The sequence below is a fragment of the Capricornis sumatraensis genome, chromosome X, assembly GCF_032405125.1.
Source record: "Capricornis sumatraensis isolate serow.1 chromosome X, serow.2, whole genome shotgun sequence".
Taxonomy (NCBI): Eukaryota; Metazoa; Chordata; class Mammalia; order Artiodactyla; family Bovidae; genus Capricornis; species Capricornis sumatraensis.
The window spans coordinates 23,859,456-23,931,544 of record NC_091092.1 but is presented as its reverse complement, the minus strand read 5'-3'; the positions used below and the strand labels follow the sequence as shown (position 1 = coordinate 23,931,544).

At 39.3% G+C, this 72,089-nt stretch overlaps 1 pseudogene; it reads left to right on the top strand.

Moving 5' to 3' along the window:
* The first annotated feature begins 28,581 nt into the window (after positions 1-28,581).
* On the top strand, positions 28,582-68,716 carry LOC138071577 (pyridoxal kinase pseudogene; annotated as a pseudogene).
* Positions 68,717-72,089: the final 3,373 nt, after the last annotated feature.

Below are 72,089 nucleotides of genomic sequence, written 5' to 3'. Positions count from 1 at the left end.
TTGGTGTCTTAATTCTTTTTCAATAAGATGTGAATTCTTCCCTAGAGACTCCTAGAGAAAAAGACTGAATTGTCTGTACTGTTGGCATTTTCTTTAAAAATGCAGTGGGATATCCTGGAGGCTAGGGATTATCAGTTGTCTTGAGTGGTGTGCTATTTTGAATAAACCAATATCAGTGGAAGAAAATTTTATGATTCTCTGTACTCTTGGGTATTATAAAATAGAAATACCATATCACTCAAGAATTTCAAGTTACAAAGTTGCTTTTATTTTTTTTTTTCTTCCCTTGGATTTGGAGTTTTAATATAACCTGGGAGAAGGAACTAAAGATAGAACAATTAGATTTTTACCTTTCCCTCAATCATTATTTTCCACTGAATGCTAATTAGCCCATAATAAGCACTTCCTCTATCTCTTTCTCACTTTGAAAACAGATACAGCATCTTTTCTGATGGCTCAGATGACAAAGAATCTGCCTGCAATGTGGGAGACCTGGATTCAATCCCTGGGTCAGGAAGATCCCCTGGAGAAGAGAATGGCAACCTACTCCAGTATTCTTGCCTGGAGAATCCCATGGCCAGAGGCTACAGTTCATGGGGTCACAAGGAGTCTGACACAACTGAGTGACTAACACTTTCTCTTTACACAGCTGCTTTTTAAGCACTCATATCTATGTCTTATAGTATTGCCTCCTTAACTCCAAAGAGATTGATATTGTCAACAATTTGGTCAGTATATACAGCCAGAAAAATCAGGACAACCCACATAGCCATAACCACTTGCTAGGGTCACTGTATTATAGGGAAAGACTACAGGTTCTCCATTGTTCTATAACTCTCTTAGTGGGTCTAGGCAAATGATGGAGAGAGGACATAGATTCATTCATATCCCTTTCATTCACAGATCACCAATCCCTATTATATCTGCCTATAATAATTATTAACACTAACCAAGCACTTAATCTGCCACAAATACTGCTTTAATTTTTTTTTAAATTGAAATATAGATGATACCCCTCATCCAAGGTAAGGAGCAGCAGCTGTGCTTTGCTGGAGCAGCTGTGAAGAGATACCCCACGCCCAAGGTAAGAGAAACCCAAGTAAAAAAGTAGATGTTGCAAGAGGGCATCAGAGGGCAGACACACTGAAACCATACTCACAGAAATCTAGTCAAACTAATCACACTAAGACCACAGCCTTATCAAACTCAATGAAACTAAGCCATGCCCACGGGGCAACCCAAGACGGGCGGGTCATGGTGGAGAGGTCTGACAGAATGTGGTCCACTGGAGAAGGGAATGGCAAACCACTTCAGTATTCTTGCCTTGAGAACCCCATGAACAGTATGAAAAGGCAAAATTATAGGATACTGAAAGAGGTACTCCCCAGGTCAGTAGGTGCCCAGTATGCTACTGGAGATCAGTGGAGAAATAACTCCAGAAAGAATGAAGGGATTCAGCCAAAGCAAAAACAATACTCAGCTGTGGATGTGACTGGTGATAGAAGCAAGATCAGATGCTGTAAAGAGCAATATTGCATAGGAACCTGGAATGTCAGGTCTATGAATCAAGGCAAATTGAAAGTGGTCAAACAGGAGATGGCAAGAGTGAACGTTGACATTCTAGGAATCAGTGAACTAAAATGGACTGGAATGGGTGAATTTAACTCAGATGACCACTATATCTACTACTGTGGGCAGGAATCCCTCCGAAAAAATGGAGTAGCCATCATGGTCAACAGAAGAGTCCGAAATGCAGTACTTAGATGCAGTCTCAAAAATGACAGAATGATCTCTGTTCGTTTCCAAGGCAAACCATTCAATATCACAGTTATCCAACTCTATGCACCAACCAGTAACGCTGAAGAAACTGAAGTTGAACAGTTCTATGAAGACCTACAAGACCTTTTAGAACTAACACCCAAAAAAGATGTCCTTTTCATATAGGGGACTGGAATCCAAAAGTAGGAAGTCAAGAAACACCTGGAGTAACAGGCAAATTTGGCCTTGGAATGCAGACTGAAGCAGGGCAAAGACTAATAGAGTTTTGCCAAGAAAATGAACTGGTCATAGCAAACACCCTCTTCCAACAACACAAGAGAAGACTCTACACATGGACAGCATCAGATGGTCAACGTCGAAATCAGATGGATTATATTCTATGCAGCCAAAGATGGAGAAGCTCTATATAGTCAACAAAAACAAGACCAGGAGCTGACTGTGGCTCAGATCATGAGCTCCTTAGTACCAAATTCAGACTTAAATTGAAGAAAGCAAGGAAAACTGCTAGACCGTTCAGGTATGACCTCAATCAAATCCTTTATGATTATACAGTGGAAGTGAGAAATAGATTTAAGGGCCTCGATCTGATAGATAGAGGGCCTGATGAACTATGGAATGAGGTTCGTGACATTGTACAGGACACAGGGATCAAGACCATCCCCATGGAAAAGAAATGCAAAAACGCAAAATGGCTGTCTGGGGAAGCCTTACAAATAGCTGTGAAAAGAAGAGAAGTGAAAGGCCAAGGAGAAAAGGAAAGATATATGCATCTGAATGCAGAGTTGCAAAGAATAGCAAGAAGAGATAAGAAAGCCTTCTTCAGTGATCAATGCAAAGAAATAGAAGAAAAGAACAGAATGGGAAAGACCAGAGATCTCTTCAAGAAAATTAGAGATACCAAGGGAACATTTAATGCAAAGATGGGCTCGATAAAGGACAGAGAAGGTATGGACCTAACAGAAGCAGAAGATATTAAGAAGAGATGGTAAGAATACACAGAAGAACTGTACAAAAAGGATCTTCATTACCTGGATAATCACGATGGTGTGATCACTCATCTAGAGCCAGACATCCTGGAATGTGAAGTCAAGTGGGCCTTAGAAAGCATCACTACGAACAAACTTAATGGAGATGATGGAATTCCAGTTGAGCTATTTCAAATCCTGAAAGATGATGCTGTGAAAGTGCTGCACTCAATATGCCCACAAATTTGGAAAACTCAGCAGTGGCCATAGGACTGGAAAAGGTCAGTTTTCATTCCAATCCCAAAGAAAGGCAATGTCAAAGAATGCTCAAACTACCTCACAATTGCACTCATCTCACATGCTAGTAAAGTAATGCTCAAAATTCTCCAAGCCAGGCTTCAGCAATACGTGAACCGTGAACTCCCTGATGTTCAAGCTGTTTTTAAAAAAGGCAGAGGAACCAGAGATCAAATTGCCAACATCCTCTGGATCATGGAAAAAGTAAGAGAGTTCCAGAAAAACATCTATTTCTGCTTTATTGACTATGCCAAAGCCTTTGACTGTGTGGATCACAATAAACTGTGGAAAATTCTGAAAGAGATGGGAATACCAGGCCACCTGACCTGCCTCTTGAGAAATCTGTATGCAGGCCAGGAAGCAACAGTTAGAACTGGATATGGAAAAACAGACTGGTTCCAAATAGGAAAAGGAGTGTGTCGAGGCTGTATGTTGTCACCCTGCTTATTTAACTTCTATGCAGAGTACATCATGAGAAACGCTGGACTGGAAGAAACACAAGCCGGAATCAAGATTGCCGGGAGAAATATCAATAACCTCAGATATGCAGATGACACCACCCTTATGGCACAAAGTGAAGAGGAACTAAAAAGCCTCTTGATGCAAGTGAAAGAGGAGAGTGAAAAAGTTGGCTTAAAGCTCGACATTCAGAAAACGAAGATCATGGCATCCAGTCCCATCACTCCATGGGAAATAGATGTAGGAACAGTGGAAACATTATTAGACTTTATTTTGGGGGGCTCCAAAATCACTGCAGATGGTGATTGCAGCCATGAAATTAAAAGACGCTTACTCCTTGGAAGAAAAGTTATGAGCAACCTAGATAGCATTTTCAAAAGCAGAGACATTGCTTTGCCAACTGACATCCGTCTAGTCAAGGCTATGGTTTTTCCTGTGGTCATGTATGGATGTCAGAGTTGGACTGTGAAGAAGGCTGAGCGCTGAAGAATTGATGCTTTTGAACTGTGGTGTTGGAGAAGACTCTTGAGAGTCTCTTGGACTGCAAGGAGATCCAACCAGTCCATTCTGAAGGAGATCAACCCTGGGATTTCTTTGGAAGGATCCATTCTGAAGGAGATCAACCCTGGGATTTCTTTGGAAGGAATGATGCTAAAGCTGAAACTCCAGTACTTTGGCCACCTCACGTGAAGAGTTGACTCATTGGAAAAGACTCTGATGCTGGGAGGGATTGGGGGCAGGAGAGGAAGGGGACGACCGAGGATGAGATGGCTGGATGGCATCACTGACTCAATGGATGTGAGTCTGAGTGAACTCCGGGAGTTGGTGATGGACAGGGAGGCCTGGCGTGCTGCCATTCATGGGGTCGCAAAGAGTCAGACACGACTGAGTGACTGAACTGAACTGATATATATGAAACACATATATAATTTGGTTATATATTTGTATATATATATATATATACACACACACAGTAGAACATTATTGTTCACGTATTTTTTATATAGTAGTTTATGTCTGCTAATGCAAACCTCCTAATTTATCCCTCCCCTACCCTCTTTCCCCTTTGTTAACCATAAATTTGTTTTCTATCTGAGTCTGTTTCTGTTTCATAAATAAGCTCACTTGTATCATTATTTTTAGATCCCACATATAAGTGATATCGTGTGGTATTTGTCTTTCTCATTCTGACAACTTCGCTTAGTATGATAATCTCTAGGTCCATCCATGTTGCTATTGTGTATATATTCTATTGTGTTATACACCACATCTTCTTTATCCATTCATCCTTTGCTTCCAAGTCTTGGCTTTTGTAAATAGGACAAGCATGGTTTTAAATGCTCTACATGCATTGTCTCATTTAATGTTTTCCCCTGGATTATGCAATAGTGCTAATTTTGCCTTTATATTAAAATTGGAAAATTAAAGTACAAGGAATTTAAGTAACTTGCAAGGTCACAGAGTTGATAACTGACAGAGTCATGATTTGAATACAGCAGTCTGGCCAGAACATTAAACATATCTTTACAGGAAATATGGACATTCTCTAGTGCATATAGGAGTCTAGACAAAATTAGTCCTTTTGAGGGATGAAATAGGCAGCCTTCTAGCTAGTGTAAATGAAGGAGTCCAGAAATTTTCCCTCCAAGTCTAAAATTGTCTCCTTACCACCCAAGTACAATGCTGGGATGTATACATGATTTTTTTTTGTTTTGAACACAGTGAGTAAAACTGCTTTTAAAGCAAAGATTTTACCCAGGAATAGTAGTATATTAAGCCATTACCAAGTTAGTGTTCATCAGACTTATCCATCAAATTAAGGAATGCTCATATAACACTGCTCTAACAGAGGGAAAGGGACATAGAATATGGTTTCCAAACTGCACCAAGGTACCCCAACAAGACATAATGAATTCCACAGGGGTGCCACGGGATACTTTAAAATTTAAAGAAAAAGAATGTGATATTTGACATATGTCAGACAACACATGGACTTTTAGCTTAAGATATTTCAGTTTCAACATCAGACTGTATTACATTATTTTTTATAAGATCATGCATTTGCTAAATTGGAATTTGGACAATAACTGTATTTAAAAGCAAGTGCCTGGTGAAAACCATTGTGGAACAGGAAATGATGCTGTCCAATATGATTCAAAAAGTTTAAGAATTTATACAAGCATGTGTATTCCATTAATAAGTAATTATGATTGTTTGAGAATAAAATATAAATATTTTCCTTCCAATTTATGTGTATAGTTTCCTCAATTTGTTACTAAATTGTTAGGACATTGTTGTTGTTCAGTTGCTAAGTCATGTCTGACTCTTTGTGACCCCATAGACTGCAGCACACCAGGCTTCCCTGTCCTCCACCAACTTCCTTCACCATTTGCTCAAAATCACGTCCATTGAGTTGATGATGTTATCCAACCATCTTCTCCTTTGTCGCCCCCCTCTCCTCCTGCCCTCAATCTTTCCCAACATCATGGTCCTTCCCAATGAATTGGCTCTTAGCATCAGGTGGCCAAAGTGTTGGAACTTCATCTTCAGCATCAGGAATATTCATTCCTTCCAATGAATATTCAGGGTTGATTTCCTGGTTTGGTCTATTGCTATTCAAGGAACTCTCAAGAGTCTTCTTGGGCATCACAAATTGAAAGCTTCAATTCTTTGGCATTCAGCCTTCTTTATGGTCCAACTCTCACATCCATATCTGACTATTGGAAAAACCATAGATTTGACTATATGGACCTTTGTCGGCAGAGTGATGTCTCTGCTTTTTAATATGCTGTCTAGGTTTGTCATAGCTTTTCTTCAAGGTAACAAGCATCTTTTAATTTTTGTGGCTGCAGTCACCATCTGCAGTGATTTTGGGGCCCAAGAAAATAAAATCTGTCATTGTTTCCACTTTTTCCCCATATATTTGCCGTGAAATGATGGGATAGAATGTCATGATCCATACACACTTACTAATTTGGTTGCAACTAACTGTTTAATGTATGGAAATAGTCTTTTGGTCTGGGAACCCAAAGAATATTATTACTGAGATATTAAGTAATCTGTGAACAGAGAAATTTGGAGAACCTCTGCAAAAAGATTACATCATATATTTTCTGGGTAAAGGGTAGAAAGAGGGAAAGTATATTTGGGCTGGCAGGCGGTGTACCATGAAAGTTCTGACCATGTGCATGGCAGGAAAGTGTTGCCAAAAAGAGACGGAACCTTTCTGAAAGAAAACTGTAGACAAAATCCCCCATGAGTCTGTTAGACATTGAGCTCTGTGAGGATAGGGACCATGTGAGTCTAATTCCTTTGTGGTTTCTCAGTTCCCAGTATATTATGTAGCAGGGCAAATATTTTCTGAAAGAACAATGAATGGAATCTATTTCTAGCATTGCCACAATAGTTCAGTTTGTCCAAATGACAAATAAAGTCAATAATTGCACTCAATATCTCTAACAATCTAAAAGGGAAAGATTTTATTTCATTATATCACAACTCACCTACATGTACTGCTCTCTTAGCCAACAATGACTGTTTCCTGGATGTTAGCAACACCCTTATCTTGATACTACCCACTTAAGCTGGAGGTACATTAACAATTCTGCTGGGAACTAAATTTAGTATCAGGCTCAAGCCTATTGATGAATTTAGAACACTGTTTTTAGGTACATCTATGCTGCCTCATTGATTTATTGAAGCTTTCTTACCTTGGTTAACTGTAAGTATAATTAAGAGTTCTTACCTGGAAAATCCCATGAACAGAAGAGCCTGGTGGACTACAGTCCACAGAGTCGCAAAGAGTCAGACATGACTGAGCGACTAAGCACATGCTTACACACACCTCAGTCTTTACATGTTGACCAATTGATTTTTAGCTTATTTCTCATCCCTGGTGATTTGATGAGCCATATTATTCACATTAAGAAGTACAAAAGAATAGAAGCAAATGTCTTCGGTCTAACATAAAGTATTTAAGAAAAATCTATACAACAGGTCAGACATTATGGTGAAATGGTGGTAGTGCTTTAAGATTAGAAACAAGATATTAAAGATGCTTACTCCTTGGAAGAAAAGTTATGACCAACCTAGATAGTATATTCAAAAGCAGAGATATTACTTTGCCGACTAAGGTCCATCTAGTCAAGGCTATGGTTTTTCCTGTGGTCATGTATGGATGTGAGAGTTGGACTGTGAAGAAAGCTGAGCACCAAAGAATTGATGCTTTTGAATTGTGGTGTTGGAGAAGACTCTTGAGAGTCTCTTGGACTGCAAGGAGATCCAACCAGTCCATTCTGAAGGAGATCAGCCCTGGGATTTCTTTGGAAGGAATGATGCTAAAGCTGAAACTCCAGTATTTTGGCCACCTCATGCAAAGAGTTGACTCATTGGAAAAGACTCTGATGCTGGGAGGGATTGGGGGCAGGAGGAGAAGGGGACGACCCAGGATGAGATGGCTGGATGGCATCACTGCCTCGATGGACGTGAGTCTGAGTGAACTCCGGGAGATGGTGATGAACAGGGAGGCCTGGCGTGCTGCGATTCATGGGGTCGCAAAGAGTCGGACACGACTGAGTGACTGAACTGAACTGAACTGTCAGAATTTCAACTAATTGTAGGGCAGAGATCTTAGCAGCATAGGAAACAAAAAACACAAAGGGTAAGCTTTGGAAAGCTTGAAACAAGAGCTTATTTACACGTGATATAAAATGGCATGTGTAGAAAACTGACATAATCACAGATAAATTATCAGAATTATTTTAGAAAAGTAAGGTTGCTGGATGTAATCAGTCAGTTCAGTCACTAAGTCATGTCCAACTCTTTGCGACTTCATGGACTGCAGCAAGCCAGCCTTCCTTGTCCTTCACTACCTCCCTTCACTATCTCTATCTCATGTCCATTGATTCGATGATGTCATCCAACCATTTCATTCTCTGTCGCCCCCTTCAAGATAGCTCTAAAATGAACAATTCCCAGAACTTTTTGAGTTGTGAGCCATTATAATTCTAAGCAACCAGGTTGAAGGGTTGCTGTCTTGCACCTAAGTAATGCAGTAGAATTCCATGAGTTACACCTTAGCAATACAACTAAACTAGCCCTAGAGTAAATGTCATTCTAGACCCATGTCCTAAAGCCTAAGAAAGTGAAAGTGCTAGTCACTCAGTTGTGTCCAACTCTTTGTGACCCCATGGACTGCAGCCCACCAGGCTCCTCTGTCCATGGATTTCTCCAGGCAAGAATACTGGGATGGGTTGCCATTTCCTTCTTCAGGGGATCTTCCTGACCCATGAATTGAACCTGTGTCTCCCACATTGCATGCAGACTCTTTATTGACTGAGCCACCAAGGAAGGCAAGACCTCATAAAGCCTAAAATAGGCTTCAAAAGAATCAAGTTGATGCAAAAGTACAATTAATACTGGCTAAAACAAGATAACTAATTCTAGTACTTGGCAATGTAAACTTCACCCTATTCAAACAGCCAATCCATATTGTCATATGAAAAAGCAGGAAAATATGACCTATAATTTGAACGGAAATAAGTCAATAGGAAAAGAAACAGAAATTAGAGTGATGATAGTATTTACAAACATTTTAAATGGATGACATAAATACATCCAAGGTATTAGAGAAACACATGAAAATGAGGAGAGAAATCAGTGCTACCAAATAGATTTTCTAGAGCTGAACAATATACTATTTAGAATGGAAAATTCACTGGTTGAGAAAAGCAGCAAGCTAATTACTGAAGAATAAAGGATAGACTCTTCAATATTGTCGACTAAAATATATAGTCACAACCTGAAAGTAGAAAGTTTTTTTTTTTTTGGTGGGAATGTTCAGGACTCCAACTCCAAGAGACAGCATCTCAGTATCTCTGAGAAAACTGCTACAAGGAGGCAGGAGGGGAGTCAGGCTATATACAAGTTTGCAACAAAGGGAGAAGGCAGTCTGAACAAAGATCAAGTATCAAGGTAAGGAATTTAGCATTCTATGTATGGGAAGATGGAAGCCTCTGGGCTCACTGAATTCATTCCCTTCATCTGCACCTTAGCTATCTGGGGCCAAATCTGTTTCCTTTTTCACCTTGCATCATGCATTCCCCCAGCTCCTCAGCAGTCACCTTGGGGAGTGGCTGCACCCACTTGATCGCAGTTTTGGGAGCCCTCATTAACATTTGGAGACCAAAAATCGCTGATGGCTGTGACATTTCTTATTGATATGGCAAGAAATATATCTTCATTTCGTCTGGAGAAGGAAATGGCAACCCACTCCAGTATTCTTGCCTAGAGAATCCTGTGGACAGAGGAGCCTGGTGGGCAGCCATCTATGGGGTCGCACAGAGTCAGACATGACTGAAGTAACTTACCATGCATGCATGCTTTGGAGAAGGAAATGGCAACCCACTCCAGTATTCTTGCCTGGAGAATCCCAGGGACAGAGGAGCCTGATAGGCTGGCGTCTATGGGGTCGCATAGAGTCGGACATGATTAAAGTGACTTAGCAGTAGCAGCATTTTCATTTGACAGTATCCAGAATAGAAATTATCCAAACTTAGCTACAGCAACAGAAAATAATGAGCAAATTTAGCAGAGCATCAGTGAATCTGGCTAACATACGTACAAACAATCATAAATGAAAGAAAGCAAAAAGAGAAAAAAGAAAATAATGGTTGCAATTTTCCAGGTTTGGTGAAAATAAAAACACGCACTCAAGAATCTAAGCAAATATCAAGCAGAAAAAAGTAAAAAGAACATATCATGATCAAACAAATGAAAACCAGTAGCAAGGAGAAAATCATTCAATCAAGCAAAGATACACAATATACAAAACAAAACTTTTTTAAAAAGATTACAGATATTTGATTAGAAAAAAAAAATTACCAGAAAACACTGAGAGTTTTGGTGTAAATGCTGAAAGAATAAAAGTATGTTAGCCTAGAATCCTATACCAGTAAAAATACTCTCCAAAAAAAAAAAAAAAAAAACAGGCAAAAAAAAGCAGATAATTCAATGTAGATTTTCATGCATTACAAAAATAGTAAATTCTTCAAAACAAAAGAAAAATTGCATCAGATCAAAATTTAAAACTCAATAAAAGAATATAGAGCAATAAGCATGAAGAATATAAGAGCAAGTATTAATATAAGAGTTACTTTTATCATTAACCTACCGCCTGAAAAAACAAATCAGCCGAAGTTTGTTAAAATCAGTTTTCCAAACACTAGATATTGGGCAACAGTGAACAGCAATCCTCAAGCCTCAGGGAACAAATAATTTGTTTTTTAATATTGCCTAAGGGTTATTCAGTTCAGTTCAGTCTCTCAGTCGTGTCCGACTATTTGCGACCCCATGAATCACAGCACGCCAGGCCTCCCTATCCAACACCAACTCCCGGAGTTCACTCAGACTCATGTCCATCAAGTCAGTGATGCCATCCAGCCATCTCATCCTCTGTCGTCCCCTTCTTCTCCTGCTCCCAATCCCTCCCAGCATCAGAGTCTTCCAATGAGTCAACTTTTCACATGAGGTGGCCAAAGTACTAGAGTTTCAGCTTCAGCATCATTCCTTCCAAAGAAATCCCAGGACTGATCTCCTAAGTGTTATAGGGAAGAACAAATCTGACTCCATATTACTTTAACATTTGTATTCTATTGCTTTTTCTTTTCAATTTAAATTTATTTATTTTAATTGGAGGCCAATAAATGTAGAATATTGTATTGGTTTTGCCATACATCAACATGAATCCACCACAGGTGTACACATAATCCCCATCCAGAAGCTCCCTCCCACTGCCCTCCCAATACCATCCCTCTGAGTCATCCCAGGGCACCAACCCCAAGCATCCAGTATCATGCATTGAACCTGGTCTGGTGAATCGTTTCTTATATGATATTATGCATGTTTCAATGCCATTCTCCCAAATCATCCCACCCTCTTGCTCTCCCACAGAGTCCAAAAGACTCTTCTATACATCTGTGTCTCTTTTGCTGTCTCGCATACAAGGTTATCATTACTATCTTTCTACATTCCATATATATGTGTTAGTATACTGTATTGGTGTTTTTCTTTCTGGCTTACTTCACTCTGTATAATAGGCTCCAGTTTCATCCACCTCATTAGAACTGATTCAAATGTATTCTTTTTATTGGCTGAGTAATACTCCATTGTGTATATGTACCACGGCTTTCTTATCCTTTCATCTGCTGATGGACATCTAGGTTGCTTTCATGTCCTGGCTATTATAAACAGTGCTGCGATGAACACTGGGGCACACGTGTCTCTTTCAATTCTGGTTTCCTTGGTGTGGATGCCCAGCAGTGGGATTGCTGGGTCATAAGGCAGATCTATTTCCAGTTTCTTAAGGAATCTCCACACTGTTCTCCATAGTGGCTGTACTAGTTTGAATTCCCACCAACAGTGTAAGTAGGTTCCCTTTTCTCCACACCCTCTCCAGAATTTATTGCTTGTAGACTTTTGGATTGCAGCCATTCTGACTAGTGTGAAATGGTACCTCATTGTGGTTTTGATTTGCATTTCTCTGACAATGAGTGATGTTGAGCATCTTTTCATGTGTTTGTTAGCCATCCATATGTCTCCTCTGGAGAAATGTCTGTTTAGTTCTTTGGCCCATTTTTTGATTGGGTCGTTTATTTTTCTGGAGTTGAGCTGCAGGAGTTGCTTGTATATTTTTGAGATTAGTTGCTTGTCATTTGCTATTATTTTCTCCCATTCTGAAGGCTGTCTTTTCACCTTGCTTATAGTTTCCTTTGTTGTGCAGAAGCTTTTAATTTTAATCAGGTCCCATTTGTTTATTTTTGCTTTTATTTCCAATATTCTGGGAGGTGGGTCATAGAGGATCCTGCTGTGATTTATGTCGGAGAGTGTTTTGCCTATGTTCTCCTCTAGGAGTTTTATAGTTTCAGGTCTTATGTTTAGATCTTTAATGCATTTTGAGTTTATGTTTGTGTATGGTGTTAGAAAGTGTTCTAGTTTCATTCTTTTACAAGTGGTTGACCAGATTTCCCAATACTACTTGTTAAAAAGATTGTCTTTAATTCATTGCGTATTCTTGCTTCCTTTGTCAAAGATAAGGTGTCAATAGGTGTGTGGATTTATCTCTGGGCTTTCTATTTTGTTCCATTGATCGATATTTCTGTCTTTGTGCCAGTACCATACTGTCTTGATGACTGTGGCTTTGTAGTATAGCCTGAAGTCAGGCAGGTTTATTCCTCCAGTTCCATTCTTCTTTCTCAAGATTGCTTTGGCTATTTGAGGTTTTTTGGATGTCCATACAAATTGTGAAATTATTTGTTCTAGCTCTGTGAAAAATACCATTGGTAGCTTGATAGGGATTGCATTGAATCTATAGATTGCTTTGGGTAGAGTACTTATTTTCACTATATATTGATTGTTCCAATTCATGCACATGGTATATTTCTCCATCTATTATTGTACTCTTTGATTTCTTTCACCAGTGTTTTATAGTTTTCTATATATAAGTCTTTTGTTTCTTAGGTAGATATATTCCTAAGTATTTTATTCTTTTCATTGCAATAGTGAACGGAATTGTTTCCTTAATTTCTTTTTCTATTTTCTCATTATTAGTGTATAGGAATGCAAGGGATTTCTGTGTGTTGATTTTATATCCTGCAACTTTACTATATTCATTGATTAGCTCTAGCAATTTTCTGGTGGAGTCTTTAGGGTTTTCTATGTAGAGGATCATGTCATCTGCAAACAGTAAGAGTTTTACTTCTTCTTTTCCAATTTGGATTACTTATATATCTTTTTCTAGTCTGATTGCTGTGGCCAAGACTTCCAAAACTATGTTAAATAGTAGTGGTGAAAGTGGGTAACCTTGTCTTGTTCCTGACTTTAGGGGAAATGCTTTCAATTTTTCACCATTGAGGATAATGTTTGCTGTGGGTTTGTCATATATAGCTTTTATTATGTTGAGGTATGTTCCTTCTATTACTGCTTTCTGGAGAGTTTTTATCATCAATGGATGTTGAATTTTGTCAAAGGTCTTCTCTGCATCTATTGAGATAATCATATGTCTTATTTTTCATTTTGTTAATATGGTGTACTACACTGATTGATTTGAGGATATTGAAGAATCCTTGCATCCCTGGGATAAAGCCCACTTGGTCATGGTGTATGATCTTTTTAATGTGTTGTTGGATTCTGATTGCTAGAATTTTGTTAAGGATTTTTTGCGTCTATATTCATCAGTGTATCGGCCTGTAGTTTTCTTTTTTTGTGGTCTCTTTGTCCAGTTTTGGTAATAGGGTGATGGTGGCCTCATAGAATAAGTTTGGAAGTTTACCTTCCTCTGCAATTTTCTGGAAGAGTTTGAATAGGATAGGTGTTAGCTCTTCTCTCAATTTTTGGTAGAATTCAGCTGTGAAGCCATCTGGACCTGGGCTTTTGTTTGCTGGAAGATTTCTGATTACAGTTTCAATTTCCATGCTTGTGATGGGTCTGTTAAGATTTTCTATTTCTTCCTAGTTCCATTTTGGAAAGTTGTACATTTCTAAGAATTCATCCATTTCTTCCAAGTTGTTCATTTTATTGGCATATAATTGCTGATAGTATTCTCTTATGATCTTTTGTATTTCTGTGTTGTCTGTTGTGATCTCTCCATTTTCATTTCTAATTTTATTGATTTCACTTTTCTCCCTGTGTTTCTTGATGAGTCTGGCTAATGGTTTGTCAATTTTATTCATCCTTTCAAAGAACCATCTTTTTTCTTTGTTGAATTTTGCTATGGTCTCTTTTGTTTCTTTTGCATGTATTGCTGCCCTAATTTTTAAGATTTCTTTCCTTCTACTAACCCTGGAGTTCTTCACTTCTTCCTTTTCTAGTTGCTTTAGGTATAGAGTTAGGTTATTTGTCTTTTTTCTTGTTTCTTGAGGTTTGCCTGTATTGCTATGAACCTTCCCCTTAGCACTGCTTTTACAGTATCCCACAGGTTTTGGGTTGTTGTGTTTTCATTTTTATTTGTTTCTATGCATACTTTGATTTCTTTTTTGATTTCTTCTGTGATTTGTTGGTTATTCAGCAGCACGTTGTTCAGCCTCCATATGGTGGAATTTTTAATAGTTGTTCTCCTGTAATTGAGATCTAATCTTACTGCATTGTGGTCAGAAAAGATGCTTGGAATGATTTCAATTTTTTGTATTTACCAAGCCTAGATTTATGGGCCAGGATGTGATCTATCCTGGAGAAGGTTCCATGTGTGCTTGAGAAAAAGGTGAAATTCATTGTTTTGGGGTGAAATGTCCTATAGATATCAATTAGGTCTAACTGGTCTACTGTATCATTTAAAGTTTGTGTTTCCTTGTTAATTTTCTATTTAGTTGATGTATCCATAAGTGTGAGTGGGGTATTAAAAGTCTCCCACTATCATTGTGTTATTGTTAATTTCCCCTTTCTTACTTGTTATCATTTGTCTTACATATTGTGGTGCTCCTATGTCGGGTGCAGAAATATTTATAATTGTCATATCTTCTTCTTGGATTGATCCTTTGATCCTTATGTAGTGTCCTTCTTTGTCTATTTTCACAGCCTTTGTTTTAAAGTCTATTTTATCTGATATGAGTATTGCTACTCCTGCTTTCTTTTGGTCTCTATTTGCATGGAATATCTTTTTCCAGACCTTCACTTTCAGTCTGTATGTATCCTCTGTTTTGAGGTGGGTCTCTTGTAGACAGCATATATAGGGGTCTTGTTTTTTGTATCCATTCAGCCAATCTTTGTCTTTTGATTGGGGCATTCAACCCATTCATGTTTAAAGTAAATATCAATACATATGAATCTGTTGCCATTTACTTTATTGTTTTGGATTTGTGTTTATACATCCTTTTTGTGTTTCCTGTCTAGAGAAGATCCTTTAGCATTTGTTGAAGAGCTGGTTTGGTGGTATTGAATTCTCTCAGCTTTTGCTTGTCTGTAAAGTTTTTGATTTCTCCTTCATCTTTGAATGAGATCCTTGCTGGGTACAGTAATCTGGGCTTTAGGTTATTTTCTTTCATCACTTTAAGTATGTCTTGCCATTCCCTCCTGGCCTGAAGACTTTCTATTCAAAAATCAGCTGTTATCCTTATGGGAATCCCCTTGTGTGTTATTTGTTGTTTTTCCCTTGCTGCTTTTAATATTTGTTCTTTGTGTTTGATCTTTGTTATTTTGATTAATATGTGTCTTGGGGTGTTTCACCTTGGGTTTATCCTGTTTGGGACTCTCTGGGTTTCTTGGACTTGGGTGATTATTTCCTTCCCCATTTTAGGGAAGTTTTCAACTATTATCTCTTCAAGTATTTTCTCATGTGCTTTCTTTTTGTCTTCTTCTTCTGGGACTCATATGATTCGAATGTTTGGGCATTTAAGATTGTCCTGGAGGTCTCTGATATTCATTTCTTTTAATTCGTTTTTCTTTTTTCCTCTGTTTCATTTATTTCTACTATTCTATCTTCTACTTCACTAATCCTATCTTCTGCCTCCGTTATTTTGCTGTTGGTTCCCTCCAGAGTGTTTTTGATCTCATTTATTGCATTATTCATTATATATTGACTCTTTTTTATTTCTTCTGGGTCCCTGTTAAACCTTTCTTGCATCTTCTCAATCCTTGTCTCCAGGCTATTTATCTGTGATTCCATTTTGATTTCAAGATTTTGGATCATTTTCACTATCATTATTTGAAATTCTTTATCAGGTAGATTCCCTGTCTCTTCCTCTTTGGTTTGGTTTGGTGAGCACTTATCTTGTTTCTTTACCTGATGGATATTCCTCTGTCTCTTCATCTTGTTTAGATTGCTGTGTTTGGGGTGGCCTTTCTGTATTCTGGCGGTTTGTGGAGTTCTTCTTATTGTGGAGTTTCCTTTGTGGATGGGGTTTCCATTGTGGGTGGGGTTGTACAGGTGGCTTTTCAAGGTTTCCTGGTTAGGGAAGCTTGTGTCAGTGTTCTGGTGGGTGGAGTTGGATTTCTTCTCTCTGGAGTGCAATGAAGTTTCCAGTAATGAGTTTTGAGAGGTCAATGGGTTTAGAGTAACTTTAGGCAGCCTGTATATTGAAGCTCAGGGCTGTGTTCCTGTGTTGCTGGAGAATTTGTGTGGTATGTCTTGCTCTGGAACTTGTTGGCCCTTGGGTAGTACTTGGTCTCAGTGTAGGTATGGAGGCATTTGATGAGCTCCTGTTGATTAATATTCCCTGGAGTCAGGAGTTCTCTGATGTTCTCAGGATTTGGACTTAAGCCTCCTGCTTCTGGTTTTCAGTCTTATTTTTACAGTAGTCTCAAGACTTCTCCATCTATACAGCACCATTGTTAAAACATCTAGGTTAAAGATGAAAAGTTTCTCCACAGTGAGGGACACCCACAGAGGTTCACAGAGTTACATGGAGGAGAGAAGAGGGAGGAGGGAGTTAGAGGTGACCTGAATGAGATGAGGTGGAATCAAAAGGGGAGAGAGTAAGGTAGCCAGTAATCACTTCCTTATATGTGTTCCACAGTCTGGACTGCTCAGAGATGTTCACGGAGTTAAACAGAGAGGAGAAGAGGGAGGAAGGAGACAGAGGTTGTCAGGAGGATAAAGGGGGGATCAAAAGGAGAGAGACACATCCAGCCAGTAATCAGTTCCCTAAGTGTTCTCCACTGTCTGGAACACACACAGATTCACAGAGTTGGGTAGAAAAGAGAAGGAGGAGAGGGAGGAGATAGAGTCAGCCTGGTGGAGAAAAAGGAGAGTCCAAAGAGGGAGAGAGCAGTCAAGCCAGTAATCTTGCTCCCAAGTAAAAATAGGTACTGAAGATTGGGTTCTTAAAGGTACAAAATTGATAACAAATACCAAAAAGCAAAGATTAAAAATCTGGAGTATAGGTTGGATTTTCAAAAATACAATATTAAAGAAAAGAAAAAAAAATCAAAGAAAAAAGTCACAAAAATTATGAAAAATTTATATATATATATGAAGTTTGCTTTAAAAACTAGGGTCTCTTTTTTTTTTCAAAGTAATAGTAGGTTATAAAAATGAGAATTAAAGGAGTAATAGAGGACTTAAAAATTAGAAAAAAATAATGATCATAAAAATAGTAAGGATATATCTAGGACTTTCTCTGGTGTTGTTGTGGGCAGTGTTGGGTCAGTTCATTGTTGGATAGTTCCTTGGTCCAGCTTATATTTCTCAAGATCTATAGGCTCCTTCCTATGTAGTCAGTACTAACTACATGGTTTTAATCTATTGCACCTGTCACTTCCAAGGAGGTTCCCTCTGTTTTAGCTTCTTCTGTTTGCTGGTCTCTTCAGGGTCTGATTTCCGTCCTGACACAAGGGGGTGGTGGTGGACACTTTTTTAGGCTCCCTTGTTTAGTCGTGCTGTGGGGAGGGAGGGGCGCTGCAAACAAATAACACTGGCGTGTGCTCGCAGTATCTTAGCCACACTGGGCCTGCCCCTGCTCGTGGCATGTGTGTTCTCCCTGCCCACACTGCTCAGGCTCTTGGTTGCTTCACTGGGAACCATCCAAGGCCGGCCTTGGGCTGCATGCTCCTCCCAGGTCTAAGCCACTCAGGTAATCCTCAGAGGCGCAGACTCGGTTGGGCCTGCGTTTTGTGCCCTTCCCAGGTCCGAGCAGCTCAGGTGATGAGGTGTTTGATGAGTGCGGTTGCTGCGACTTATTGCCTCCCCCATCCCTGCCTCTCGGTTTTCTGGGTGTACAACTGGTGTACCTTCTCAGGCAGACATTGACTTTCTAGAACCCCAAGAAGTCTTAGTTAGCAAACAAACCTGCTTGCAGTTTGGTAGATAATGTCTCTCTGGGGCTGTGATTGCCCCCTTCCGGCTCTGGCTGCCTGTCACTGGAGGGGGATGGGCTTCAGCCGACTAGCTCTGTACAGTCCTTTGTTCTGTGAGTGGGCCTGACGGTGTCTTAGGGTAGGGCTTTTCACGTGGTAGCTATCCCACAGTCAGTTAGTTCCCTCAGATTGCACTTGGGGCATTCAGGCCTGGTCCTTACTCTAAGCAATGCAGCCCATGCCTCCCTGCCTAGCCCCTGCTTGCGAGTGGCAGGTGCAGGCATCTGCACTACTCCTCCACTGGGGGAGTTACCGTTGGGCACATAATCTGTGGGTTTTAATTATTTATTTATTTTTCCTCCCTGTTATGTTGTCCTCTGTGGTTCCAAGACTCTCCACAGACTCAGCAGTGAGAGTGTTTCCTGGTGTTTGAAAACTTCTCTCTTTTTAAGACTCCCTTCCCAGGATGGAGCTCCATCCCTACCTCTTTTGTCTCTTTTTTTGTCTTTTATATTTTTTCTTACCTCCTTTTGAAGATAATGGGCTGCTTTTCTGGGTTCCTGATATTCTCTGCTGGTGTTCAGAAGTTGTTTTGTGGAATTTACTCAGTGTTTAAATGTTCTCTTGATGAATTTGTGGGGGAGAAAGTGGTCTCCCCATCCTATTCCTCTGCCATCTTAGGACTGCCCCTCTCTACTGCTTTTTTCTACAAATTAATCACTAAAAGGATGTTGCCTATAGCTAAAGTATACGTAATGATCCATCACCAGGAACCCTGCCTCCCATGTCTAAATGTTAAGCTAGAATTCCTTTGTTTAAGCTGACAGGAAACATCCTGACCAAGCCCACCTGTGAATGGCCACAGGAAAGAAGAAATTAACACATCCCCTATGGAGTTTGGCTGAAACCAGGAAATATTTGTAGTAACTTATCAACTTTTTAACTTTACCTCCCCATTCTTTGCTCTGTAAGAGAAACTAGCACCCAAACCTGGGCAAAATGCTTCTTTGAGACTTTGGTCCACCATATTCTTGGTTAGCTGGCTTTCCAAATAAAGTCACTATTTCCTGCCCCAACAACTTCTCCCTTGATTTCTTGGCCTTCATGTGGCAAGCATTAAGAGCTTGGGTTTTATAGCATAAGTAAGTAATGCTTGGAATAAATCCCCAAGCTACAGCATAGGATAAGGTGGGGATGCAGCTCAGGTAGAATATCATAGCCTCTGAGTTGAGGAGATAGAGCTGAAAGTCTGGGCAACCAGAGTCACTAATTCAAAGTAAAACATAGTGGCGAAGAAAGAACTGCACAAAGAGAGAACTGGAGATCTGCAAAGCAATATTCTGGAGTTCTTAGCTGAGTACTGATGAGTGCATATGTTTGATGTGTCTACCTGAGGCTATGGAAAGAATCACACAGAAGAATTATAGGAAACAATTCCTAGGGCTTATAGAAAGCTGGCACAATTCCTGTTCCAACTGCACACAGTGAATAATCCCACAATTTGGAGTATTAAATAGCATATTCAGAATTTTTTTTTATCTCAGTAACAGGAAAATTTAATGCTAGATTAAACACACTGCTTTAGTATCACCTAACAAAGATAAAACTAATATCCAAAAGGATCAAACTTTTTCCATGTCATTCAGTATGTCCCAGAGTAAAGCTCAAATGTATTTTAATAATGCAAACATGTCCATCACCAAACAGGATAAAATTCACAATGCTTGTTATCTGATCAAAATTAAGTAGTATGAAAAGAATATAGAAAATAATGACAGTTGTCAGTCATAAGTGACCCTGAACTGAAATATTATAGATTTAGTAGACTAGGACATTAAGATAGTAATTTTTACAGTATTGCATATTTTCAAGATGCTAGGGAAAAATTAAATATACTATATTACACAAAGACATGGAAGATATAAGTAGGCCCTAATAGAATTCTTACAGATAAAAATCCCAACATCTAAGATAAAAAAATACACTGAGAGATATTAATAGCAGAGCAGACATTGCAGAATAACTAGTAAATGTGAATGTTACAATAGAAACTATCTGAAATGAAGCACAGAGAGGAAAAATGAATAGGGTATGAGTCACTGTAAAAAAGAAAATCAAGCTGCCTAATATATGTTGAGGAGTCCCTGAGGAGAGGAAAAAGTGAGAGAATATAAGGAATATTTGACAAAGCAGTGGCTAAAATTTTCAAAATTTGATGAAAATAATTCACTTGACAGTTTCAAGAAACTCAATGAACTCTAAGTACAAGAAAAATGAAGAAAATTAATCCAAGATAGGTTATGATCAAATTACTTAAAATCATCAATAAGCGGAAAGCTTCCCAGGTGGCACTAGTGGTAAAGAACCTGCCTGCCAGTGCAGCAGATGGAAGAGACGTGGGGTTCAATCCCTGGGTCAGGAAGATCCCCTGGAGGAGGAAATGGCAACCCACTCCAGTATTCTCACCTGGAGAATCCCATGGACAGAGGAACTTGGTGGGCTACAGTCCATGGGGTCAAGAAGAGTCAGACATGGCTGAAGCAACTTAGCATGCATGCATCAATAAATAGAAAATCTTAAAAGCTTTTAGAGGAAAGACAAATCTTATTATCTATACCCGAACAAAGATTAGAAGACAGTAGATTTCTTACTGAAAATAAGAGATGCTAGAACACAGTGGAGAATAAATTCTTTACTCAGCAAAAATATCTTTCATAAATGAAGGTGAAGAAAGTAGGGAGGAAAGGGACTTCCAGAATGGCTGAGTGAGGAGCTTGGCAGATCCTGCCCTGGAAAAGCATTGATGAAAATGGGGAAAATTATTTTTAAAAATTCAAAGACTTGGGCTTTAAACAATTTGAGAAGTGTTTATTCAAGAAAACTTATTGAATCATAATATGAAAAGTGGAAGTTCATGGTATTTTAATCTAGAGATGCTGCCATCACAACCATTCCCCTACCTCCATGAGTAGAAATACTATGAGGGCAGTAGGAGAAGCTAATGTTATTTGTAGCAGAGTGCATAAAATTCTAGATCCAGTGGTGGTGTCTTCCAACTGAAGCCTCAAGTACCCTGGAGCAGAGAAAAGAGAGTCCCACTTTTCCCCTGTCTGAATTCCTTACCCATGAAATCCATGAGTCATGATAAATGATTGTTTTACATCATAAATATTGGGCTAATTTGTTACCCAGCCATACTAACTGAAAGATATTTTAACATGGATATGGGATGCTGCCATAAAACAGAAACCTAATATGGCAGTGTTTTGAAGAACAAATGTTAGGACTAAACTGAATGGGCCTTCTTCTTTCATAGAAGAATGTATGGAAGATGATCTTTATGATCTCAGTTAAAAATGAATTTCTCTACAAATATACAAACTGCAAATTCAATAAAGAAAGACTCATACATTTGATCACATTAAACGTAAGATACCTATTCATCAGAAACACAAAATGTTTAAAGAAAAGTCAGGCATTTAAGGAAAATATTTGTAACAAAGATAACTGCAAAGAGATTGATAGATATAATAAATAACCCTTATGATTTAATATGGGCTTCCTGGGGGGCACTAGTGGTAAAGAATCTGCCTGCCAATGCAGGAGATAACAGAGGTATGGGTTTGATTCTTGGGTTGGGAAGATCCCCTGGAGTAGGAAATGGCAATCCACTCCAGTATTCTTGCTTAAGGAATCCCATGGACAGAGGAGCCTGGTGGGTGATAGTCCATGGGGTTGCAAAGAGTCAGACATGACTGAGCATGCATGCATGCATGATTTAATACAGAGAAAAATATGAATGAGTCGATAGAAAACTGGACTAACTATATGAATTACATTTAAAAGAAGACAAAATTCAAAAATCACATTAATAGATACTAATTTTCATTAGTAATCAAGTAATTGAAAATTAAAGCCATGTGAAATGCAGTTTTATACCTTTCAGATTTTAAAAGTTTTTTTAACATTTTTTAACCTGACTGTTCAAAGTGTTTTTTAAGATGTGAAATAATGAGAACGGTTATGATCCAAAATTGGAAAGCTACTTTAGAAAATTAATTTGGCATTATCTTGCAAATTTAAAAGTGGACATACTTTAGAATCCCACTCTAAAGCCTATACCATAGAAATATTCTACATTATGAGTGCCAAGAGACAAATACAGGATTGTTTGTTCAACTAATGTTTCCAACAGCCAGAGATGAGAAGCAACCCAAATACACATCAGCAAGATAATACTACATCTGAATGAAAAGAAAGAACTCTGGCAGCATTGATAAACGTGGATGATTTCAGATTCCTAATGTTCAGTGGAAAGACCAAGTCACAGACAAGTTCATAAAGTATGTTGCTGTTTAGTGAAGGACAAAGAAGCCTGTCGTTCTGCAGTCCATGGGGTCACAAAGAATCGGACACAACTTGGCAACCGAGAACAACAAATAAGTTCAAAAATGAAACGAAGCAATATGTTGTTACTGATACATTCTGTGCGTGCAGTTGTATAAGCCACTTAGCACCAATCCTCCCAAATAAAATTGGGAGCCATGTTTTCAGGAATCCTCTTCCTTACATGGGTCTGTATTTGAGTTGGCTGTATGATATTTGGAAGGCAGAAATGAAACACTAGAAAATTTGTCAAAGTGAAATACAGTGGTGAAGAGATATAGAGAAGTTTAGAGAGCCCTGGCTTGTCCCTGCTCTTCTGTTCTGTTCCTAATTCATCTTTCTGACAAATGACCTTACCAATCAACAGCAGGCTGAAGCCCATGACCAAGTGCTTAGCTGCAGTTTCCCCTTAAGGGAACAGATTTTGCAGAGATGGACATTTCCACAGCAATATCCATTAAATAGCTCCTGGTACCACCTTGGCAGTCACTTTTGTTTAGTTTCTCAGATTTTACCACATTCTCTGACTTGTTCACCCTCATTAGTTCAGGTGGATATAAGATCTGATCACTATCACAAATGGCTTTTTGTTATTGTATTACTTTGCTCGAGTTCCCATAAAAAAAATACCAAACACTGGGTTGCTTCAACAACTGAGATGTTTTCTTAACAGTTCAGTCCATAACAACCATAATACTGGTGATGTTTCTGTTTTCCTGGTATATCTTCACATTTAATAACACTATAGTAAGAGGAAATGAAATTGTAAACACACAAATAAGAATAGCAGTTACTATGGGAGAGAATATTTCCATTAGAAATATTTCCTTTAGAAATATTCTCTTTAGCAAATCTGCATTTCCTGAGAGTTCTTTGCTCAAGAAAGCTGTTCAGTTAATATTCTTGTATGTGACCTTGTGAGCATCATAGACCATTGCTGACTCATCAATTTTCTTTCCTTTGTATCTTCAAAACTGTCCTTTTATTCCCTTTGCTTATCTCTTTCATTTCAAAAATCTCTCAACTATAATATAGAACAGATGTTGCAAAGTGATGACCCTGGTTCACATTCTGGCAACAGATATATTTTGCTTATACACATTTGTCTTAAATTTTTATTTGGGTATAATTGATTTACAAAGTTGTATAAGTTTCAAGTATACAGCAAACTAAATCTGTTATATATATATATGTATATGTATATCCACTCTTCTTTAGATTCTTTTCCCACTTACGTTATTACAGAATATTGAGTAGAGATCCCTGTGCTATACAGTAGGTCCTTATTAGTTATATGTTTTATCTGTAGTAGTATATATGTGTCAATCTCAATCTCCCAATTTATCTCTCCCTCCTTTTAACCTGGTAACCATAAGTTTATTTTGTACATCTGTTAACTATTTCGGTTTTGTAGATAAGTTCATTTGTAGCCTTTTTTTAATTTCACATATAAGCAATATCATATGATATTTGTCTTTCTCTGACTTACGTCACTAGAAAGACGATCTCTAGGTCCATCCATGTTGTTGTAAATGGCGTTATTTTGTTCTTTTTTATTTAAGTGCTAAACATGTTGTGAATTAGCTGCCAACATTTTAAAATTGGGAAAATTTACACAAAAATCTGGACTTCTGAATCTTTAAGTTGAAAGATCTAATAACATTAACCACATGCACCATCTTGTCTTATATTCAGCCAGTTTCCTTCACTTATTATAACCATTTCTTCACTGTTGGCACTTGAGCTGGTGGCCACAATTTCTAACAAGAAAGTTAGCATAAAACATTTTCCTCATTTGCAGTCTCCTTGACCCCAAAACACTCTACATGTTCATTCTCTCTTGAGTCCTACTCTCATGAGAAAATACAACTGATTCTAGAAATTTAAGAAATGAATAATTTACAACCAACTAGTAGTCAGCTATCCTAGAGATATTTTCACTTTTAAAGAGGCAACCTAAGGAAAGGAAGACATTTCTGCTTTGCATCCCACTGCTTCTTGTGCCCAGAGAAGGCAATGGCACCCCACTCCAGTACTCTTGCCTGGAAAATCCCATGGACGGAGGAGCCTGGTAGGCTGCAGTCCATGGGGTCGCTAAGAGTCGGACATGACTGAGTGACTTCACTTTCACTTTTCACTTTCATGCATTGGAGAAGGAAATGGCAACCCACTCCAGTGTTCTTGCCTGGAGAATCCCAGGGAAGGAGGAGCCTGGTGGGCTGCCGTCTATGGGGTCGCACAGGACATGACTGACGCGACTTAGCAGCAGCAGCAGCAGCCTCTTGTCCTTTGCTTTTCATAATACTCAACTCACTTGTCATTATTTGTTCACTGTTATTTTTTGCAGTAGATGGTAGTAAGTTCTATGAGGGCAGAAACCATGTCTGTTTTTTTCACTTCTGCTTGATCTATATCACTGAGTAAGCCTCAGAGATTTTTTTTTTTAAATAAAGGGATAAATGTGTATCTTATTCCTGATTTTCTTAGTGATTTTGGTTTAAAGCCAGTCTGACATTTAGCTCTTTGCTGTCCAGATAAGCTTCATTTGATGGTAATACCACCAGAAGACAAATTCTAAGCAGTTGGTCTTGTACTCTTAAGTAATCTACTGATAACAGCCATGGTCCAGGATTAAATAAGGAAATCTTCCACCAGATGACAGAAATGGTGCCTTTTAATAACCAGTGTGTGAGAGAAGCATACAAAGTAAAAGGATTTCTTATGCCTTAGTGACCAGTCCAAGCCTTTTAAAAAAGTGTGTGTGTGTGCATGTGTGTGTGAGAGAGTCATTGATTCTATCCTCTGTGCTATTAGACACCTAAACAAAACACATAGGAGAGAGAAAATCTCTACCAAATTAGAGACTTAGGGAGCAAAACAATTTTCCAGAATGAGAAAGAAGATATAGAACAAAGCTTAGAAATATTAGAAGATTTGAATTTATAAGTTTGGCCTAAGTGCACTTTCAACTTGGACAATCTATTGATTTAGTGTCTCAATAAATTAAATTGAAATTGCATTTCTCATTTCAAAAAGTCTTTTTCCATTTATCCAAACAAGCATGACTTTAAATATGTTTTATTCATTATAGGTTGGTGTAATGTAATTTGCAGATTGGTCTCAGAGAGCAGGATTGGAATGGCGAACTATTTTAAAGTATTTGAATATTTCATTTAAAACCAAAATACTTTTCATACACATCATTAGAGAAGCAATTCAGAGTATCTACTGAATTAGCTTTTCTCCCCCCACCCCAACTTTATTGAGGTGTAATTCACAAATAAAAGTGTAAGATATTTAAAGTGTATAAGATTTGATATGCATATATACTGTGAAAGAATCCCACAACCAGTTAATTAGAATATCCATCACCTCACATGTTGTGGTCATTTTTACAGACTGGGGCCTGGTGGATTGGAGTCAATGAAAAGAAAGCAAAAGAAAGAGAGACTAATATTCTCTGGGTTACATGGAAAACCAATAAAGCCCTAGAATAGGGCTTGTACTGCTCACGAAGGCACAGGGTGTCCTCTTGAGGAGGTCTTGAAAGCCCGGGCAGGAAAGTGAGTTCCACAGGCCTCCACACTCCAAAGAACCAGCCAGAAAGGGAAAGAAGGACACGGGGGACCCAAGCCTCTAGTGGAACAAGGGTGCTTTATTCATGTTTGTGTGAGCTTGTATATTGTTATACAAGGAAGCTTTAGGTGAAAAATAAAGTTAGGCAAAGAAGAAAAAAACAGACGTATAACAACCGTTACCAAGGGAAAGAAATAACAATCGTCACAAGGCCAGAAGACAATCCATATCTTGAGTAAGAGGGTCATGACTAAACAGTTTTACCTTAGGGTAAAAAGTTACTGAAGGAAATCCATGCATGTGTTCCATCCTATGACCTCAGTCCTGGGAACAGCATGCCACTCCACTTGTTCCTGTCTACCAGGAACTGATAAGCAACAGAGGGTTCATGAGAAACAGAAAACAACATGCAGAAATCCTAAAGTTAAATGTTCCCTGACAATTCCCCCTATTTTATTATATATGTAAAAAAGACCCCGACCATTTGAGTTTGTTTAGTCTTAACAATTTTTGTAGAAAGACAACAGTATACAACAAATATAAGTATCAGGACAATTACCAAAGTTATAGTTCCAGACCGAATGCTATGAGTAATGCTCTGAAACAATCCTTGATGGTCTAGACCAGATAATTGATTAGCTATTTGTTCAGCTAAAGTTTCCAAATTATTGGAAGAGGGCAGACTTTTAGAAAAGGTTTAAAAAATTTCTTTTTGCAATAATTGTACATTCAGGGAGGCATTATCATGTATATTTTGTAAATGAAATTTGATTTGTTCCCAGTTGTAGGCACTATGGTTGAATTGAACAGGTGTAACACAAAATTGAGTAGAATTCCAATCACATTTTAGTATCACTTGTTTTTGCAAATCTGTTAATTGATCTCCGACCCATTGGATGGCTGTTCTTAGTTCTTATATTTCATCTTGAACTTCCTCATTTATCTGAGCCTGAGTGGCTCACATAGTATGAGCATCTTTAGTCCAATTTTGAATAAAATTATATGTTTGAATTGAGGTTTGTAAAGCAATGCCAGCGATGGCTGCTGCTCCTAAGTCGCTTCAGTCATGTCCGACTCTGTGCAACCCCATAGATGGCAGCCCACCAGGCTCCGCCATCCCCGGGATTCTCCAGGCAAGAACACTGGAGTGGGTTGCCATTTCCTTCCCCAATGCATGAAAGTGAAAAGTGAAAAGTGAAAGTGAAGTCACTCAGTCATGTCCGACTCTTAGCGACCCCATGGACTGCAGCCTACCAGGCTCCTCCATCCACGATATTTTCCAGGCAAGAGCAATGGCAGCAGTGGGGCAAAGAGCTATTAATCCCCCAAATGCCAAAAGTTCAGTTCAGTTCAGTTCAGTCATTCAGTCGTGTCCGACTCTTTGTGATCCCATGAATCGCAGCACGCCAGGCCTCCCTGTCCATCACCAACACCCGGAGTTCACTCAGATTCACGTCCATCAAGTCAGTGATGCCATCCAGCCATCTCATCCTCTGTTGTCCCCTTCTCCTCCTACTCCCAATCCCTCCCAGCATCAAAGTATTTTCCAATGAGTCAACTCTTCACATGAGGTGGCCAAAGTACTGGAGTTTCAGCTTTAGCATCAGTCCTTCCAAAAAAATCCCAGGGCTGATCTCCTTCAGAATGGACTGGTTGGATCTCCTTGCAGTCCAAGGGACTCTCAAGAGTCTTCTCCAACATCACCGTTCAAAAGCATCAATTCTTTGGTGCTCAGCTTTCTTTATAGTCCAACTCTCGCATCCATACATGACCACAGGAAAAACCATAGCCTTGACTAGATGGACCTTAGTCAGCAAAGTAATATCTCTGCTTTTGAATATGCTATCTAGGTTGGTCATAACTTTTCTTCCAAGGAGTAAGCGTCTTTTAATTTCATGGCTGCAATCACCATCTGCAGTGATTTTGGAGCCCCCCAAAATAAAGTCTGACACTGTTTCCACTGTTTCCCCATCTATTTCCCATAAAGTGATGGGACCGGATGCCATGATCTTCATTTTCTGAATGTTAGCCACCCAATGAATCATTTAGATTGTTGGAGTCATTTCGTAATTAACTGGGAAGCAAGTCTGGCCATGGGACTTTCTTCCCAGGGCCATTGGAGATTTATTGGTAACCGTAGATTATGTCAAGATCAAATAATCAAAAGGGATTCATTTCTTAAGGAAATGTAAGAGTTGAGACAAGTATATAATTTGCAATTTATACAAGTCACAGAACATAAAGTCTTATTAAACTGTAAGTTTCCTATAGCTATAACAAAAGAAAGGGGAACACAAGCTTGTATGAAATATGATTGATAATAATGAGAGCAATAATGACGAGAACTACAACTAGTTCCTGTGAAATATCCAGTCCAAGCCCCAAGCTCTTCGGTACTTGCAGCAAGTTTCCAAATTTCCCATTGTTCAGGCCCAACCCATTTATCAAGGATGATTCGAGGACAAGGTGGTACCATTCCACTGTCAAACCAGCCAAGAAGTCCTTTGTCATGGTAATGTTCCATCATAGTTTGGGTAACCTTTCAGGCTATTTGAGTACCATAATCACAGGCAGTGCTGTTAATATCATCTGAGCAGTTATATAACCACATGCCATGGGGTCCCCAATCAACAATGGTGTAATTAGACACAAACATTAATTTTCCTGATTTGGCTTGACATTTGTCCCAACGAACAGAAGTATATTTAAAGTTTTTATTAGTAAACCCTTTGCATAATATTCTTTGTCCTTTCCTTGGAGTTTCAGTAATATTAACATGGTTCTCATAAAAAGAAAGGGAAGTAAATAATCCAAGCAATGTAAAAAGTCCTTTTTTGGAGGCAGGACTGAAGCCCGTTTGTCAGCTAATGTTATATATAATTCTGCTGGGCCCATGCACAAAAGGAGGACTTCATAACCTAGAGAAATATTAATTAATCTCCCTTCTTCCTGAGGGTATGAGGGCCCCTCTAGGCTCCACGGAGGAGGCGTATATATTGAGTCATTGGTGGATACGATTGGTCCTTTTTCTGTCCATTCTACAACCTGTAGTAAAGGGGGGTTGGGTATGTAAGCCCAGTGAAAGTGAAAGTGAAGTCGCTCAGTCGTGTCTGACTCTTTGCAACCTCATGGACTGCAGCCAACCAGGCTCCTCTGTCCATGGGATTTTCCAGGCAATAGCCCTGGAGTGGATTACCATTTCCTTTTCCAGGGGATCTTCCCAACCCAGGGATCGAACCTGGGTCTCCCACATTGTAGACAGACGCTTTACTGTCTGAGCCACCAGGGAAGTCAGTAAGTATGATTAATTAGTTCAGCTTGAGCTGGGGAAGCAAAAGTAAGCAAAGCAAACATAGCAACAAAAATATTTTCAGGACTCTGAGACATTCCCTGCTGAGAAACCAGATTATCAGCTTGATTAGTAAGGGTTTTTATTTGTCCCCAAGAAAGGAGATCATAAGGTTGATGTCGTCAAGGGCGGTGCTTCCTGGAGATCTTGAGAGCCGCCATGGCTGTGTTGGAATTTCTTCCCCCTGGGTTTTTTGTTGTTTCATTTCTATTTTGAATGTCGGGGGCCCCCTTGGGTTGGATCTTCCGAAGAGGAAGCCAAGTGAGTTCATTGGATCCATCTGGAGAAATACAAGCATACCCTTTTCCCTGTAAGATTAATTTCCCAGACTTCCATTGTTTTGTTAGCCCATTTGGGTAGCAAATGGGCAGAGGAAGAGAGGAATTATGTGATCCCTCAAAATGTCTTTCTGCTCTTGTTAAAATATCTCCTTGTGGTAAGTTTAAAAAACTTTAAGACAAAAAAAAAACTGTATTAACAATAGTTATAGGTTTAGAGAATATCTTATGTTGGAGTCTAGTAAAGTCTGCTTTAGATAAGGAAGATAATAATGTTCCTGCATATTTCCCCTTTTATAATTTTTTATTTGTAATTTTAGTGTGTGATGTGTCTGTTTGACTATGTCTTGTGTCTGTGGATTATAAGGAATATCTATGATATGTTTAATAGAAGATGATTGTAAAAATTGTTTGCAGTATCTTGAAATATAGGCAGGGGCATTGTCTGTTTTTATAGAACTAGGAGTTTTCATTATACCAAAACAAGCTAATAGGTGAGTTATAACATGTTCTGTAGCTTCACTGTGCAGAGGTGTGGCCCATATAAAAGATGAATTGGTGTCAATACAGACATGTAAGAAAGAAGATAGAGAAAGTTTAGGGCAATGAGTTATATCTATTTGTCATAATTTATTGGGTTGTAACCCTCGAGGGTTGTGTAATGGGTCGAAGATGTAGGGGTCTACAAGTAGAGCAATTATTAATAATCCTTTTACCCTGACCTGTATGGGATTTTTCATAGCTGGTGTAGGGAGCCAGCATTGTTGTGTAATAGAGCATGTTGTTTCTCTGGAGTAACAAAAGAAACAAGTTTATCAGCCTGTTTATTATCATGAGTCATGGGACTGGGACTGGGACAGGAATGTGTTCAAATATGGGTAATATAAATGGGAGAAGTGTGGTTTTTAATAACAGATTGTAGTTTGAAAAAAAGTTATTGAATAATAGGTTGATTGTCATTTATAGTGGAGGTTTTTATATTTTTTAATATAAAAACTGAATATAAGGAATCAGAGACTATATTAATGGGGTAAGGATGTAGGCAAATAACTTGAATAAGAGCATATAATTTGTTTTGTTGAGGAGAATGAAATTTAGTATTAAAGACTTTATATTTTTTGAGAGACCAGAATGAGGCTTTGGCGTTTGTAGTCCCATCTATATAGAAAACATTAGCTTGAGGTATAGCCTGTGAGTTGATGATGTGTTTTGAAGAAATTTCATAGCTTATTAGAAGGATAATGAAATGAAATTTCTCCAAAATATTTTAGAAAAATTATTTGGAAATCGGTGGAAGTTTGTAATGTGTTTTTGAACTGAGATTTATTAATAGCTATAACAATTTTATGAGAGTCAGAGCCAATTAGTCTTTTCGTTTTATTTCGATCATTAATAATGATTAGAGTGAATAAATTAAGGAAGGGTGTAAGTGACTTTGTTTTTTGAAATGGGTATAGATCTATTTTATTGGGTATTCTTGTTGAGCAAGAAGTCCCGTGGGAGAATGAAGCGGGGGAGTATAAATAATTTTAGAGGTAAATGTAGTCTAATGTGAGTAAGAAACTGTATTTGTAATTTATTTTGTACAAATAGAATTTCTTTCGTGTCTCTTGAGAAAGTGAATGAGGGCTATTTAAATCAGGATCTCTGTGACTTCCCTGGTGGCTCAGACGGTAAAGCGTCTGTCTAAAATGCGGGAGACCCAGGTTCGATCCCTGGGTCAGGAAGATCCGCTAGAGAAGGAAATGGCAATCTACTCCAGTACTATTGCCTGGAAAATCCCATGGACGGAGGAGCCTGGTAGGCTACTGTCCATGGGGCCGCAAAGAGTCAGACACGACTGAGCAACTTTCCTGTTCCTGTTCCTGTTTAAAGTATTAAATAGATTAGTCAGTTGATAATTCAGTTCAGTTCAGTTCAGTTGCTCAGTCGTGTCCGACTCTTTGCGACCCCATGAACCATAGCACACCAGGCCTCCCTGTCCAACACCAACACCCGGAGTTCACTCAAACTCACATCCATCGAGTCGGTGATGCCATCCAGCCATCTCATCCTCTGTCATCCCCTTCTCCTCCTGCCCCCAATCCCTCCCAGCATCAGAGTCTTTTCCAATGAGTCAACTCTTCTCATGAGGTGGCCAAAGTACTGGATTTTCAGCTTTAGCATCAGTCCTTCCAATGAACACCCAGGACTGCTCTCCTTTAGAATGGACTGGTTAGATCTCCTTGCAGTCTAAGGGACTCTCAAGAGTCTTCTCCAACATCACAGTTCAAAAGCATCAATTCTTCAGCACTCAGCTTTCTTCACAGTGCAACTCTCACATCCATACATGACCACTGGAAAAACCATAGGCTTGACTAGATGGACCTTTGTTGGCAGATTAATATCTCTGCTTCTTAATATGCTATCTACAAGTTCTTAAGTAGCCTGTGGGGTCCACTGGAGAAGGGAATGGCAATCAACTTCAGTATTCTTGCCTTGAGAACCCCATGAACAGTAGGAAAAGGCAAAATGATAGGCTACTGAAAGAGGAACTCCCCACATCAGTAGGTGCCCAACACACTACTGGAGATAAGTGGAGAAATAACTCCAGAAAGAATGAAGGGATGGAGCCAAAGCAAAAACAATACCTAGCTGTGGATGTGACTGGTGATAGAAGCAAGGTCCGATGCTGTAAAGAGCAATATTGCATAGGAACCAGGAATGTCAGGTCCATGAATCAAGGCAAATTGGAGGCGGTCAAACAAGAGATGGCAAGAGTGACCGTCAACATTCTAGGAATCAGCGAACTAAAATGGACTGGAATGGGTGAATTTAACTCAGATGACCATTATATCTACTACTGCAGGCAGGATCCCTCAGAAGAAATGGAGTAGCCATTATGGTCAACAAAAGAGTCTGAAATGACAGAATGATCTCTGTTCGTTTCCAAGGCAAACCATTCAATATCACAGTAATCCAAGTCTATGCCCCAACCAGTAACGCTGAAGAAACTGAAGTTGAACGGATCTATGAAGACCTACAAGATCTTTTAGAACTAACACCCATAAAAGATGTCCTTTTCATTATAGGGAACTGGAATGCAAAAGTAGGAAGTCAAGAAACACCTGGAGTAACAGGCAAATTTGGCCTTGGTATGCAGAATGAAGCAGGGCAGAGACTAATAGAGTTTTGCCAAGAAAATGCACTGGTCATAGCAAACACCCTCTTCCAACAACACAAGAGAAGACTCTACACATAGACATCACCAGATAGTCAACACCGAAATCCAATTGATTATATTCTCTGCAGCAAAAGATGGAGAAGCTCTATATAGTCAACAAAAACAAGACCAGAAGCTGACTGTGGCTCAGATCATGAACTCCTTATTACCAAATTCAGACTCAAATTGAAGAAAGTAGGGAAAACCACTAGACCATTCAGGTATGACCTAAATCAAATGCCTTATGATTATACAGTGGAAGTGAGAAATAGATTTAAGGGACTAGATCTGATAGATAGAGTGCCTGATGAACTATGGACGGAGGTTCCTGACATTGTACAGGAGACAGGGATCAAGACCATCCCCATAGAAAAGAAATGCAAAAAAAGCAAAATGGCTGTCTGGGGAAGCCTTACAAATAGCTGTGAAAAGAAGAGAGGCAAAAAGCAAAGGAGAAAAGGAAAGATATATGCATCTGAATGCAGAGTTGCAAAGAATAGCAAGAAGAGATAAGAAAGCTTTCTTCAGTGATCAATGCAAAGAAATAGAGGAAAACAACAGAATGGGAAAGACAAGAGATCTCTTTAAGAAAATTAGAGATACTAAGGGAACATTTAATGCAAAGATGGGCTTGATAAAGGACAGAAATAGTATAGACCTAGCAGAAACAGAAGATATTAAGAAGAGGTGACAAAAATACACAGAACTGTACAAAAAAGATCTTCATGACCCTGATAATCACGATGGTGTGATCACTCACCTAGAGCCAGACATCTTGGAATGTGAAGTCAAGTGGGCCTTAGAAAGCATCACTACGAACAAAGTTAGTGGAGATGATGGAATTCCAGTTGAGCTATTTCAAATCCTGAAAGATGATGCTGTGAAAGTGCTGCATTCAATATGTCAGCAAATTTGGAAAACTCAGCAGTGGCCACAGGACTGGAAAAGGTCAGTTTTCATTTCAATCCCAAAGAAAGGCAATGCCAAAGAATGCTCAAACTACCGCACAATTGCACTCATCTCACATGCTAGTAAAGTAATGCTCAAAATTCTCCAAGCCAGGGTTCAGCAATATGTGAACCATGAACTCCCTGATGTTCAAGCTGGTTTTAGAAAAGGCAGAGGAATCAGAGATCAAATTGCCAACATCCGCTGGATCATGGTAAAAGCAAGAGAGTTTCAGAAAAACATCTATTTCTGCTTTATTGACTATGCCAAAGCCTTTGACTGTGTGGATCACTATAAACTGTGGACAATTCTGAAACAGATTGGAATATCAGACCACCTGACCTGCCTCTTGAGAAATCTGTATGCAGGTCAGGAAGCAACAGTTAGAACTGGACATGGAACAACAGACTGGTTCCAAATAGGAAAAGGAGTACGTCAAGGCTGTATATTGTCACCCTGCTTATTTTACTTATATCCAGAGTACATCCTGAGAAACCCTGGACTGGAAGAAACACAAGCCGGAATAAAGATTGCCGGGAGAAATATCAATAACCTCAGATATGCAGATGACACCACCCTTATGGCAGAAAGTGAAGAGGAACTAAAAAGCCTCTTGATGAAAGTGAAAGAGGAGAGTGAAAAAGTTGGCTTAAAGCTCAAAATTCAGAAAACAAAGATCATGGCATCTGGTCCCATCACTTCATGGGAAATAGATGGGGAAACAGTGGAAACTGTGTCAGATTTTATTTTTGGGGGCTCCAAAATCACTGCAGATGGTGACTGCAGCCATGAAATTAAAAGACGCTTACTCCTTGGAATAAATGTTATGACCAACCTAGATCGCATATTCAAAAGCAGAGACATTACTTTGCCGACTAAAGTCCATCTAGTCAAGTCTATGGTTTTTCCTGTGGTCATGTATGGATGCGAGAGTTGGACTGTGAAGAAGGCTGAGTGCCGAAGAAATGATGCTTTTGAATTGTGGTGTTGGAGAAGACTCTTGAGAGTCCCTTGGACTGCAAGGAGATCCAACCAGTCCATTCTGAAGGAGATCAGCCCTGGGATTTTTTTGGAAGGACTGATGCTAAATCTGAAATTCCAATACTTTGGCCACTTCATGTGAAGAGTTGACTCATTGGAAAAGACTCTGATGCTGGGAGGGATTGTGGGCAGGAGGAGAAGGGGACGACAGAGGATGAGATGGCTGGATGGCATCATTGACTCAATGGACGTGAGTCTGAGTGAATTCCTGGAGTTGGTGATGGACAGGGAGGCCTGGAGTGCTGTGATTCATGGGGTCGCAATGAGTCGGACACGACTGAGCGACTGTACTGAACTGAATTTCTCTTTCGTAAGAGGCCATTGTTCTGTCTAAGTAGGCTTGTCATTCTTTCAATTATGTTAATTATTGCATTCTTTGTTAAATGAGCAGTGGCCCCTGGGAAACATGTGGAATATATATCTGAGTTTGTCATTGTATAAGTAAATCTCTTATTAGAGTAAGGGGTGTATCTATCACATAAGTTCTTAATGTTGTAGGTTGGCCTCTGGTCCCTCACATAGATAGATTTGAACACTTTGATAAACTTCTTGTACTTTGGTTTGAGAAATTTCTGTAATTTGGCAAGAGATTTTTTGTGTAAGCCAAGATTTGGGCCATAAATATTTGGATAAGAGTAATATCAGATACAGAGTTGAGGAAACCAGAAAATCTTTTCCCATTAATATTGATATTTATATTTGGCCAGGCATATTCAGACAACAATGATGTCCATAAAGATTGTTTTTGGATTGTATTACTTAATCTATCTGTCTGTATAACATTGGAGGAATTAATAGAAATATATGATAAAATAAGTAATTGTGCAATTTTGTCTCCTTTTTTGAACTGTCATAGTATCTGAGATGACATCATAATTTGGAGTTTTCTCTTATAATTTGAATCAATTATTTCAGGGTGAATAGTAATTCTCTTAGAAGTCAGATTAGATTAGCCAAGTAAAAGGCTGGAAGTTTGTGGCGGTATGGGTCCAAAAAATTCAGTAGATATTCTAGAAGGAACTGTTTGAGGGAAAAGAAGAAAATCATTTAGGGTTGGTATATCGATGGCAGCACTGTCAGATGTTGAGGGTTTGAGGGAAGAGATGGAGTTTGTCCCTGGTTTTTGTTGATGGGGACCTGGGGAGTCCGCAGCTTGGAGTTTCCCAAAATAAGTTTTCCTTCAATATCATATATAGATTTAAAATCTTTAGTCCAATGTATCTCCTTACGGCAGCGAGGGCAGATTTTTGTATGTCTTCTATTAGTTTTAATTTTTATTTTTTGTATTAGGACAATCTTTTTTTAAATGGGTTTTATCTCCACATGTAAAACATCCTGTATTTCTCTTTTTAAAAGCAGCAGCTAACATTTGTATTTTTTGTGTTTTTGGCCCTAAATTGTGGCAAGCCTTCAAATAATCAATAATAGTTCCAGTTTCACGAATAGGAATGATAGGTTTTTGACACTTTTGATTTGCATTTTTATAAGCAAGTAGTTTCTCTGGCTGTTTTTTGGCTGCTTCTCTGATTACAGTACGGGAAATAGCAGTTTATAATCTAGCTAAAAAATCAGTATAAGTTTCATTAGGTCCTTGTAATATTTTTGTGTAGCTACCTGTAGGTTTCCCTTGAGGAGTAATTTGATCGCAAGCTTCAAGGGCCATTGCTTTTAATTGTTTATGCAACAAAGGAGGGCATTGTATTTGAGCTTCTACTGCATCAAATTGTTCTGTGCCAGTTAACATTTTAAAAGTAATTTGGTTTTGGGGAGCGCTGGCTCAAGCATTCTTGTTAGCATGATCTCTGGCTATATCATGAAACCACATTGTCCATTGAAGATATTTTTCTGGTTTAAGGAGAGCTTTTATTAAAATTCACCAATCATAGGGAATAAAATTTTCAATAGAAGATGCCATAGCCTTTAGGAGTTCTTTAGTAAAAGGTGAATGTGGGCCATACATAATTATAGCCTTTTTCATTTGTTGTATGTGAAAAAAAGTTAATACCTTCATATTTAGGTATTATGTTTCCTTGAGCATCAGCATTTCTTAAAACCGGACAGGTGGAAAAATCATCGGCTTCAGAGACTTGTGCTTGCAAAGCCAGCAATTCAGAAAGCCTCTGCCATGAAAGACAGTGAGTAGGTAGCAAATTTTTTACAAATATGAGTATGTGTCAAAGACTTATCATTGTTATCAAAAAAGGTATTGTCAGCTTTGGTGTCAAGGAGAACCTCAGGAGAGCCATCATCAGAGTCATTTTGTCCTAGATTTGGAAAGACTTTTGGTTTTTTGTCTGTTGGTAGAGGAGAAGCATTTGGAGCAGCTGGAGCAGGAATTGTAGGAAAAATTTGAAATATTTTATGTTGTTTTAATGGGGCCTCTTGCAAAGTTTTATCATCTAATTCGTATTTATGTAACAAGTGTTCTGTCTGTTGCCGAATATCAGCAGGGCCAGAATTACCTTGAAATGGTAGAATCACAGCTTTAATGAGAGCCCATTGGGGCCAGAAATCAATTGGAATATTTTTTTTTTCCCCATATGTTGGCTCATACAACCCGGTGCCAAATTTCTAAATCAAAACTGTCTTCATCAGGGAACCAAGGATTATATTCAACCACTGTTTGAAGGCAAGCCTCTATGCATTGATGTGAACCTGAAAGTCCCTGAACCTTAAATAAATGATGAAGTAAAGTAGAAAAATTGTGGGACTTTCCAGCCGTTTGTCCCATAACCCCGTACTTGTCCCATAACCCTGTACTTACCGACCTCAGTAGGTCCCAGCCACTCCATCCAGAATACCTGTGAATTCCAGGTCCCTGTTCAGGCGCCACTTGTTGTGGTCTTTTTTACAGACAGGGGCCTGGTGGATCAGAGTTGACGAAAAGAAGGCAAAAGAGAAAGAGACTAATATTCCCTGGGTTATGTGGAAAACCAATAAAGCCATAGAATAGGGCTTGTACCACTCTCAAAGACACAGGGCGTCTCTCAAGGAGGTCTTAAAAGCCCAAACAAAAAAGTGAGCTCGACAGGCCTCCACACCCCAAAAAACTAGCCAGGGAAAAAAAAAGAAACAGGTCATGGGGGACCCAAGCCTCTAGTAGAACAAGAGTGCTTTATTCATGTTTACATGAGCTTATATATAGTTATACAAAAAAAGCTTTAGGTGAAAAATAAAGTTAGACAAAGAACAAAAAAACAGACATATAACAACCGTTACCAAAAAATAACAATCATCACAAGGCCAGAAGACAATCCATATCTTGCATAAGAGGGTCATGACTAAACAGTTTTCAGTTCAGTTCAGTTCAGTTCAATTCAGTCGCTCAGTCATGTCCGACCCTTTGCAACCCCATGAATCGCAGCATGCCAGGCCTCCCTGTCCATTGCCAACTCCTGGAGTTCACTCAGACTCTTACTTTAGGGTAAAAGGTAACTGAAAAAATATCCATACATGTGTTCCATCCCATGACCTCAGTCCTGGAAACAGTGTGCCGCTCCACTTGTTCATGTCTAGCAAAAACTGATAAGGAACAGAAAGTTCATGAAAAACAAAAAACAGCATACAAAAATCCTAAAGTTAAATGCTCCCTGACACTCATATATTTAAACTCCCTTTTGTTGAGAACATTGAAGTTCTACTCTCTTAGCATATTGCAATTAAACAATACATTGTTATCAGCTGTAGTTTCCATGGCATACATTAGCTCTTCAGACCATATTCATTTTATGGCTGAAAGTTTGTATCATTTTACCAGTATTCCCCTATCCTCCAGTCCCTGGAAACCTCTTTCCATTTCATTATTTGACTTTTAGAAAATTTTTTTTAGATTCCACATATATGTAATACCATACAGTATTTGTCATTGTCTGACTTATTTCACTTAGAATAGTGTCCTCCAGTTTCATTTATGTTGTTGGAAATGGCAGGATTCTTTCTTTTTAGAGGCTGAATAATATTCCAGTGTGTGTGTATGTGTGTATATATGTGTATATGTATATATCTCACATTTTGTTGATCCATTTTTTTTCATTGACAGACATTTAGGCTGTTTCTATACCTTGGCCATTATAAATTTTTGTTGTTGTTGTTGTTGTTTTTCAGCTGGTAAATTGTGTCCAACTCTTTGTGACCCTATGGAGTACAGCATGCCAAGTTCCTCTGTCCTCCATTATCTCCTGGAGTTTGCTCAAATTCAGATCCCCTGAGGAAGGAAATGGCAACCCACTCCAGTATTCTTGCCTGGAGAATTCCTTGGACAGAGGAGCCTGGTGGGCTACAGTCTATGGGGTTGCAAAGAGTCAGACATGACTGGCTTTTGTAACTAATGCTGCAATTAACATGGGAGTCTAGATATCTCTTTGAGATAATGGTTTCATTCCCTTTGGATACATAGCCAGAAGAGAGATTGCTGGATCTTATGGCAGTTCTTTTTTTTAAATCTCTTGAGAAACTACCATACTGTTTCCCATAATGGCTGTACCAGTTTATATTCTCACCAATGGTATACAAAGCAAACTATAGAATGAAAGAAAATATTTGCAAGCCACATATTCAATCAAGGAGCTTCCCAGGTGGTGCTAGTGGTAAAGAACCTGTCTGCCAATGCAAGAGATGTAAGAGATGTGGGTTTGATCCATCATGGGTCAGGAAGATCCCCTAGAGGAGGAAATGGCAAACTACTCCAGTATTCTTGCCTGGAGAATCCCATGCATAGAGGAGCCTGGTGAGCTACAAGTCCATACAGTCACCAATAGTCAGATACAAGTGAAGGGACTGAGCATGCACACACATGCATCCACAATATACAAAGAATTCATTCAACTCAATAGTGATTAACTAAAACCAAAATGACTTAAATTTTTAAAAGGGGAAAGGATCTGAATAGACAGTTCTAAAGAGGGCATCCAAATGGTAATATGTACATGAAAAAGTTCTCACCATCACAGATCATCAGGGAAATGCCAATCAAAACCACAATGAGATATCATCTCACACCTGTTAGGAACACTATCATCAAAAACACAAATATTAATAAGAAGTGTTGGTGAGGATGTGGAAAAATGGGAACCTTTGTACACTGAATTGGCTTTTAGGATAACTCACAGGAACTAGCTTAATTACACATTTTGTCAGAGAAAGCCCAATATAGCAGAAAAGAATAATGTATGAGTGTGCTCTTTCTTCTCATTAACACAGATATCAAGAAAGTACCACATCAAAGGCTAGCTTAAGTTATTGTCCATGTTTTCCTCTCCAGGAAAACATTGGGCCTTTTATTTAAATTTCAGTGCCCACATACTTATTTTACATCTTTCTTACATAACAATTTTTCCTCATGAAAAAATTCTGGGTGAATAAATGGACTCTGCTTCACAAATTGATTCTAGTAGTGCAGATCAGCAGGGAAGTTTTGTCATCCTCAATAAGTGGTTTTTGATATTATTACTCCAACCTTCAAATTTTCCAGTTAGCAGGCAGGAAACTGGGTAGTAATCCCAAGAGCAATCTTCATTTTTAAAAAATGACACTCAAATTGCACAGATCACTTCTATGCTCATCCCTTTGGGGAGAGCTTAGTCATTTGTTCGCACCTGGCCATGAGGGATGCTGAGTAATATAGCTTAGCTAGGCGATCATGTCTCCAGGTACAGGTCAATTACTGTAGATGTAGAAAATGGAATTTGATGGACAAGGAGCAGTCTTTGCACAGGGAATATTATAGAGCTGAGGCTCTAGACCAACATTTTCTGTAGTGGGTGAAATAATAAATATTTCAGTCTGCTTGCCTGTGATAAATTTGCCTATAACACATATCCTCTCTCTCTCTCTCTCTCTTTTTTTTTTTTTTTACAATCTTTTAAAATGTGACAAACAGTCTTAATTTGAGGGTCACACAAACACAGGATGTAAGCTCACAGTCAATAATTTTCTGATCCCTACCCTAAGGTATAGCTGATTCAGTTGCTCAGTCTCCAACTTACTGTTAGACATTGGAGAAGTCATTGAACTTGTCTAAACTTCAGACTTCTTATTTGTCCTTCTCCAATGATGGGTTCATAAATATTTAACAACTGATTGGGAGGTTGTTAAGAATTTGTAGCATTTGTTGTTTTGCATGGTGTTAATATTAATACTCCTATTATGACCAATTTCAAGCTAATAATACAACATTTCTGAATACCAATTTGGGAAAAAATGCACAAAATTGGCTCCTGCAAGTTGATGTAAATCAGTGCACTGGCATCATTCCCCTTACCTGCTTCACTGAATTGTTTTAAAGATTGAAGTGAAAAAATGCTTTGAAAATGTAAAGTATCTGTGTAACAAAAATGTGACAATTATTACATGAAGAAACTTATTACAAGATGGAAGAATCTTGTTAGAAAATTCTCTCTCCAGCTAAACCAAATCTAACACATTAAAACTTTGAACAATTGATATGAACTGTGCTCTCCTGAGCCAAACAGAATAATTTTAATCTCTTTCACATGGCAGCCATTCAATATCTGAAAGCAGCCATCCTATTTCCCCTATGACTTCTATTTCCCTAGTACTAAACTTTAAGATTTACTTAAATGATGGTACTATTTCAGTTATTTGGATTAGAGTCTATAGACTCTGAGTAATTTTTTAATACTCCTTTATCTGACAATGGGGATGGAGCAGATGTATTTATTGCACCTGAAGCACTCATGTACCCTCCCATCCAGAAAACAATTTGTAAGCTTTTTACACATTTCAATATACCCTTTAAATGAGGTGCATGGAAAATAAATATTTAGTACATTGAATGGTGTCTCTTCAACTTCCATAGTAATTTCAGAGATGATTCCTGACAGAAATAAATATTGAGTCTATATTTAATCAAAATCATAATACAAATTTCTGACATTCAGTTCAGGAAGCAATACGTCTTTGTCAGAGGCATTTTGTTTTTGGCAGTAGGTTGCTCAAAAGGACAATCTGCTGACAGGCTCTCTGGCACATTGATTCAAGGCAGATATTTAGTGCAACTATAAATCAAGGAGAAAGAATATATTAACCATTGTCCTAAAAATTGTGTATTAATCAAATGGGAAACTGTACAACAATTATCTTAGAATGTTCTGCCCTGACTCACATCTGTACAGCTCTGCAAACCAATCCCCTGCTCATGATTGAACTTCTTTGAAAGTTCTTATTGTCTCCACATGACTCTAAAGAGAAATCGTTTTGTTTTGATGCACTGTTTAGAGATCACAATCCTTTTACCTCCACATGCCATTTCAGAATCCAAGCAGAGCCCAGAGGATTCTCTGAGACAAGGAGATAGAACTGAAACTGTGGGGAGATCAAAGCAGCTAGACAAGATAGGATGCCAAAGTGGAGAGAGCTATATAGAGAGAAAACTCACAAGATCTCGAGGGAGCCCTCTCAGTATTAGCTGAGAGTTGGTAAGTTTACGCATAAGAGGAAACTACCTGAGACTAGGAAGACAACTTTCATAAAGGATTAGTGATAACAGTGCCCAGTATTCAGATAAGGACAGGAACAGCTTGTTTCCACCCAAAAGATGAGAAAACCTCATGATTCATGAGACCTCAGGTAGTATATCCATGAAGATCTTGCCTCAGTAATTGGGAATAATTAACCCTGGACTGAACACTTCTCTAGTTCCACCTAACAAAGCCTAACAGTAAGATCCAAAAGGATAAAATAGATTCCCAGTAAATTCACCATGTCCCAGAAAAAACTTAAGAATATTTATAGAAATACAAATTATCCAGCCCCTGATAAGGCAAAATCTACAATGTCTGGGTTTCAACCAGAGATTACCAGGCATACAAAAAGGCAAGGAAATTTTAATGATAATGAGGAAAATAGTCAGTTAAACCACTTCAGAACTGACCCAAAAGTTAGAAATAACGTAGACATGCAAAAACGTATCTTAACTATTTTTCATATTTTCAAAAAATAAGATATGGAAGATATTTTTAAAGACCCAAATCAAACTTCCAGAAATAAAAATGACAAAGTATGAATGAAAAATATATGGAATAGATTAATGATTGATTAGATATTACAGAAGAATAGATTAGTAAACTAGAAGACATATTCAAAACAAAACACAGAAAAAAAGAATTCCAAGTGATGAAAATGGCCTCAGTAAGATTAGGAACAGCTTCAAGCAACCTAATATAGATGTAATTGGAGTCTCCAAAGGAAGGAAGGCACAGAAAAAAAATATTTCAAGAAATAATGTCCATAATAATCATCCATGTAGATTATTTTATAGGATCAACAACAAAGCTGATGGAAATAAGCTCAATATAAGTTGAAATAAAAACCAATATAATTTAAAATAGCATCAGGAATATGAAATACTTAGTGATAAACTACAAAATAGAAAGCCCAGAGATAAATCCACACACATATGGACAAAGGAGGCAAGACTATACAATGGAGTAAAGACAATCTCTTTTACGAGTGGTCTAGATCACTTTCTAACACCGCACACAAAAATAAACTCAAAATGGATTAAAGAGCTAAACGTAAGACCAGAAACTATAAAACTTCTAGAGGAGAACATAGGCAAAACACTCTCCAACATAAATCACAGCAGGATCCTCTATGATCCACCTCCCAGAATTGTGGAAATAAAAGCAAAAATAAACAAATGGGATCTAATTAAAATTAAAAGTTTCTGCACAACAAAGGAAAATATAAGCAAGGTGAAAAGACAGTCTTCTGAATGGGAGAAAATAATAGCAAATGAAGCAACTGACAAACAACTAATCTCAAAAATATACAAGCAACTTATGCAGCTCAACTCCAGAAAAATAAATGACCCAATCAAAAAATGGGCCAAAGAACTAAATAGACATTTATCCAAAGAAGACATACAGATGGCTAACAAACACATGAAAATATGCTCAACATCACTCATTATTAGAGAAATGCAAATCAAGACCACAATGAGGTACCACTTCACACCAGTCAGAATGGCTGTGATCCAAAAGTCTACAAGCAGTAAATGCTGGAGAGGGTGTGGAGAAAAGGGAACCCTCTTATACTGTTGGTGGGAATGCAAACTAGTACAGCCACTATGGAGAACAGTGTGGATGGAGATTCCTTAAAAAATTGCAAATAGAGCTGCCTTATGACCCAGCAATCCCACTGCTGGGCATCCACACCCAGGAAACCAGAATTGAAAGAGACACATGTACCCCAGTGTTCATCGCAGCACTGTTTATAATAGCCAGGACATGGAAACAACCTAGATGTCCATCAGCAGATGAATGGATAAGAAAGCAGTGGTACATATACACAATGGAGTATTATGCAGCCATTAAAAAGAATACTTTTGAATCAGTTCTGATGAGATGGATGAAACTGGAGCCGATTGTACAGAGTGAAGTAAGCCAGAAAGAAAAACACCAATACAGTATACTAACACATATATATGGAATTTAGAAAGATGGTAATGATAACCCTGCATGCGAGACAGCAAAAGAGACACAAATGTGTAGAGTGGACTTTTGGACGCTGAGGGAGAGGGAGAGGGTGGGATGATTTGGGAGAATGGCATTGAAACATGTATACTATCATGTAAGAAACGAATAGCTAGTCTATGTTCGATGCAGGATACAGGATGCTTGGGGCTGGTGCACAGGGATGATCCAGAGAGATGATATGGGGTGGGAGATGGGAGCGGGGTTCATGTTTGGGAACACATGTACACCCGTGGTGGATTCATGTCAATGTATGGCAAAACCAATACAGTATTGTAAAGTAAAATAAAGTAAAAATAAAAATTAAAAAAAAAATAAAATGTTGCTGAGGGAAATTAAGGAAGGCATAAATAAATGGAGAGATATAGTTTGTTCATTGGAAAGCTTAGTATTCAATATAAATTCTCAAATTATATATTTAACATAATCCCAATCAAAAGCTCGTTCTTTTTTCCTGAAAATTGATGAACATGCTAAAATTTATATGAAAGTGCAAAGAAGCTGAAATAACCAAACAACTTTGGAAAAAAGAACAAATTTTGAAAACTATACTACATAATTCCAAAACGTATTTTACATAATTTCAAGACATTAATCAAAGCAATGTGATGCTGATACAAATGTAGACAAACAGGCCAATAGAAGATAACTAACTGTCCAGAAATAGATTCCCATGTATATTGACAGCTGATTTTTTTTCACAGGTGCAGTTCTTTAATAAAGAACAGTTTGACAAACAGCACTGGAAAATTACATAGCCATTTATTTAATAAAAGGACCTTCAATTCATACCTCAAACCAATTTAATCCAATAAGGATCATAGACCTTAATGTAAACTCTAAAACTATACAAATTACAGAAGAATGCATAGGGGAAGTTTTTTGTGTGTGGCCTTGTATTAAGACAAAGATTTTTGTTTTAGATTCAACACCAATAATGCATCCATGCTAAAAAACATTGGTATACTTTACTTCATCAAAATTAAAAACTTTTGTCTCAAAACAACACTGTTAAGAAAATGAAAACACAAAATATGGACTAAGATAAAATATTTATGAATCATGTATTTGACATAGGACTTATAAGTGAAAGTGAAAGTGAAGTCACTCAGTCATTTCCGACTCTTTGCGACCCCATGGACTGTAGCCTACCAGGCTCCTCCCTCCATGGGATTCTCCAGGCAAGAGTACTGGAGAGGGCTGCCATTTTCCTTCTCCAGGGGATCTTCCCGACCCAGGGATCGAACCCCGGGTCTCCCGCATTCCAGGTGGATGCTTTAACGTCTAAGCCACCAGGGAAGCCCCATAGGACTTATATACAGACTACATTGTGTACTTTAAAACTTAATAATGAGAAAACAATTTATTTATTTATTTTAAATATTTATTTTTATTTATTTGGCTGCATAGAGCCTTAGTTGTGGCACGTGGGATCTAGTTCCCTGACCAGGAATTGAACCCAGCCACCCTGTATCAGGAGCGCAGAGTCTTAGCCACTGGACCACCAGGGAATTCCTGAGAAAAAAATTTAATAGGTAAAATATTTTACAGACACATCACACGAAAAACTTCTTTGAATAACAGATACATGAAAATTGATCAATGTCAGTAGTCATTTAGGAATGCATTAAACCAACCACTATGCAATACCATTATAAACATATTCAGTTCAGTTCAGTCACTCAGTCGTGTCGGACTCTTTCATACTCCATGAACTGCAGCATGCCAGGCCTCCCTGTTCATCACCAACTCCCAGAGTTTACCCAAACTCATGCCCATTGATTCAGTGATGCCATCCAACCATCTCATCCTGTCATCCCCTTCTCCTCCCACCTTCAATCTTTCCCAGCATCAGGTTTTTTTCAAATGAGTCAGCTCTTCGCAACAGGCGGCCAAGGTATTGGAGTTTCAGCTTCAACATCAGTCCTTTCAATGAACATTCAGGATTGATTTCCTTTAGGATGGACTGGTTGGATCTCCTTGAAGTCCAAGGGACTCTCAAGAGTTTTCTCCAACACTACAGTTCAAAAACATCAATTCTTCAGCACTCAGCTTTCTTTATGGTCCAACTCAAATCCATACATGACTACTGGTAAAACCATAGCCTTTGACTAGATGGACATGTTGGCAAAGTATTATCTCTGCTTTTTAATATGCTGTCTAGGTTGGTCATAACTTCCCTTCCAAGGAGTAAGCGTCTTTTAATTTCAAGGCTACAGTCACCATCTGCATTGATTTTGGAGCCCAAAGAAATAAAGTCTGCCACTGTTTACGCTGTTTCTCCATCTCTTTGCCATGAAGTGATGGGACTGGATGCCATATTAGAACTGCTAAAATTGAAATGATTGACCATACTTAGTTTTATATATGACAGGTAGGAATGAAAAGTGATAAAGACACATTAGAAAGTTTTGCAGAGTTGTTTTCAGTTAGATCTATACCTACTATATATCCAGATTCTCAGATATTTGCCCAAGAGAAATAAAGGCATATATCCACGCAAAAGCTGATACATAAATGTTGATAGCAGGTTCATTTATGCATGTGTGAGTGCTAAGTTGCTTCAGTCATGTCTAACTCTTTGCAACTCTATGGGCTGTAGTCCACTAGGCTCCTATGTCCATGGGATTCTCCAGGTAAGAATACTAGAGTGGGTTGCTATGTTCTCCTGCAGGGGTTCTTCCTGACCCAGGGATTAAACCTGCATCTCTTATGTCTCCTGCATTGGCAGGCTAGTTCTTTACCACTAGCACCACCTGGGAAGCCCAGGTTCAATTATGTTCATCCATTGTGAATCAATAAACAATCCATGGTATAGTCACATAATGGAATACTATAAAGTGATACAAGTAGTGATACAAGTAAGCAATACAAAGTAATGAACTATTGATACAATAACATGGGTTAGTCTCAAAATGATTATACTGAGTAAAAAAAAAAAGTATATATATCATACAATAAATTTACATAAATTATTTAAAATTCAGATTAAAGTATTATAACAGAAAGCCTCAGGCTAGAATCGGTGATGACTTGTTGTGGGAGGAAAGCATGGGAGTATGAACTGAACTGTGTCCCTGCAAAATTCATATATTGAGTCTCTAATGCCCAATGTGATAGTACAGTATTTGGTTGAGGTCAAGAAGGTGAGGCTCTTGTGATGGGATTAGTGCCCTTATGAAGAGAGACCCAGACATCTTGTTATCCTTTTCTCTCTTTGTTCTTAACCCAACATCTTGTGCTGCATTTCCCCTGTTCATTTGTTGATTCATAAACAATAGGGGCTAAGGGAGTGGCAAAAAGCACTCAAACAGAGCTAGGTAGACAAAAATAGGAGTTTCAGGTTTTCAAATATTAGGATTTGTAAGAACAAAATCAAGAAGAGAAAAAGTACACAGTGAAGTGAGCCGGCTCCTCATGTCTCTGAGTTGCTTTGCTTTTCTAGGCATTCAGCAATTTATAGGTGGCTTAGGACAAGGAAAAGAAGGGTCAACCAGAAAGCAGCTGCTAACAAACTGAGAAGCTAAGCAGAACTGTTGAAAATTTTCACAAGGCTTAAGAGAAAACAAAATGCTGATGAAGAAGCACAAAAAGTTCGTGGACTTTGGGAAACACCCAAGGCTATCAACTGAAGCCCAAGAGGGTTTTACATAGAGGAATGGGGTTGGCGGGAAATATATCAGGCTTTATAACAGAACTCCCCCTCAAACTACCTAAATTTATTATTGAATGACCACTCCAGTACTCTTGCCTGGAAAATCCCATGGGCAGAGGACCCTGGTAGGCTGCAGTCCATGGGGTTGCTGAGGGTCAGACACGACTGAGCAACTTCCCTTTCACTTTTCATCTTCATGCATTGGAGAAGGAAATGGCAACCCACTCCAGTGTTCTTGCCTGGAGAAGCCCAGGGACGGGGGAGCCTGGTTGGCTGCCGTCTATGGGGTCACACAGAGTTGGACACAACTGAGGTGACTTAGCATAGCATAGCATTATTGAATGAAGATAATTTGGGCCTTTTCTAACCGCTTGCTAGAACCTTAAGAAAATCTTGCCTGATGAAAAATTTTCCACATAAAATTTAATTTCAAAATTGGATATGGACAGTTTCAGGGAAAAGAAAATCAGAGGTCAATCTCACTCGAATACAAATACAAAATTCCAGCAATAGAAAATTAAAAACAATTGAGTTTTGTCAGTGTAGAGGAGAAACAATGTGAGGATATTTGGGATGGTAGAGTGAGGACCTCTGTAAATTTGTTTGTTTGTTTTTTTTAATTTTTAAAAGCAATAAAAACACTGACAAAAATGGTCTAGATCAACTTTTTCAGATCTCTAGAAATTAACAAAAAGCTCTCAAATATCCAATAACAATTTATTCACGAAAACTCCTGAACCTTTGGTTCAATTCAGTTCAGTTCATTTCAGTCGCTCAGTCATGTCCAACTCTTTGCAACCCCATGGACTGCATTATGCCAAGCCTCCCTGTCCATCACCAACTCCCAGAGTTTACCCAAACTCATGTCCATTGAGTTGGTGATGCCATCCAACCATCTCATCTTCTATCATCCCCTTCTCCTCCTGCCCTCAATCTTTCCCAGAATCAGTGTCTTTTCAAATGAGTCAGCTCTTCGCATCAGGTGGCCAAAGTGTTGGAGTTTCAGCTTCAACATCAGTCCTTCCAATTAACACTCAGGACAGATCTCCATTAGGATGGACTGGTTGGACCTCCTTGCAGTCCAAGGGACTCTCAAGAGTTTTCTCCAACACCATGGTTCAAAAGCATCAATTCTTCAGTACTCAGTTTTCTTTATAGTCCAACTCTCACATCCATACATGACTACTGGTAAAACCATAGCCTTGACTAGATGGACCTTTGTTGACAAAATAATGTGTCTGATTTTTAATATGCTGTCTAGGTTGATCATAACTTTCTTCCCAAGGAGTATGCGTCTTTTAGTTTCATGGCTGCAGTCACCATCTGCAGTTATTTTGGAGCCCCTCCAAAATAAAGTTAGAGAAGGCAATGGCAACCAGCTCCAGTACTCTTGCCTGGAAAATCCCATGGACGGAGGAGCTTGGTAGGCTGCAGTCCATGGGGTCGCTAAGAGTCGGACACGACTGAGCAACTTCACTTTTACTTTTCACTTTCATGCATTCGAGAAGGAAATGGCAACCCACTCCGGTGTTCTTGCCTGGAGAATCCCCCAGACTGGGGGAGCCTGGTGGGATGCTGTCTCTGGGGTTGCACAGAGTCAGATATGACTGAAGCAACCTAGCAGCAGCAGCAACAGCAAAATAAAGTCTGCCACTGTTTCCACTGTTTCCCCATCTATTTGCCATGAAGTGATGGGACTGGATGAACTTCTGGAGGAACAGTAAAATTTGAGATTTTTTTACTTAGACTGGGCTTCCCAGGTGGGGCTAATGGCAAAGAACCCATCTGCCAATGCAGAAGATGTAAGAGATGCAAGTTCGATCCCTGGGTTGGGAAGATCCCCTGGAGAAGGGAATGGCAACCCACTCCAGTATTCTTGCCTGGAGAATCCCATGGACAGAGAGTCTAGCAAGTTACTGTCCATAGAGTAGACTTAGACTACACCAAACATCTCTCCCCAGGTCAATGGCAACCTTGAAAAGAGCAGCCTCCTATTCACAGTCCCATAGTTGCTATGAAATCCAGCAACCTTGTAACCATGAAGGGGGCTGACTTGATTTGGAGTCCCTTGAAAAGCCTCATCCATAGAGAATTGGCCATCTCACATCTCCTTGCCTGGGTTTCCCTGGTGGTTCAGATGGTAAAGAATTAGCCTGCAATGCAGGAGACCTGGGTTCAATCCTTGGGTCTGGAAGATCCCCTGAGAAAGGAATGGCCACCCACTCCAGTATTCTCACCTGGAGAATTCCATGGACAGAGGCTACAATCCATGGAGTGGCAAAGAGGTGGACAAAACTGAGTGACTAACACTTTCATACTTCTCACTTTACATCTCCTTGGAAAAGTCCCAATCACAGGGCCTTGTCAGTATTTGAGCTGACTCAGTGATCACTTCTTGGGAAAAGCCTTATCACTGGGGTTTGATGAAAACAACCATGGTCAATTATGTAACACTGCATCTGGGACAAGGAAAAGACTGACCAGAGCCCTCAAAAGTAATCTGAAGACACGTCCTAAAGACTTTTTAAAATCTTAGATGTATTCTTGGAAAGCTAAAAGGCTGCATACATGTGCAGGTTTGGACACCTGTCTTAGAAAGAGCTGAGAAGACCCTAAGCCCTCACCTCTGGCTGACCTTGAGGCCCCACCAAGTAAATACTGTTTATTCAAAGCTTATTATAGCAACAGAGTCAGCTACCATCACTTGTGTTTTGATAGAAATTCAGACGGAGTGGGAGAGTTTTAGAGTAGAAAAAAGGAAGGCTATAGTAATGCCCTGATTGAAGGCTGTTGAAATGGAGCAGCTGGAGGCTGGGCATCATATGTGATTGCTTAGGAGTGCTTATTTCCAGTGTTCTTGCCTGGAGAATCCCAGGGATGGGGGAGCCTGGTGGGCTGCCCTCTGGGGTCACAGAGTCGGACACGACTGAAGTGACTTAGCAGGAGTGCTTATTTGGCTTTTTCTGGTAGGTACTAACTTGAAAGTGGAGGCAAAAATTAGAGGAGCTATCAGTTATTAACCAAATCCTGGCTGTTTGGGCCCAATTATTACAGGAGCTATTATTTGGCTTCTTAAACTGGTAGCTAGAGATTGTGGCCTGACTTCCTACAGGTCTGACATTTAGATAGCATGCTGGCTTCTGGGCTGATTAGTGTGGATGATGGGTTGGATTTCTGGGCTGGTTGTTGCAACTGTGGATGAGAATTCTATTTCTAAACATTGTCTAGGTGTTGTCCATCTGTATAGTCAGGTTATCATATCTTAGTGAAAAGTCAACGTTTTGTAAATGTTTAATATTTTGTAACTAAACATGTAATGCACTTAAAGGGGGGGGGAGAAGAATGAAATTAAGGAACAATTACTGGAATTACCAGAACAATTACAAATATAACTTGAGGTTATACTATGCAGCTTCACAGGTTGCTCAATGGTAAAGAATCTGCCTGCAATGCAGGAGACATGGTTTGATCCCTGGGTCAGGAAGATCCCCTGGAGGAGGAAATGGCAACCTACTCCGTATTCTTGCCTGGGAAATCTCATGGACAGAGAAACCTGAAGGGCTATAGTCCATGGAGTCGCAAAGAGTTGGACACAATTGAGCATGCACATACACACATATATGTACCATCTACTGAGCATGCACACTCATGCATGTAGAGAAAATAAGCAAATCCTTGAGCTTGAATGAGGTTTTAAAGACAGAGACAGATTGGTTAAAAGACAGTTTTGTAGCTAAGGTCAGAGATTCCTGAAAGGGGCTCCCTAGTCCTTTCAAATTGTAGAAAAAGACCAAAGCATTTTTTTGGATGTTGAATCTAAAAATCTCAGTTATTGACTGGAAGTATGTATCACACAGAAGACTAATTCCACAGAGAGAAGTATGTTGGTAGAAAGGAATGTGAATCAGAAAGTAGAATTAAAAGAGAGAGAGAGGATGGGCGGGGGGAGGGAACAAACAGAGACACAGAGAGAACAGCAAGAGAGTGAGAGAGATATGTCAAAGAAGACAAATAAGAATACCAGAACACACAAGAAAAATAAGAGTTGGAGGGAACAAGCATAAGGAACTATGGTTGGAATTTATACAATTGTCTCCAACAAATTCCATCTTGAAAGTAGGCTCATTCACAAAATTCTTTGCTTTGGAAAAAAATGGATTATAGAAGGTTTCTTTGGTATAGAAGGCACACAGGGTATTTTCCTCCTAAAATGAACTTGACTCTCATGGAAGGAGCAACTTGTACAGAAATTGACATTGCATGCAACTGCCTAGAAGGAATCCTGATTGTCAAGAGTACAGTGATTTGATTCTGCTGGGAGTTAGAGAGGCCATGTGTTTTTACATTGGAGGTAAGGCTCTCCTATGCTTGGTAGAAGAATGGGAGAAATAAAACAATCTATTCGTAAGGGGGAATGCGAATGCCAAAAAACATAAAGAGTCATAGCAGAAAAGAACTCAGAGTTTCTTTCTTCTTTCTTTCCTTTCTTTTTTTTTTTTTCATTTTGTTCCACTCCCAGGAGGAATCTCTTCTCAGACAACCCATCTGTAAAATGTAATTTAAATAAATGGATCTGTCCTAAAGTTACATGAATTCCAAAGAAAATAAACCATCTGAAATTCTTATTCCTCTAATTCAACATCTGTTGTTTTTCTTTTCACTTTTTCTCAATACAGGAATAATTTCAACTCCTGGGCTGAATGGAACATTTCATACCAAATTTTTATAGAAGGATGTTTTAATACTTGAGTGATTAGACTATAAAATGAGAAATTCTAAATTAACTTGGGATGATGCTAAAATGTATCACTTCATTTCTCCCATCTTTTCTGGAAAGAAAGCTTTAATCACCTTGCCTTCAGTATTTCATAGTCCCCCTTCTTTAGCATTCCCAAAAATGTTTAGATTGACTACTGAAATGTGAGGTTAAATTTATGGGCCTTTCTTGATTGTTCATCTCTATTTGGAATGCAAATTTAAGTATGGATATGACAGCTGGGGCCAAGAGGTTAGGAGGGATGGCAGGGAGAAAAGGACAGTAGAATATATTCTGGGTAAAATATGTGATCTTTCAGTCAGAAAGATGATAGAAAATTGTCCCTCAAATTCCTACTGCATGTATTTTAATATGACATATTTGGTATTTTTAAAATATATTGTTTGATATTGTAGCTACAATTGTGTACTTTGCTAATCTAGTCAACAAAGTCCAAGAAAAAAATGGCAAAGATTCCCAGAATCTCTGACTGGGCTGACTGGTGAAGAATTTCTCCTCGGTGAGTCCGGGTGCAAAGTCTACTTAACTACTGCGCAGACACCAACACAGAGAGTCAGGGAAAACAATCAGGCAAAGTTGCCCCCAAAAAAGGCTGTGGAAGGAGATGGGACATAGCATGGTACTGGGAAGGTTAGCTTTGGGTTAGGGAAGAGACAGTGATCCCTCTATAGTTTGAAGGAAGCACAATAGAATACAGGGTATAAAAAGTTACATCCAGACCTCTGTTGGAAATCGAAACTCTTCCTTAATGAATATTTTCTATGATAGGTCAGAGTTAAAGTCCTCTTCTGAGAGGAGAAGGGATAGTGGATAGGAAGATGAAAGAAAGTGACAAAGGTTATAATAATTGTGTAGGTTAACTAAAAGAGAAACTGATTAAACAAATATAAGGAGCTTGACAGTGCTTCCTACATGGCACTAGTGGTAAAGAATCTGCCTGCCAACACAGGAGACATAGGGACTGTGGATTTGACCCCTGGATGGGGAAGATCCCCTGGAGGAGGGCATGGCAACCCACTCCTGTATTCTTGCCTGGAGAATGCCACAGACAGAGGAACCTGGTGAGGTACAGTCCATAGGGTTGCAAAGAATAGGACACGACTGAAGCAACTTAGCACACATGCATGGAAGGAGATTGATAAACACCTCTGATATCTCAGCTATTATTGACAATATTTTGCAGCATAACTAATCTAGACATTTGCACAGCCATCAACAAGCAAGTTTTGATGTAGGAGCAAAGAGGACTATTTCTAAAACTGTTCCAAATTTAGTGATCTGTAATGTAGGCATGCTAAAAAGGAAAAGATGATAAAGAACTAAAATTGCAAGTCAGGAAATACTTCAGTGATTGACCATTGGATGCAGGCTAGGAAAGAGTATATACATTGAGTTCAGAGCTGATGAACTAGGAGAAAGTGGAAGAATAATTTGACAGAAAATCACAATAGTTTCAAAGAGCAGGTGTAATGGAAGAAAATGAGCTGAAAAAATAGAAGGTTGTGGTCAGTTAGGTAGGATCAGAAGTCTTACTGAAATCCAGTACATGTGAATGTTTGGAGAGTCAAGAGTGTGTAAGTTATTTTATCGATTTTAAAGTCATCCAAGTAAATGAAAGGATTAATAATGAAAAAGGAAGTTGGTAAATGAAAAAGAATATTCATTAGATTGACAGATCATCATTATCATCTGGCAAACATTAATGTAGCTCTTATTAATATAGGGCTGTTCACACTACTTGACATATATTATGCTATATAATCCACACAATCTCCCTTTTAGGAAGATATTATTAATACTTTACAGATGAGAAAACTGAGACACAGGGATATTAAGTAACTTGCCAAACTGCACTGTTAAAATAGGTAAAAGAACTGGGATTGAAGAACAGTTTGGTTCCAGACTCCATATTCTTTACTACTACACCATGGTATGTGGACATTGGATACAGACAGAGGTGGGATAAATAGGTTACTAACAATATAAGACTTGAAGCCTGTGGGCCACGAGATTAGTAGCATGTTTAAGAAGGCTGAAAGTAAAATTGTGTTCTTCGAAAAGATCTCTGTTTCAATGAAGGCAAGGAATTTGGATCAGAGAAAACTGTTTCCATTGGGTACTCACCATTCTCTTATATGCCAAGAGACTGTTTCTGCAAGTAACTGTAACTCGATGTTAGGACTTTCCATGGCTAGGAACAAACCTTTTGGGAAGCCAGATAATACTCCCTGCCAACTAAAGATGCCTATGTCTTAATTCTCAGAACCTGTGAATGTATTCAGTTCAGTTCAGTTCAGTTCAGTCACTCAGTCATGTCCGACTCTGCGATCTCATGAATCGCAGCACGCCAGGCCTCCCTGTCCATTACCAACTCCTGGAGTTCACTCAGACTCACGTCCATCGAGTCAGTGATGCCATCCAGCCATCTCATCCTCTGTCGTCCCCTTCTCCTCCTGCCCTCAATCCCTCCCAGCATCAGAGTCTTCTCCAATGAGTCAACTCTTCACATGAGGTGGCCAAAGTACTGGAGTTTCAGCTTTAGCATCATTCCTTCCAAAGAAATCCCAGGGCTGGTCTCCTTCAGAATGGACTGGTTGGATCTCCTTGCAGTCCAAGGGACTCTCAAGAGTCTTCTCCAATACCACAGTTCAAAGCATCAATTAGGTAACACAAAGAAGGAAAAATAAGACTAACTTTGAGGTGTGATGATTACCCTAGATTATCTGGGTAAGGTAAACACATATGAGTTCTTATAAATGGAACAGTGAGTCAGAAGAGAGAGAAACAAAGACATGGAGGCAGGAAAAGTACTTAGCCCAATATTGCTGGTTTTGAAGGTGGAAAAAGTGCACTCTTGGAGGAGACTGGACTGCAAGGAGAGCCAACCAGTTCGTCCTAGAGGAGATCAGTCCTGAATATTCATTGGAAGGACTGATGTTGAAGCTGAAACTCCAATATTTTGGCCACCTGATGCAAAGAACTGACTCATTTGAAAAGACACTGATGCTGGGAAAGATTGAAGGCAGGAGGAGAAGGGGTCAATAAAGGATAAGATGGTTGGATGGCATCACAGACTCAATGGACATGAGTTTGAATAAATTCCAGGAATTGGTGATGGACAGGGAGGTCTTGTGTGATGCAGTCCATGGAATCATAAAGAGTCAGACATGACTGAGTGACTGAACTGAAATGACTGAAAGTGCACTCTGAAGTATGGAAAACCTTTAGATCTGAAAAATGAAAAGCAATGAAAGGAAATATTCTCCGGAGCTCCAGAAGGAAATGCAGCCAAGCTAACATTCTGCTTTTAGCTCACTAAAACCCACTGTGGGCTTCTGAGCTATAGAATTGTAAGATGATTAATAACAACCAAAATAATAACAATAGCAATGATAAATTTGTATTGTTTTAAACTGCTAAATTTGTGGTGATTGTTAAATTAGCCATGGAAACCTAAAAGAGCCTGAAGCCAGTGGTGGACAGGAATTGGAAGATGAAGAGCCCAGCTTCCTCTCCTTTGAGTGGAACATCTCTGGGTTGTTCCCAGAGATCCCTAGCAAGACTAAGCACCAGTTACCCACACCCTGGCCTGCTAATTAAAACAGTCTATTGACTTTCTTCTTTCTCCTGTCTCATTTCTCTTCTCCTTTACTGTTACTTCCTGGGATCACTTCTCTAATGAACTACTGGTACACTAATCCATGAGACTACTTCTGGGGATCCCAAACTAGGACAGAGATTTCTTGAAAAATTCTATGAAATTCAGGAGGATTTAGGGGACCTTTTTTCTTATGAAGTGAGAATTTCCAATAGAATGCATCTGTAAGGAGGCCTGCAGAGAGACAATGAGCCATAGTCCTAGGACAGTCAGAATAATGTGAGTTTTGATCAAATTTTTCAGGCATATAGATAAAGCGTATTCATTTATTAAAACATAATTATTCAACTGGTATTAGTTTCTTAAGTATATTAATATAATTTTGTCTCATCTGTTAAACATCACTGAAATGGTCCTAATGTAATTTTCTTAAAAATAGATTAAATTTAGTTTTAATTAAACTATTCTTTTGAACTTTGCAAACTGTAATGGGAAGTGAACTGTGTTATTATTAATACTTCAATTAGCTATCTTTCTAACTTCTATTTAATTATATAATCCCTAATTTAGGATAGTATCTTCAAGTTGAAAATATACAGACATCTGATATTTTAGTTGAAAAACAAAAGATTATATTCATTTCATCATAAAGATTACACCCATTTTGTACCATGCAATTAGGCTTCCCAGGTGGGTCAGTGGTAAAGAATCCAGATGCCAATGTAGGAGACTCGGATTTGATCCCTGTGTTGGGAAGAGTCCCTGGAGAAGGAAATGGCAACTGACTCCAGCATTCTTGCCTGGAAAATCCCATGGGTAGAGGGCTACAGTCCATGGGGTCATGAAGATTCAGATATGACTTATCAACTGAGCGCACACACACACACCATGCAGTTATTGTTTTTGATTTATATCAGCAATCACATTCTAATAAGTTCAATCAATAAGTTAATTTTACTACTCCACAAGCCATCTAAAAGCTTGGGTTTAAATATGAAAATTAAGTTATGTTATCTGTGTAGGGGAGCAAAATTTGCCACCCCAACATTTCTTTGGCATGTGCATTATTTTGAGCTGAAAACAATCAAGGTCCAAAAGATCTGGAAGAACCTTTGTCCTTCCCCCTAACTACCTAAAAGAATGTTGAATAATTTAGGCAAACTTTTCCCTTCTACAGAGTTAACACAAATGAAATTAGCCATGTACAATAAAAGACAGTATTTAAATCTCTGGAATAAACATTTCATGTCTCAAAGAAAGTTGAAACTGACCTGAACTTCAAAAAATGTGTAAGATTTGAATGAGGAAGAAAAGGAAGAAGAAACAATGCATTTTAAGGGATTAGTTTAGTTCTGCAGAATACTAACTTCAGGGTGTGTGAAATAGAACTCAGAAAATGTTTGTAGGCTGTGTATTACAATGGGAGGCAGAATAGAGGGACATGGCTCGAAAATACTACCCAAGTAAAAATTTTCCTGATGGTTCACACTATTTGCAGCTGCTTTACAACTATTTAGACTCTAGGTGTCTTCTTTTCTTTTCTTTTTTTTTTTTTTAAATGTAGATCTGCGATCTGTATAATAATGCAACCTGCCCTATGATCTATCTTGGGATGATTTATGCTACCATCTTATTCTGGGGTTATTTTTTAGCATAACTGGAAATAAGATTATAAAATTAGGGAAAATATATTATTAATGTCCTAGTCTTTTCTTTCACCCACTTCGTCAATCCCCTTACTCCACCTTACATACTATAACCTCTTCCTGGTTCTCTCATGTTGGTGGTGGTGGTGGTGGTGGTGGTTTAATCACAAAGTCGTGTCTGACTCTTGCAGCCCCACGGACTGTAGCTCTCCAGGCACCTCTGTCCATGGGATTTCCCAGGCAAGAGGGTTGCTTGGAGAGGGTTGCCATTTCCTTCTCCAACTTTCATGTTGCCCAACCCATATTTCATGTCAGAGAGGAAATAAAACATATTAAACCACTCACAACTAGGAATAATTATGGGCTTCCCTGGTGGCTCAGCTGGTAAAGAATCCGCCTGCAATGTGGGAGACCTGGGTTCGATCCCTGGGTTGGGAAGATACCCTGTAGAAGGGAATGGCTAACTGCTCCAGTATTCTGGCCTGGAGAATTCTGTGGACTGTATAGTACATGGGGTTGCAAAGAGTTGGATATGACTGAGTGACTTTCACTCACCCCTTTCATTTTTAGAAAGATTTTTATGTAAGTGACAGGATAACATTCAATACTGAATTGCTAGTGTGGATTTTTTTTTTTTTTTTCTGCACTGCTAGGTGGAGACTATTTTGGGTGAATTGCATGAATCATACCATGTGGGTAATTCATTATTGACTCTATCTACCTTTGAGGAGAGCCCTGTTCATGCAAATTCAGAGTTGTGACTTATTCCATCATGCAAATAACAAGATTATTTCTCTGTTCTTTATCTGCTATGCTAATCCTAGAATATGAAATTTATCCATGGCTAAACTTTACTCTTTCAATGTAAAAAATCATGAGACCTCAAGTGTGGGCCTTTTTACTAATTTCTTTACTTGTACCAAAAGGCAAACACTCAGAGCTTCCTCAGGATTATCAGTTGTGCTTCTAAATAATCAGCTTATCTGTGTCTAGTTTTATGCAAGTTGCTATTAACAAAAGAATTTGTGTTTGTGTATCCTGGTTTTGTGATGCTTAAATATGCAAATGAATTTTCTGTTTACATATAACAATTCCACTGATGCCTTTTAGAATTCAAAAGTAAAAATAATCACATAGCACACTCTACATGAAACTGGATCAAATATATAGAAAAGATGGAACAAAGGCAAAACCAAGTGGCCCTGGTAGAAGACAATAACTACCCTAAAATGAATTTCTGCTTCCTTAAGCAGATTAGAGCACAAATAAATCTATTTATCATATAGAAATGATATGGGGTGTATTTAGTTAAAAAAGCAGAATACCCATGAGCCAGAAGGACCAGAAGATTCTAAGTTTTTGACCTCTATTGCAAATCTATTTGACTCTTATCAGTAAGAATGCAGAAATTCTGGACTAAACTCTTTGGATGACATTTTACATTTTTATTAATTATTGTCATAATTAAAAAGTATATACTACTACAAGGCTAATTATGAAAATTTCTACCAATATTGTTATTGGAATGGTTAGATAACATTTGGAGTATAAATCTAGTGATTAAATTAGATTCACAACTGAGCCATAATTTGAGAATAATTTCACATCTTTCCTGTTACAATTTTCATTTCCCTAAGTTCCTTTTGTTCTCCTTTTTTAAAAATGCTTGTAGTGTATAGTAATGTTAGTCACTCAGTTATGTCCAACTGTTTGCAACCCCATGTTCTGTGGCCCACCAGGCTCCTCTGTCCATAGGATTTCCTAGGCAAGAACACTGGAGTGGGTAGCCATTCCCTTCTCCTAGGGGCCTTTGCAACCCAGGGATCGAACCAGAGTCATAAACCATTATAATTTGTTGATACTCTTTTTTTTCCCTCCAATTTGTCTTCATTTATTTATTTTTAATTTACAATATTGTAGTGGTTTTGCCATACATTGACATGAATCCACCACAGGTGTACATGTGTTTCCTATCCTGAATCCCCCTCCCACCTCCCTCCCCTTACCATCTGTCTGGGTCATCCCAGTGAAACAGCCCCGAGCATCCTGTGTCATGCATCAAACCTGGACTGGCGATTTGTTTCATATATGATAACATACATGTTTCGATGCCATTCTCCCAAATCAACACACCCTCGCCCTCTCCCACACAGTCCAAAAGAGTATTCTATATATCTGTGTCTCTTTTGCTGTCTTGCATACAGGATTATCATTAGCATCTTTCTAAATTCCATATACATGCATTCAGTTCAGCTCAGTTCACTTCAGTCACTCAGTCGTGTCCGACTCTTTGCGATCCCATGAATCGCAGCACGCCAGGCCTCCCTCTCCATCACCAACTCCCGGAGTTCACTCAGACTCACGTTCAACAAGTCAGTGATGCCATCCAGCCATCTCAATTCTGTCGTCCCCTTCTCCTCCTGCCCTCAATCCCTCCCAGCATCAGAGTTTTTTCCAATGAGTCAACACTTCACATGAGGTGGCCAAAGTACTGGAGTTTCAGCTTTAGCATCATTCCTTCCAAAGAAATCCCAGGACTGATCTCCTTCAGAATGGACTGGTTGGATCTCCTTGCAGTTCAAGGGACTCTCAAGAGTCTTCTCCAACACTACAGTTCACAAGCATCAATTCTTCGGCACTCAGCTTTCTTCACAGTCCAACTCTCACATCCATACATGATCATAGGAAAAACCATAGCCTTGACTAGACGGACCTTTGTTGGCAAAGTAATGTCTCTGCTTTTCAATATGCTATCTAGGTTGGTCATAACTTTTCTCCAAGGAGTAAGCGTCTTTTAATTTCATGGCTACAATCACCATCTGCAGTGATTTTGGAGCCCCCCCAAAGAAGTCTGACTCTGTTTCCACTGTTTCCCCATCTATTTCCCATGAAGTCATGGGACTGGATGCCATGATCTTCATTTTCTGAATGTTGAGCTTTGAGCCAACTTTTTCACTCTCCTCTTTCACTTTCATCAAGAGGCTTTTTAGTTCCTCTTCACTTTCTGCCATAAGGGTGGTGTCATCTGCATATCTGAGGTTATTGATATTTCTCCTGGCAATCTTGATTCCAGCCCAGCATTTCTCATGATGTACTCTGCATATAAGTTAAATAAGCAGGGTGACAATATACAGCCTTGATATACTCCTTTTCCTATTTGGAACCAGTCTGTTTTTCCATGTCCAGTTTTAACTGTTGCTTCCTGACCTGCATATAGGTTTCTCAAGAGGCAGGTCAGGTGGTCTGGTATTCCCATCTCTTTCAGAATTTTCCACAGTTTGTTGTGATCCACACAGTCAAATGCTTTGGCATAGTCAATAAAGCAGAAATAGACGTTTTTTTTCTGGAACTCTCTTGCTTTTTCGATGATCCAGCAGATGTTGGCAATTTGATCTCTGGTTCCTCTGCCTTTTCTAAAACCAGCTTGAACATCTGGGAGTTCATGGTTCACGTATTGCTGAATAGCTCTAGTAATTTTCTGGTGGAGTCTTTAGGGTTTTCTATGTAGAGGATCATGTCATCTGCAAACAGTGAGAGTTTTACTTCTTCTTTTCTAACCTGGATTCCTATTATTTCTTTCTCTGCTCTGATTTGCTGTGGCCAAAACTTCCAAGACTATGTTGAATAGTAGTGGTGAGAGTGGGCACCTTTGTCTTGTTCCTGACTTTAGGGGAAATGCTTTCAGTTTTTCACCATTGATGATAATGTTTGCTGTGGGTTTGTCATATATAGCTTTTATTATATTGAGGTATGTTCCTTCTATTTCTGCTCTCTGGAGGGTTTTTCCTCATAAAACAATGTTGAATTTTGTCAAAAGCTTTCTCTGCATCTATTGAGATAATCATATGTCTTATTTTTCATTTTGTTAATATGGTGTACTACACTGATTGATTTGAGGATATTGAAGAATCCTTGCATCCCTGGGATAAAGCCCACTTGGTCATGATGTATGACCTTTTTAATGTGTTGTTGGATTCTGATTGCTAGAATTTTCTTAACGATTTTTGCATCTATGTTCATCAGTGATATTGGTCTGTAGTTTTCATTTTTTGTGGCATCCTTGTCAGGCTTTGGTATTAGGGTGATGGTGGCTTTAGGATTGGTGTTAGCTCTTCTCTAAATGTTTGGAGAATTCAGCTGTGAAGCTCTCTGGACCTGGGCTTTTGTTTACTGGAAGATTTCTGATTACAGTTTCAATTTCCGTGTTAGTGATGGGTCTGTTAAGGTTTTTTATTTCTTCCTGGGTCAGTTTTGGAAAGTTGTACTTTTCTAAGAATTTGCCCATTTCTTCCATGTTGTCCATTTTATTGGCATATAATTGCTGATAGCAGTCTCTTATGATCCTTTGTATTTCTGTGTTGTCAGTTGTGATCTCTCCATTTTCATTTCTAATTGTATTGATTTCACTTTTCTCCCTTTGTTTTTTGATGAGTCTGGCTAATGGTTTGTCAATTTTATTTATCCTTTCAAAGAACCAGCTTCTGGCTTTGTTGATTTTTACTATGGTCTCTTTTGTTTCTTTTGCATTCATTGCTGCCCTAATTTTTAAGCTTTATTTCCTTCTACTAACCCTGGGGTTCTTCATTTCTTCCTTTTCTAGTTGCTTTAGGTGTAGCAGCTAAGTTGCTTCAGTCGTGTCCGACTCTATGCGACCCCATAGACGGCAGCCTACCAGGCTCCGTGGACCCTCAGATTCTCCAGGCAAGAAAACTGGAGAGGGTTGCCATTTCCTTCTCCAATGCATGAAAGTGAAAAGTGAAAGTGAAGTCTTTCAGTCGTGTCCGACTTATAGTGACCCCATGGACTGTAACCTACCAGGCTCCTCCGTCCATGGGACTTCCCAGGCAAGAGTACTCGAGTAGGGTGCCATTGCTTTCTCCGCTTTAGGGGTAGAGTTAGGTTATTTATTTGACATTTTTCTTGTTTCTTGAGGGATGCCTGTATTGCTATGATCCTTCCCCTTAGCATTGCTTTTAAAGTGTCCCACAGGTTTTGGGTTGTTGTGTTTTCATTTTCATTCGTTTCTATGCATGTTTTGATTTCTTTTTTTATTTCTTCTGTGAATTGTTGGTTATTCAGCAGTGTGTTGTTCAGCCTCCATATGTTGGAATTTTTAATAGTTGTTCTCCTGTAATTGAGATCTAATCTTACTGCATTGTGGTCAGAAAATATGCTTGAAATAATTTCAACTCTTTTGAATATATCAAGGCTAGATTTATGGCCCAGGAAGTCATCTATCCTGGAGAAGGTTTCATGTGCACTTGAGAAAAAGGTGAAATTCTTTGTTTTGGGGTGAAGTGTCCTATAGATATCAATTAGGTCTAACTGGTCTATTGTATCATTTAAAGTTTGTGTATCCTTATTAATTTTCTGTTTAGTTGATCTATTCATAGGTGTGAGTGGGTATTAACGGCTCCCACTATTATTGTGTTACTGTTAATTTCCCCTTTCATTTTTGTTAGCTTTTGTCTTACATATTGTGGTGCTCCTATGTTGGGTGCATATATATTTATAATTGTTATATCTTCTTCTTGGATTGATCCTTTGATCATTATGTAGTGTCCTTCTTTGTCTCTTTTCACAGCCTTTGTTTTAAAGTCTATTTTATCTGATATGAGTATTGCTACTCCTGCTTTCTTTTGGTCTCTATTTGCGTGGAATATCTTTTTCCAGCCCTTCACTTTCAGTCTGTATGTGTCCCTTGTTTTGAGATGGGTCTTTTGTAAACAACATATATAGGGGTCTTGTTGTTGTATCCATTCAGCCAGTCTTTGTCTTTTGGTTGGGGCATTCAACCCATTTACATTTAAGGTAATTATTGATAACTATGATCCCATTGCCATTTACTTTGTTGTTTTGGGTTCGAGTTTATACACCCTTTTTGTGTTTCCTGTCTAAAGAAGATCCTTTAGCATTTGTTGGAGAGCTGGTGTGGTGGTGCTGAATTCTCTCAGTTTTTGCTTGTCTGTAAAGCTTTTGATTTCTCCTTCATATTTGAATGAGATCCTTGCTGGGTACAATAATCTGAGCTTTGGTTATTTTCTTTCATCACTTTAAGTATGTCCTGTCATTCCCTCCTGGCCTAAAGAGTTTCCATTGAAAGATCAGTTGTTATCCTTATGGGAACCCCCTTGTGTGTTATTTGTTGTTTTTCCCTTGCTTCTTTTGATATTTGTTCTTTGTGTTTTATCTTTGTTAATTTGATTAATATGTGTCTTGTGGTGTTTTGTCTTGGGTTTATCCTGTTTGGGACTCTCTGGGTTTCTTGGACTTGGGTGATTATTTCCTTCCCCATTTTAGGGAAGTATTCAACTATTATCTCCTCAAGTATTTTCTCATGGTCTTTCTTTTTTCTTTTTCTCCTGGGACTCCTATTATTTAAATGTTGGGGCGTTTAACATTGTCCCAGAGGTCTCTGAGGTTGTCCTCATTTCTTTTAATTCATTTTTCTTTTTTCCTCTCCGTTTCATTTATTTCTACCATTCTATCTTCTACTTCACTTATCCTACCTTCTGCCTCCGTTATTCTACTGTTGGTTCCCTCCAGAGTGTGTTTGATCTCATTTATTGCATTATTCATTATATATTGGCTCTTTTTTATTTCTTCTAGGTCCTTGTTAAACCTTTCTTGCATCTTCTCAATCCTTGTCTCCAGGCTATTTATCTGTAACTCCATTTTGTTTTCAAGATTTTGGATCATTTTCAATATCATTATTTGAAATTCTTTCTCAGGTAGATTCCCTATCTCTTCCTCGTTTGTTTGGTTTGGTGGGCATTTATCCTGTTCCTTTACCTGCTGTGTATTCCTCTGTCTCTTGATCTTGTTTAGATTGCTGTGTTTGGGGTGGCATTTCCATATTCTGGCAATTTGTGGAGTTCTCTTTATTGTTGTGTTTCCTTGCCATGGGTGGGTTTGGACAGGTGGCTGGTCAAGGTTTCCTGGTTAGGGAAGCTTGTTTCGGTGTTCTGGTGGGTGGAGCTGGATTTCTTCTCTCTGGAGTTCAATGAAGTGTCCAGTAATGTGTTATGAGGTGTCAGTGGGTTTGGAGTGACTTTGGGCAGCCTATATATTGAAGCTTGGGGCTATGTTCCTGTGTTGCTGGAGAATTTGTGTGGTATGTCTTGCTCTGGAACTTGTTGGCCCTTGGGTGGTGCTTGGTTTTAGTGTAGGTAATGAGGCATTTGATGAGCTCCTGTCGATTAATGTTCCCTGGATTCAGGAGTTCTCTGGTGTTTTCAGGATTTGAACTTAAGCTTCCTGCTTCTGGTTTTCAGTCTTAATCTTACAGTAGCCTCAAGACTTCTCCATCTATACTTCACTTTTAAATAGTTCCTTGATCTGGCTTACACTTCTCAAGATCTATAGGCCCCTTCCTCTGTAGTCAGTGCTAACTACAGGGTTTTGATCTATTGCACCTGTCACTTCCAAGGCAGTTCCCTGTTTTTTTGCTTTTTCTGTTTGCCGGTCTCTTCAGTGTCTAATTTCTGCCCTGACACAAAAGGGCAGTTGTGGACACTTTTTTAGGCTTCCTTGTTCAGTCGTTCTGTGGGGAGGGAGGAACGCTGCAAACATATATCACTGGCATCTGTGGGGAGTGCTTGCAGTGTCTCGGCCACGCTGGGTTTGCCCCACTCACGGCATGTGTGCTTTCCCTGTCTACACTGCTTAGGCTCTAGGTTGCTCTCCTGGGAACTGTCTGAGGCCGGCCCTGGGTTGTATGCACTTTCCAGATTTAAGCCGCTCAGGTTCAGGCACTCAGGTACTCCACAAAGGCACAGACTCGGTTGGGCCTGCGTTTTGTGCCCTTCCCAGCTCCGAGCAGCTCAGGTGACCAAGTGTTTGGTGAGCGCGGTAGCTGCGACTTATCACCTCCCCCAGCCCTGCCGCTCAGTTTTCTGGGTATACAACCGGCGCACCTTCTCAGGTGGATGTTGACTGTCCAGAATCCCAAGAAGTCTTGGATAGCAATGAAGCCTGCTTGCAGTAAGATAGATGATGCCTCTCTGGGGCTGCAATTGACCCCTTCCAGCTCTGGCTGCCCTCGCCTGCCTGTCTCTGGTAGGGGATGGGCTGGTCTGCTGCAGGCTAGCTCTGCTCAGTCCTTTGTTCTGTGAGCGGGCTTGACAGTGTCTTACGTTAGGGCTTTTCATGGGGTAGCTATCCCATAGTCTGGTTTGTTATCTCAAGTTAGTTCCCTCATATTGCCCTTGGGGCATTCAGGCCTGGTCCTCACTCTAAGCAATGCAGCCCGAGCCTCCCTGCCCAGCCCCCGCTTGTTAGTGGTGGATGCAGGCATCTGCACTGCTTATTCACTGGGAGTTACCATTGGGCACATATTCTGTGGGTTTAAATTATTTATTTATTTTTCCTCACGGTTATGTTGCCCTCTGAGGTTCCAAGGCTCACCACAGACTCGCCAGTGAGAGTATTTCCTGGTGTTTGGAAACTTCTCTCTTTTTTAAGACTCCCTTCCCGTGATGGATCTCCATCCCTGACTGTTTTGTCTCTCTTTTTACCTTTTATATTTTTTCCCACCTCTGTTCGAAGACAATGGGCTGCTTTCCTGGGTGCCTGATGTCTTCTGCTGGCATTCAGAAGTTGTTTTGTGGAATTTACTTGATTTTCAAATGTTCTTTTGATGAATTTGTGGGCAGAAAGTGGTCTCCCCATCCTATTCCTCCACCATCTTAGAACCGCCCCCTGTTGATATTCTTATTATTTTATTTCTTTATTTTTAAAAATTTTATTTGAGTATAGTTGATTTACAATCTTGTGTTCATTTTAGGTGTATAACAAAGTGACTCACTTATATATATACATATATTTACTCTTTTTTAGATTTTTTCCATATAGGTGATTACAGAATATTGAGTAGAATTCCCTGTACTATACAGTAGGTTCTTATTAGTTATCTATTTTATACATAGTAGTGTGTATATGTTGATTCGAGTCTCCTAACTTATCCCCCCCTCTTCTTTACCTTCTGGTAACCATAAGTTTGTTTTCTACATCTGTGACTCTACTCATGTTTTGTAAATAAGTTCATTTGTACCATTTTTTTTAAGATTCCACATACAAGCAGTATCATATGATATTTGTCTTTCTCTGTTTGACTTACTTCATTAGTATGTTAATCTCTAGGCCCATCCATGTTGCTGCAAAAGGCATTATTTCATTCATTTTATGGCTGAATAATATTCCATTTTATATATGTATGACTTCCTTTTTATCTGCTCATCTCTCAATGTACATTCTTTAAACATTTTATTGGGGTATAACTGATTTACAATGTTGCACAGCAAAGGAAACTATAAGCACAATGAAAAGAAAACTCTCAGAATGGGAGGAAATATTTGCAAATGAAGCAACTAACAAGGGACTGATCTCCAAAATATACAAACAACCCATGTAGCTCAAAATAGAAAGAGCAAACAACCCAATTTAAAAATGGGCAGAAGATATAAAGCTATTTCTCCAAAGACATACAGATGGTTAAAAAGCACATGAGATGTTCAACATCACTAATTACTAGAGAAATGCAAATCAAAACTATAATGAGTTATCACTTCACACCAGTCAGAATGACCATCATCAAAAAGTCTACAGAGAGGGAGGCAGCCTTTCCTCCAAATGGTGCACCTGTGCTGGAGCAGGACAGCAGCAGATTGGAGCCCAAACTGCAGGGGGGGGGGGCGGTGGGGAGGGGGCAGCCTGCTGCCCAGCGGCATGGAGGCATGACCCCAGCTACCTGAGCAATCAGTCGGCCACATTCCCTACAGGTTTTGGGGCTTGAGGCTGCTGCGGTAAACTCTGTCCAGTTTTCAAACCACACAGGCTACTCAAATTGGAAGGGCCAAGTGCCAAACCCAAACCAGCTCCATGATCTCTCTAGGAGCTGAAGCTGAACAACACCAATCAGGATGATTACATTCTCAGGGGCTATGGGTGAGACTCATGTACATGTACCAGGCTCATGTACATGTGCAACCCTGTGATGGGAGACGAGCATAATGGAGAAGGCACCATGTACATCGCCAGAGGACCGCCTTCTTGTTTACAGAGAGAAGGTGGTGCTAGTAGCAGACATCATCACCCCCAACCAGTTTGAGGCTGAGTTGCTGACCAGGAGAAAGATCCACAGCCAGGATGAAGTCTTAGAGGTTATGGACAAGTTATACTCCATGGGGCCCAACACAGTGGTCATCACCAGCTCCTACCTGCTGTCCTCGAGGGGCACTGACTACCTGCCAGCGCTGGGGAGCCAGAGGACATGGACCCCTGATGGCTCCACGGTGACACAGCACATCCCCATGGAGATGCACAACGTGGACACCATCTGTCAGCACTGGGGATCGCTTCGCTGCCATACTCTTGGTGTGGATGCACAAGCACCCCAACAACCTCAAGGTAGCCTGTGAGAAGACACTGTCAGCTACACACCATGTTCTGCAGTGGACCCTCCTCCACAACACCAGGTGTTAGGTGTCTCTGTTTCTGTCCTTGTGAAAAATGTAACGGCTGCCTTCGAGCTGTGACTGAAACTTGATGCTCCACAGTCACTTTGGTGGGGACCTTCCCAGAACCCCAAAAATCTGCACATCTCAGTGTGTCAGGAGGCTGCCTTGTAATTTCCGTGGCCATGGGACACAGGCTGCTGCATGGCCAAGGGCACCTGTGGGAAAACCACTGCAGCTGGCCTCTTTTGGAAAACTCATTGGGTTTATGGTAGAATGGGTCATGCGCTGTGTGTTTGCTGCCCATTCCTGGTGACAAATATGTCAAGTCACTAGGTCAGTGTGCAGGTACAGTGTGCAGAGGCGGGCTCCTCCTGGGCCCCCACCCCCCACCTCTCACTAGCGTCTTTAACCCCACCCGCCAGTTATCTCGCCCCCCTGCCCTGCAGCTCTGTGTCCTGTGCCAGCCAGGTGGGGCACCTCAAAGCCTCCACAGCTTTGACCGTCCCCACAGTGGGTGGAGGACATGGCAGAGACCTTGACACCAGTCCAGGTGTCCACTGCTGGGGTGACCTTCCTGGCCCCACTTTGCCTGGAATTTTGAGCACCCCCCACCAGGTGTGGATACAGGCAGGATAGCCCCTGCTTATTGCCCACCCCCAACTCTGGGGGCTGCAGGGGTTCACATCTCTTGAAAGTCACAGCCTGGAAGGAAGCAAGGAGATAGCTGGATGTGGGGGCCCAGATGGGGATCCCTGGGGAAGCAGGCTGTCCTAGGGTGGCCCTTCCCCCCATCCCACTCTCCCCAGTCCTGGCCCCACAGACACCCTCCTGAGGCCAGGCCCACATCTCAAGGACTCTCACCTCCTTAGTGCTGCCTTCTACCCTGTGTTGAAAATGCCCCCAAATGAAGGCAGGTGGGTCCCCACTGGACTCCTGCACTCTCTCTTGTCTTTCTTCCCACCCTGCTCATGTTCTGAATATTATAATTTAACTCTCTGGCATTAGTTCCTGCACACAGGGTCAGGGGTCTTCAGCTCCCTACAGTGGTCAACAGGTCAGGGCTTGTGTCCCTGTCATGTTTCTTGGTCCTTGCAGGGCCCACTGGCCTGGGAGGAGAAGGAGGAAACCCTGGGAGTGGGGTACAGTCCCCCAGAAAAGTGGCCAGGGGCCAGCCGTAGTCCCCCAGGGCCCTGGGTCTCAACAGAGTCTTTCATGGAAAACTGCCACTGCCAACTAGAGTGGGGGATGAGGCCGCATTACCAACCAGTGGAAATCTTTTCTTTCTTCTGTTTCCCTTCTTCTTCTTCTTTTTTTTTTTTTTTTAACTTACAGAGAGTAAATGTAAGATTAGGGTAAAAAATTGATGGGCTGTCTCAATGAGATGGTGAGAACCTGCCCTGAAAATATGGTGTTGGGGGTAGCAGCTTGTTCTATGTGCACTGTTAACTTGAAGAAAAATACGCTTGGCAAAAAAAAAAAAAAAAGTCTATAAACAATAAATGCTGGAGATAAACAATAAATGCTGGAGAGTGTGCAGAGAAAAGGGAACTCTCCTACATTATTGATCAGAATGCAAACTGGTACAGCCACTGTGGAAAACAGTGTAGAGGTTCCTTAAAAAACTGAAAGTAAAGCTACTATATGATCCAACAATCCCACTCCTGGGAATATACTTGGAGATAACCATACTTGGAAAAGATGCATGCACCTCAATGCTCATTGCAGCACTATTTACAACAGCCAGGACATGGAAGCAATCTAAATGTCCATCAACAGAGTAATGAATAAAGAAGATGTGGGGTACACACACACACACACACACACACACACACATATATATAGTGGAATATTACTCAGCCATAAAAAAGAACAGAATAATGCCATTTGCAGCAACATGGATGAACCTCTCATACTGAGTGAAATGAGTCAGACAGAGAAAGACATGTATCATATAATATTGCTTATATGTAGAATCTTAAAAAAAAGATAACAAATGAACTTATCTATGAAACTGAAATAAATTTACAGATGTAGAAAACAAACTTATGGCTACTGGGGAGTAAAAGGAAGTGGGATAAACTGAAAGACTGTGATTGACAGACACACTACTATATATAAAATAGCTAACTAATAACATCCTACTGTATAGCACAGGGAACTCTACTCAATATTTTTTAATAATCTATATGGGAAAAAAGCTAAAAAAGAGTGAATATGTATTTGTACCACAGATTCACTTCACTATACACCAAAAACTAATACAATATTATTTTTGTGTAAGAAAAATTATCCAGAGTGATATTGTATAGAAAACACTGTTCCAATACACAAATACTTCATTGGCTCACTTTGATGGACAGGTAGGATAGAATTCTTTTTAAGCAAAAGGATACAACTACAACTTTAATGTTTAAAGTTTATGAAATCTATCTATATTTAACAGCATACAGTCCTTACCCACGTGACTTTTAGAGACCTGTCTGTTACTATCTGAAAGACATGAAGCATACTAACTGTATTGTATAATCAGAATGTAGATGTGGGCATAATAATTTAATAATACTAACAATAATAGGAACAGTAACAATAATAGCATCTGTCATTTCCTGGGCTATGTTCAACATGTTTTGCATTTTTTATATCATGCAGAACTTGAAATGTATCTATGAGTTATTAACATATTTCCCTTTTTGTAGATAAAAGAACTGAGGCTCATTGTGGTCGAGTAATTTGCCCATTTTTGGGTAAGACTGGAATTTGAAACTAGGTCTGTTTGACTCCAAATTAAGTGTGCAAACAACTGTGAGTTTATGTTGGTTTATCTTGAGAAAAGTGATTTGGTAAAATCTGAGAGAATAAATTTAGAAACTTGGAGAGGACACATAGGTACTGCACATTCACATTCATCTATTTGGGTTTGCCAATGAGGATATTTAAGGCAAGTTTTAGGACCTTGGGTAGTTTTATGTCGTCCAAATATAGGGGTGGAAAAATAATTTTCCCTCTACTATCTTAGCTGAGACCCCACTCTATAAGAAAAGACATTAACAGGAGAAAAACAAACATAAGCTCAACAACATGTTTAAAACAAAGAATGTTGCTCACCATCTGGTTCTACAAGGATTAAGTTATTAGCCACTGTAGTCACTGACCAACAGTGCATTCTGAAAGGAATTCAGGATGAAGAAAGCAGGGTAAAGCACTCTGTACTTTGGAAACACAGACCCTTCAATGGTTGGATATAGGTCTGGAGAAAATGTTTATGAACCCACATTCTTGCATTTTTCCATACATAAAAAAGCACAAAGATACTAGATCCTTGTGACTAACCTTTTGCTGAGATGTATGCTCGACTGCACATATTCCCTACCCCAAATCAAATATAAACTGGCTTCTCC